Source organism: Rosa chinensis, chromosome 2 (assembly GCF_002994745.2).
Source record: "Rosa chinensis cultivar Old Blush chromosome 2, RchiOBHm-V2, whole genome shotgun sequence".
NCBI lineage: Eukaryota > Viridiplantae > Streptophyta > Magnoliopsida > Rosales > Rosaceae > Rosa > Rosa chinensis.
Genome location: NC_037089.1, coordinates 50,978,604 through 51,035,731, shown reverse-complemented (window position 1 = coordinate 51,035,731; position 57,128 = coordinate 50,978,604). Strand labels below are relative to the sequence as shown.

At 40.9% G+C, this 57,128-nt stretch overlaps 4 protein-coding genes and 1 long non-coding RNA gene across 11 annotated transcripts; 3 read left to right on the top strand and 2 right to left on the bottom strand.

The window, feature by feature from the left end:
- Window positions 1-4,864: 4,864 nt before the first annotated feature.
- On the bottom strand, window positions 4,865-6,986 carry LOC112184477. The gene is made up of 3 exons (XM_024322737.1): window positions 5,827-6,986; window positions 5,620-5,725; window positions 4,865-5,533 (listed from the first exon to the last, which is right to left on the bottom strand). Exons 1-3 carry the CDS (start codon window positions 6,984-6,986, stop codon window positions 4,865-4,867), a joined length of 1,935 nt encoding a protein of 644 aa, XP_024178505.1.
- A 174-nt stretch (window positions 6,987-7,160) lies between these two features.
- On the bottom strand, window positions 7,161-8,303 carry LOC112184476. The gene has a single exon (XM_024322736.1). It carries the CDS (start codon window positions 8,301-8,303, stop codon window positions 7,161-7,163), a length of 1,143 nt encoding a protein of 380 aa, XP_024178504.1.
- A 14,129-nt stretch (window positions 8,304-22,432) lies between these two features.
- On the top strand, window positions 22,433-24,810 carry LOC112183832 (PHD finger protein MALE MEIOCYTE DEATH 1). Of its 2 annotated transcripts, none has more exons than XM_040515552.1 (3): window positions 22,433-22,717; window positions 23,337-23,580; window positions 23,671-24,810. In XM_040515552.1, the coding sequence occupies exons 1-3, from the start codon at window positions 22,603-22,605 to the stop codon at window positions 24,431-24,433; spliced, it is 1,122 nt and encodes a 373-aa protein (XP_040371486.1). In that variant the 5' UTR covers window positions 22,433-22,602; the 3' UTR covers window positions 24,434-24,810. The 2 variants fall into 2 exon arrangements, with proteins under 2 accessions (XP_040371486.1, XP_040371485.1); XM_040515551.1 differs by having other exon boundaries at window positions 23,256-23,580.
- Window positions 24,811-27,393: 2,583 nt separating this feature from the next.
- Window positions 27,394-29,949, top strand: LOC112188292 (probable F-box protein At1g44080). The gene is made up of 2 exons (XM_024327389.2): window positions 27,394-28,000; window positions 28,406-29,949. The coding sequence occupies exon 2, from the start codon at window positions 28,410-28,412 to the stop codon at window positions 29,673-29,675; it is 1,266 nt and encodes a 421-aa protein (XP_024183157.1). The 5' UTR covers window positions 27,394-28,000; window positions 28,406-28,409; the 3' UTR covers window positions 29,676-29,949.
- Window positions 29,950-44,799: 14,850 nt separating this feature from the next.
- On the top strand, window positions 44,800-48,147 carry LOC112185341. 6 transcript variants are annotated; one of them, XR_002930204.2, is made up of 5 exons: window positions 44,800-45,003; window positions 45,604-45,747; window positions 46,118-46,804; window positions 46,953-47,056; window positions 47,842-48,147. It is a non-coding gene; the product is annotated as an uncharacterized LOC112185341 (long non-coding RNA). The 6 variants fall into 6 exon arrangements; XR_005807285.1 differs by having other exon boundaries at window positions 46,919-47,056; XR_005807283.1 differs by having other exon boundaries at window positions 44,801-45,003; window positions 46,118-46,355; window positions 46,615-47,056.
- Window positions 48,148-57,128: the final 8,981 nt, after the last annotated feature.

Here is a 57,128-nt window from a genome sequence, read left to right as displayed (position 1 = left end):
TACTAAGGTTTGTCTAAGCGTGCAGTTTCAAATTCCTTCTACTTCCTCATGGCTCGAACCAAGGTTACCCCTCGCAGGGGCGTCAATCAACGTCGTGTTCTCTCTTTGGAAGAAGAAGGTCGTCAAGCGGCCACTAGAGCTGGGCTTACTCGTCCATGGGACCATCGTCCTATCCGTGAGCGTACCCGCAGTCCCCTCCTCTGCCTCGTCGCTCTCCCAGACTGCATCCCAAAGAGTCTTCTTCCTCACCAGCTGCTCGTGCTCCTCGACCTATGGCCACCCTGGAAAGCTTGTCGGATTTGATTGATGATTTGCGTTCCTCTCTCCGCGATGGTATTATGGTGACAGATTGGAGAGTCAATTGCATGATCGATTACATCTCTGAGATGAACTGCTCTTTGATCCGCTGTCACACTGCAATAAACAAGCTTGCTCAGGAAGTCAATAACTTGCAGAGTTATCCTCCTGGGTTTCCTCGCAAGGACGCTACTGCATCACAACATGAGGACCCACCTCCGAAGGCTGAAACCAGCAAGAGGGCTGCCACTCGCCCGCATACCGCTCCTCCAAAGGAGTAAATGGAGGTACAAGTCTAGGCTGAAAGACTTTAAACATTAAGCGCTGCATGGGAGGCAACCCATTTCAACCGTAGCTGTGGAGGAGACATCAAACGCAGATTTGCTTTCTTGAACTCTTCCTTCTATTTTATTTTATGAATTTTAAGTTGTTTTACGTTTCGTTGCGTTAACTTTCTCTTCTATGCTTGATTTATGCTTTGCATGCTTTATATTCGTTTATACATTGAGGACAATGCATGAATTAAGTATGGGGGAAGGATTATTGCTTTATTGTGTTTTTAGTAGTTAGTATATATAAAAAAAAAAAATGAAAAATAGTTGATGTTGGATTGTGTTTTTAATTGATGTTGTGATACACTAAGGTATATTGGATTAAACATAGTCTTGAAAAAGGGTAGCTGTTTCAGTCCCATTGCACATCGAGACTCCCTGTTCCCGTACCTAAGTGTTGAAATTAAATTAAATTGTAAAAAAAAAAAAAAAAAATTGTTGGTTTTAGAGTGTTTTTGTTTGTGTGTTTGAGTCTTAGGATGCTCCTAACGTCTAGGATGAACATGTCTCTGAATTCATGGCTGAAGGTTTTCACAATCAAAATAGGACTTAATTGAATTCTGTGGTTAATCGACATTGTGATGCTTGTATGAAAATTTGAGATAGGATTGTAACTTGGTTCATTAAGCATGCTAGGATTAAGTCTGATTCATTTGACCCAAGTGAGCTGTTGAGCTAAAATACTTTCTTTTTGAGTGCTTATTGATAATTTCAGAATTTCATGGCTGTATTTGCAAAACCTCATCTTTCTTTGAAAATCCAATGATCATGTGCCATAGATTTTAATGGACTAGAGAGTACTAGAACTCGGCTGTTGTGACTGTCAAAACTTGTATGCCATAATATGCACTGATCCTGGATAGGATAGAAGGCATTAGGGTAACCACCAAAGCCAAACAAGCATGTGTCCCCAATTGTGCCCGTCGTGGGACTCCTTAGAATGAACCCCTTTGAGCCTACGTTGAAAACCTTTGTTTCATCACCCTCACTACCCTACCATGAGCTTAGTACAGGATATCTCTACCCTTGTCTTAAGGACTTAGTAGAGCATGACATAGTATGTAGGGGTGACGATGAAAGACAAGTGTGGGGTGGGGAAAATCCAAGAAAAAAAAGAAAAAAAATTTTGCCTTGAAAAAAAAAAAAAAAAAAGAAAGAAAAGCGGCAAAAGAGAAGAAAAAAAATTGAAAAGAAAACTCTTGGGAAAATGTTGAAGTGTGGTTTTGGATTTGTAAATTTGTAGAAGGCTCAAAGTTGAAAATTACGCCTTTGTCCATTCCCATGTTGGTTAGAGTGAAGGTTTGGCCCAAAACAATGATATTTGGTCTACAAAAATGATGACATAAGGTGGTCCTTATATGCTCTGCTCGGTCCTTAGGATTTTTTGTATCCTTAATCTTCATTTCGAAAACCCTAGCTTAGCCCCATTACAACCTGTTTTAAGTGCTAACTTGATCCTTGAGATGGGCAATCTTTGGTTAGTGGAGTCAGTTACGCAGTCGAGCTTATGGTTTAGGTCCATTTGTGCACTTAGTCATTTCATGAGGTCTTTAAAAATTCTTCACAAAATGTGTTTATTGATGAAATATGCAAGCTGTTTGTTGCCTTACAATTTGTTCTCTTGCATATACTTGAGTGTGAAGCTTTTAAGCATAGCCATTTCTGAGAGAAAAATCGAGAGTATGCCCTGTGAGTTTGGATTGGACTTGTTCGAAACATGCTATCATTCACTGTATAACTTAAGTTCTCCATATCTTGCTTAGTCATATGAATGTCACAGGTTTATTAACCATGGAATTATCTTTGTGATTTTGATTAAGTGTTTAACGTGAAAGCCATGAGTTTGGAGTTTCTGAGACAACAGTTAGGAGCAATAGAGTCATTTACTTGCTTTTTGTCAAGTCTTTGTTCTGTTTTGGATTTTTTTGTTTTGTTTTGCTAAGGGACTAGCAAAAGCTAAGTGTGGGGGAATTTGATAGGCGCATTTTAATGTGATATTTTAAATGTTAATTTCTCACATTTTGCTTAGTTATTCCTTAACGAATAGATTTTTAACTTAATTTCTATTTTTAGGTACATTGGAGTAGATGAAGAAGAAATGAGTGTTACGTCCATAATTACCTAGAAATGATGGAGAAGAATGAAAATGCACTAAAAAGTCAACCTTGAATATTTTCTTACTCCGGCTAGGAGAATCAGAGCCAAGCAAGGAAGAAGGAGCGGCCACCTGACCAAATGAACTCGAAATGAGCTGAAACTCTCCAGATCCATTCTAGACACCCAAAGGATCATTTCTTATGAAGAGTGCCAGAGAAAAATATGAGTGGAAGGCCTTCAAACAATCAGCCCAATTTTCTACAGAAGCAAAACCGGAAAACTGGACCTGTAAGAGGTCCAGCAGCATTTCCGGCCCAACCACTTGGAATAAAGCTCTGAAAATTTGTGAGGATGATATACACTCATAGTGGAACATTTTTTATGAAGAAGTCGAAGGCTCATTCTGAATTTTTGATGGAGAAATAATTGAAGGAATAAAGGGGAAGAAACTGACCTGAAAACAACTCAACACCACATATTCATGTTTCCCACCCATATGAAGAAATCATTTCTTTTTCCTTGGATACAATTTTTCTACCCTAAAAGATCATCATCACTTCCACATTTCTTCACCTTCATGCTTTGCTTTCATCATTACCTCATCTTTTACATATTTTACAAACCACTCTCATACTCCACTTTCATTATTTTTCTTCATCTCATCATTTCACTCTTCTTTTTCTTCCCTATTTAAACACCTTCTCCTCTCACTCTTACACACCAATTCCTTCATCCATTCCATCTTCTTTGTCCCTCCATTTCCTTTCCATTTTTCCACACAAATTCCTTCATCCATCTCATCTTCTTTGTCTCTCCATTTCCTCTCCATTTTCCTTTTTCATTCTCTAGTTTTCTTGTTCTTCATTTTCAAGCCAAGAGAAAGAGAAGCCATGCAATACATCAATTTCCTAACCGCCATCCACCCTTGTGTCGTCCCTAGAAGATTGCTTGCTTTCAAGGATCTTCAAGTTCTTCGTCTCAAGGCTTTATCATTCATCTTCCAAGGTGTATTATATCCTTTGTCTTGTTTTCTTTGCTTGATTTTGTAAGACTATGAATTCTAGTTAACAATAATGTTTAGGGCAAAGTTTAAGCCCAATTTCTATGTTTAAATAAAGTTTTCGAATTCTATAATTGTGATTCTAAGTTGCTTATGTGAGTTTGTTCGATTGAATTTGCTTGATAGAAAACTTTTATATGTTTATCTTATTTGGGTCGACACTTATAGGATTTGCATGTAATTGGTGCTAGGTTTAAGAACATGAAATCGACTTTTCGTTTTGTGTAAACTTGAATCAAAGTAGTAAAGGTTTTGGACAAAAATCGAATTCAATTGAAGAGGATTGCAATTAGGTGGACTTTTCCATAACTAAGTTGTACACTTGAGTTGATAGCCTTTCTCTATGTCTAATGCGTTGAACATGTCATGATTGACTAGCTTTCTAGGGCTTGATTGCATGTTTGATAGGATTAATCTAGGTGCTTTCGCTTAGGTTAATTAGCATTGAAAAGTAAAATATGGGAAATCATTTGCTTTCGAATGTTTCACATGATCAACTCCTCTCTCATGACTTGGAAGAACAATTATAGGGTTTGAATCGAATTTGATTACATGGAATTGATTTTGATCTTTGTTCCTTGCGTTCCACCCTTGTATATATGTTTTTACGTTTTCTTTATTTTATTTATTTTCATTTTTAATTTTAAGAATCCTAAACCCCCCCTTATTTTTGTTCACTTGTATATATTTATTCTTTATTTTATTTTTGTAAATAATACTTTGTTATTTTAATTCTTTATTTGTTTATACAATTGTATATATTTATATTCTTTATTTTATTTTTGTAAATAATACTTTTCTTTATTTGTTACACAATTACAGGTGTACCCTCAATCCCCGGATAGAACGATCCCTATTTGCTTATACTACTAACGATATTTCAGGGTTAAATTGTGCGCTTGCTTTGAGCGCATCACACAACTCAAAATTAAACAACACAGAAGACAATGAAATAACTAACATAATTGGAAGTGTTAATATACATGTTTCATCAAACACATCAGTACATATATATAGGCATTCTAAAACAAATCAATCACGAACAAACAACTTTAACTAAGTGTTTTTTTTTTTGCCCTCAGCCACGTTGATTGCAGTCATTTTCCACCCATATTGCTTCATCTCCAGGACGCATATAATTGCTATGCTGATCACCATCTATATTATCAAAAGTCTCGATGGATGGCATTGTTGCTTCAAATGGCTGTTGTTCTACTTCAATATCTTCTAACTCCTCATCCGAATCAGCCCCTTGATAATCTCTATCTAGGACCCTTACAACCACTGACCATTGAGCATCGAGGGGATCCTCAATGTAAAATATTTGCTTAACATGGCTAGCAAAGACAAAAACATCATTAAGATGACCTTTCCTATTCAGATTTAACAATGTGAACCCTAGTTCATCTACTTTAATGCCCCTAACATTCTCAACCCAATCACATTTAAACAACGGTACCCTAAACTTGTAGTGGTCCACCTCCCATATTTGTTGTATGACACCATAGAAGTCCATATCATCAGTTTTGGGATTTTTATCCTTTGCACTAGAAACTTGCATTGCATCAGCCACAAAAAAAACCCCACTGTTTTGCACTGATCGCACATTGTCCCGTTCCTTAGTGTTGAAATCAACACCATTAACTTGGTATCCACTAAAGGTCGGCACTACATGATTCGGTCCACTTGACATCCACCTCATTGTTTCCGAAACATTATTGTCCGGAAACTGCAGTTCATTTGAAACCTTCAAATCAATAATAGATTACATTAGCGTAATGTTGAAATCTTATTTTTTGTTAATCACTAAGAATCAAGTATATGATCGCATACCCTCTCTTTTAACCAGACAGCAAAGGTCTGGTTTTGTTTATCCTTAAACCACTTTTCATTTTTGGAAAACCTTGGATTGAGAAGCTTCAACAATTCCAGATGTTCACTGAATATCAAACACACAAAACTCAATGATTTAAGTAACAAAATATTTAATCAATTCACGGACTGTAGGAAAACTGATGATAATTAAAGTTTATGACTTACATGAAATAAGGACTTGCAGCCTCGGTATTCTGCAATATACACAGATGTGCTTGATGCATCTCCTTGCCATAGACAGAAATCATGGTAGCGCCTGATAGCGGTTTGGATGCATTACAGGCTCGTGGTTTGGAACTTTCAGGGATTCCAGCAGTAGAAGCATCACTAAGCATACGTTCAGTGCAAAACCCAACAGCCTCTTCAACAATATAAGACTCTGCTATGCATCCCTCAGGATGCGTTCGACATCTAACCCACCCTTTAAAGACTTTCATGTACCTCTCGAAGGGGTACATCCACCGAAAAAATACCGGACCAAAAAAATGAACTTCTCTTACGAGATGCACAGTTAGATGGATCATAATGTCGAAAAATGAAGGCGGGAAGTACTTCTCCAATAAGGAAACAGTAACAACCAAATCTGCTTGCATTTTTTCCAGCTTCGAAACATCGATCACTTTAGCACATATTGCCTTGAAGAAAAGGCAGAAGCGGATGATCGCATACCTAACCGGCTTCTCAAGAACAGAACGTAAAGCAATAGGAAGAAGAATCTGCATGATAGTGTGACAGTCATGCGATTTTAGACCGGCAAGTTTTAAATCCTCCATAGAGACAAGATTCCTTACATTTGATGAAAACCTAACAGGAACCGTCATTTCAAAAAAAGAGCCACAAACTATTTTTTTTTCAGCAAGCATCAAGTTCCAACTAGCCAGAGGTAATTTATCCCTTTTGGCACCAACTTTTGGGTTCAAACTAGCCCTAATACCCATCTCCACCATGTCCAAACGCGCTGCAACCCCGTCCTTTGTCTTCCCTGGAATGTTCAGCAGCGTACCAATGATGGCATCACAGCAGTTTTTCTCGATGTGCATGACATCGAGATTATGTCGTACCGGAATATATTTCCAGTACTCTAGTTCAAAGAAGACAGACTTCTTCTTCCAGCAAGGTCTGCCTTGGTCTTTAACACCCTTGGTAGGAGGAGAGCGTTTCTTTTTCCCACACACACAATTTAGACCCTCTACTCTAGCAAACACCTCCTCTCCGGTTAATGGCAGAGGAGGTAGGTCCTCCTCTACGGTGTTGTCAAAAGCAGCAGCCTGTTTCCTATACGGATGATGTCTAGGTAGGAACCTGTGATGTTTCATGAATGACATTTTTTTACCTCTCTTTAACCTATAAGGTCGAGTCTGGTCAAGGCATATTGGACAAGCATTGTATCATTTAACAATGCTACCAGACAAGTTCCCGTATGCGGGAAAGTCATTAATAGTCCACAGCAGCACCGCTTTCAATTTGAAGTAGTCCCCTCTTAGTGCATCATATATTCCCTAAACTCCATCCCACAATACTTTCAGATCATATATTAATGGCTGCAAGTAGACGTCGATATCGTTACCAGGTTGCTTCGGTCCCGATATTAACAATGTCAACATCATAAACTTCCTCTTCATACAAAGCCATGGAGGAAGGTTATATGTGACCAGTATAATTGGCCAACAAGAATACTTGCTGCTTAGAGAACTATGCGGGTTAAATCCATCAGAAGATAGGGCTAGTCTGAGGTTTCTAGGGTCGCTACTGAATTGTGGATATTGTTTGTCAAGTAATTCCCAAGTAGGAGAATCAGCTGGGTGTCGCATCATTCCATCTTTCTTTCTACCAGACTCATGCCAAGTAAGATTCTTAGCTGTGTTGGTCGATTGATACATTCGTTTGAACCTTGGGATTGGTGGAAAGTACCATAAAACCTTCGCAGGTATCCCTTCTTTCACAATTTTATCCCTACCCAATTTCCACCTTGGAACACCAAAGTTGGGGCAGATAAGAGCATCTGCATGCTGCTGTCTATATAAGATGCAGTCATTAGGACAAGCATGAATTTTTTCATACTCCATCCCTAAAGCACTAAGTGTCTTTTTCGCTTCATACAAAGACAAAGGAACCTGATTCCCTTCAGGAAGCAGACCCCCAATCATGATAAGCATATCTGAATAGCAAGCATCAGTCATTCCATGCTTTGCTTTCAAATTGAAGGTCTGAATCAGACCATTCAGCTTGGTTGTCTTCGTATAACCTGGGTACAAAGGTTGATCCCCATCCTCTACATACTTCAAAAACTCATTAGAGTCTTCGGAAATCTGCTCATCCTCACTTTCTCCAAAGCCCCAATCATTCTTCCATATCCCAGGTTCCCAATCTACAGTTTCAGATTCAACTCTACTGTCATTCATAGCAGATGTAGTAGGTTCCCCATGCCACCTCCAATGCTTATAACTCTCGTTAATACCATTCCAAAATATATGATCCTTAATAACTCCAACAGAAAATCCCTCCGTGTTACTACATTTCAAGCAAGGACAAGAAATCTTGTTTTTGTTATTGGCATTAGACTCGGCAAACTTGAGAAACTCTGCTAGTCCTAGCTCAAACTTCTTTGATCTTCTATCAGCATGCATCCATGACTTATCCATCTTAAATATATAGGTTCCTTCATATATAACAAAACACACTCAAATAGATGCTAATTCTAAAAGTAACATTGCTTAACATGCTCATACTTTTAATATACAATATATTCGTTAAGACTAGTACTGGTAAGAGTGGTCTTAACACATACAAATTCATCCACATATAGCTGCAACAATTACATCGATCCATGACAATTCTAATGTTCAGATTGCATACCATGCTTATACTTCTATTATACAAAATAATACAATACTCTATCATGGAATAAAAAATGAACTTATGATTATACTCAACTAGCTAGCAGTAAACGTATAATCATTATGTGTAGGCAAAGACATCAGCAAAAGGATAATTAGCTACTTGCTTACTCATATATGTATAAATCACAAACACTGAAGACTCACCAGAAATTTTTACAAAAAAGCCTTATGTTTTTCTCTACTACACTACTAGCAGTGAGTCTTCCTTCACAAATCCTTTTGTACCATCAAATTTCCCTATCAAGGTCAACAAAACATACGGAACATGTTAGAAAAAGAACTATTATTCAAACTCAAAACAAGAAAAAAAGACAAAGAAAATCAAAATATCAAAAATATTATAAATGATCCTAGAGTCATAGAAATTGCCGACTCACTTTGGGAATAAAAATTTACAACATCGTTACTTTGTGTTCAAAGCGTCTCCCCTGTGCACCAATCTTGCCCTCCTGGTGCATTTGATATATTCTTGTGTTAGTACAACAAAGGCTTGCATAAAAAAAATGCCTGCTATACATTTGACCACCCATCATGGAGTACGAAGAAGTTACAAAACAAGTTTAAAGAGGTACAAAGGGGTTACAATCTGACCTCAGAGAATTTAGCCTCTAAACACATCACTAAAGTGAGCACTAGAATTATTCAATCCTTAAGAGTTTACTTTAAAAAAAAAATGATATGTGGCAATCTTAGCAATGCATATGCAAAGGGTCCTGGAACATTTCAGCTCTTAAAAGAGCAACCTTATTATTCTCCAAATTCCATTTTTCTCATTTTGTTCTTTTCAATTTAACCCCAACCCAATGGAATGTAATTCTGGAGCTATAGTAAAAAGAGAATTAGCAAACTATCACTACATTTATTAAAGAAAATCATCCAAATGCCTTACTGTAAAGACCCAGCTCAAAACTTCTTCTGAAAAACATCGTTAACTACTAATAAAGCAAGTAAGAAGTTTACGGTAACAAGATTACCGACCAAACCACAGAAAGTACTCCATATGGTAATTACAAAGTAGAAGTATATGCACAACTGTAAAGTATAATCAATCAAACATAATTATCAAGAAAAGAAACACAAAATCAGAAAGTAGAAGCCACTTGCACCACTACACAATTAAACAAAAGCAGCAATCTCATAAAGTCGAATCCAATTCTAACTTGAATACACTGACCAGTACATAAAACTCAAGTAGGGAGAAGAAAAATAAGTCATATAATTACTTCTTTAAGGACTTGTCAGATTGCTAAAACAAGCACAATACTATTCGTAGAAATAAACTCAACATAATCACAAAGAAGATTTCAGAAGATTGTGCATGCCATTAAATCAAAGTAACAACAACTCATAATCTTCAGTCCTAACTAGAAGTAATATTCTATTGGACAACAACCTTTTTTTTTTTTGAGAGCCAAGGTATTGATCAAGCAGAAAAACCATAATAAAATTTATCACATATTATAGATAAGCCAAGATGAAATTGCTTTCCCGAAGTTGGGTTCAAAAGACAAAGTAGAATAACATAAACTTCGAATACAATCCGAATACTAGCAATTGAACAAAACTGCTATTGTTTCCCAAAAAAGAAAGTTATCTGTTCTTGAAATACAAACTCAGGAAACCAAGCAATTGTTGAAGCAACATCCTATCTTAAGAAAGATTAGAGCTATTGGGCAACAATCTTTCCTCTAAGTCAAATTAGAACAAGGATGTCGAAACCCCAGAGTAGCAAAATTAATAGAATTCTAAAAGGCTAAAAGGTAAAACAGAATTGAAATCACATAAATTAGAAACAGGTTATTATTGAAAAACAGAATAAAAGAAAAGCCACTCCCCCAACTCAAATCAAACCGAGAATAACCAAACCATCCAAGCACACCAATCCCACAATCAGTTCATATGCTCAAGGCAATAGAATAATCGGACCACCAAATCCTCAACTCAATTTTCACAAATGAATTACTTACTTGATTTGAAAAGTAATAACTAACACATAACAAATTTACAAAGCCATGAATCTTGACCAAGCATCAATAGAGCAATAAAGAAATTCAAGTAAAATTATAAAACAGAGGAGTCAACCACCTAAAGCAAGACAACCATAGATACTAAACAACCCGAACGGAAACCCATCACTTCTGAAAACTTCCTCCCTTTGCCTTCTCACAGTTCAGTTTCAAAAGCAGCAAAATCAAACTCCCATTCTCATTTGTTCATCCTCCTTTTTCTTCTAACACTCAATCGATCCCCTCCCTTATGTTTTCGGTTTGGTTCTTTTTTTTCCTCTTTTCATCTTCCTCTTCTCTCTTTTCTTTTCCCGTCTTCTTCCCCTTTCATCTGATTTCTAACTCTCTTTCTTTTCTGTCACCCACGCCCCCCCCCGGGTGAACAACCAAACCAAACCAAACCTTCTTATCACTTTAACAATTATCAAGCAAAAATAAATAAATAAATAAAACAATTAATTAATACATAATATATATATATATATATATATAACAGAAAGTTTTAACTAAAGAAAAGTAACAAAATAATAAGAAATTTAAAAAGAAACTAACCCAAAAACAAAAACACTTTGAAGGTGCAGGATATCACACTTACACTGATAAACAACAATCTAAATAGGACCATAACCCAATTTTCTTTCTTCTCAGAAGGAAACTACCACTACATTACTGAGATACACAAATACCATTCCACTGCTGCACTAATTCAATTCATTGGGCAACAAAATAGACCATAAAATTATTTGAATCACCAAACTCAATTCAGTTTTTGGTTCTTCAAAAAATCAACCATGCTTATCAGGACGGTGTCCTCCCCATTCACACTTTCCTATTAACAAAATCAGTTCAAAAGTCTACAAAGGACTAACCTTGCTACAATCACAGCAACCAAGCCCCAATGGTCGATATAGCAAACTAATCTTTCTTGCAGGGAACTCTTGTGTTGGCTCTTGATTGCTTCGGGGTGAAGAATCTGAAGGTATAGATCTGCAAAACAACCGTGTTTCAATTAAATTTACCAATTTCATCTATTGAGAAACAAAACACATGCATTAAAAACCCAATAAAAACGAAATTGAACGAAACCCAGATCATATAAATCCCAGAAAAATTGACTAAAGCCAACACCTTTCTCAAAACAAAGCTTCAATGGTGCAGTCGAGCTTCGAGGACAAAGGGAGAGGTCTAGTACCGGCGACCGTCCATGAGAGATTGAGAGAGAGAAGACGACGACTCACTGAGTGATTGACTTCAGATTCAAGAAGACACCAAGCAAAGTCATTGAATGTCGCCGTTTCGTCGCCGTCGTCTATCAAGGTGGCTGAGAGAGAGAGAGAGAGAGAGAGAGAGAGAGGTCTGGGTTATTTTGAACGGTGTTTGTTATTTTGACGAGGATGAAAGGCACCCCATCCCCAAATAGAAAAGAACCGAATCGAAATTAGCTGAGAGAGAACACAGATCGGAGAGAGCTGAGAGAGTTAAGTGAAAAGGAGAGAGTGAGGCTGATGTTTTAGTTTTCGCGGGTTCCTGATCTAGCTAGCTAGGTCGAGATGACAGAGCTGATTGATCGAGTGAGAAGGATAGAAAGCGACTTAATTGCGAGGATATATGTCAAATAGCACAAGTCAAAATTACTTGGGAAATTTTAAAACAACCCCCACATTGAGACAACATTTAAATGTTGTCTGAATGTCACAACATATTCCAGTCAACTAGGGCATATGGCTATTTGAGAGGGAAAAGAATTCATCAACTTTTGGATATCCCTCCAAATTTGAGATAGAAAATCACCACCTTCTACAACTACATAAATGTGTTGTCTGAATGCTCACCATTTATCCAAATTTGAGATAGGAAATCACCACCTTCTACAACTACACAAATGTGTTGTCTGAATGCTCACCATTTTTCCAAATTAAACCAGTATGGTTTTAGTGTATATTCATACGATAGAAAAAAAAATTATTTCGTCTGAAAAACTCAGACGACATAAAACAAAACTTATGTCGTCTGAAGTGTGTCGTCTGAAGGCCTTTTTGGCATAGTGACATAGTTCAGTGTACATAGATATACAATATTAACTTACAATTTTGTTGAACTTGTCAATTGTTGCCAAAGGTATTGTGCCAAGCGGAACTTGTCAATTATTCCTAGCTAGTTCCCTCACTCTGAAATAAAAAAAAGGAAGCATATAAAACAAGCTAAGGTGACAAAATGGAAATGAAAGGTTATCACATGCACACAACCACCAGTGTCATTATATTCAAGGTTTAATAAATAATATATATATATATATATATATATGTGTGTGTGTGTGTGTGTGTGTGTGTGAGTTACATAATCTCTATTCCACATTACCATAGACCTGTTAAGTTGGAACAGTTTTCTCAAGCATAAAGGCAGTTCTTTTACTTTTAATTAGTAAATGATAGGGCAAGAATTGCCATCGCCTGTTTATCCTCAGAAGCCTAATCAAGTGAGTTTACATAGCCAAAGAAGAAACATTCAAAAACATGCAGCAACAAGCAAATTTCAAATGCAGTAGGACGGTGGTAAAGATTACTACATGACAAAGTCTGCCAAGATAGAAAAATACTCTATCAAAGGTCTAACATGCTTGCTAAAAGATATCACAACAGATATAGAACTCCGAGTTTCAAGTATTACCTTGATCGATCCTTTCCTTGATAAGTAAACAGGCCAACTTAATTGAAACACAGTCCCTTGAAATCAAAAAAAGGAGAAATTTAATCACCTTAATCAAAACAATCATTACACTATCACTCCAGCATAGAACAATAGTTTTCAACAAATTAAAGCTTCAAAACAAGTTTAATAGCAGTCCACAATTTCAACAATCAAGCTTACAGTACTCACCAATCTTGCTCTAGCAATGAATACCAACAATAGCAGTGAAGCTCAATGCACCAGTCAAACCCACTCTACAGCTTCTTCCAACTCCACCGTATATGCCTTAATTGTGGGGTTGTTGAGAATAATAAACAAGGCCATCAGATTTAATCCTCTATTTTAACAAGTCCTAGATTCCTTCTGGAAGATATAATAATAAACATCAAAACTTTATATCATCCAATAGTTATTTTCTGTACCTTTCCAGTGTCATCAGATTCATGCATAACTTATTACAAATACATCTTTTTTTCATGAATTTTAAGACAATTCATGAATTTAAGACAATAGTTCAAAGAAATTCAACTTACTACATTGTTATGTAACTAAAATGAATGAAGTGAAAATGCTCATATACGCCATCTTTCATAATAGGGTTTGCAACCTGTCAACTAGTAAAGGGAAGGCCGCTTTCACAGACTTGAGGTTTATGCATTAGGCATGAACATATCAGTTTACCATGAATTTTGAGTAAACTTCTGTAGGATCAGCTTTATTGTTTTTTATATCTGTATGCATATAACAGAAAGCACCTTGCAAAGCCACATCTAAGTGACATCTTTCTAGTACAGGGAATACAATTTTACCTAAGATGTTTCCTTTCCATTTTTGGCTAGAGAATTTGAAAATACTTTCAATCAAGTTCCCTAACGGCCTTGGGAGGAAGTAGAGTTTTTAGTGGCTTAAATTTAACATTTGAAGTCACAATATTGAACTTTCAAACAGTGACTCTAGACTGAAACAATTTCGATGTATAGTCTATGAGACCACTCTTGATAACAGGATGACAGTTCTACATCTTTTATGTCTTCTAAGTTCAGTAATCTAATTATGTCTCGACAAGCTAAAACAAATTTGCATCATGTTCAACACTGCATCACATAATCACACTATCCTCATGCATCTATTCACAACCGTAGATGATAAACACATAACAGCACTGAAACATTTGTAGAGTCAAAATGTGGGGTAACTAACTAGCACTTGAATGCAAACAGCAAACAGCAACCATTCACTTAATTTCATTTTTTTTTAGCCTTGTGTTGGTATTTGAGTCTTTTGACCTTCTCCTCTTCCACCCTATCAATTCCCAAGAGGGATAAGACTCTTCATATGATTGTTGGAAGAAAGGTCTTAAGCACATATATCATAGGGCTCCCTTCTTCCCTAAAAGCTTTGACCACTAAAGTTCCTCCCGTTAACAATAATCACATCACTTTCTATAAGCAAGATTAACATGAAATAATTCATTGCAAGCCAATAAAACTCATTCTTCCTTGTCCCAACAAGAAGAAACTGAAAAAAGAAAAGCTCAGAAAACCAGTTCCAACCAAATAGATACATGTTTTTAAAGTGCATGCATATTCACAACTTGCTTTTCGTACACTATCATACCTGAGGTGAAAAACCAATATATCCAAACTTCAAAACGATATTTGTACACAAAAAAACAATCAGGCCTCTTTTGAAATGCTGTCCTTGACTTATGGAATACTAATTGAAGAAAAATCACCACATTTCAGCTTGGAAAGCAAGATTGACATTCAACATTCAAGCAATACAAGCCAATGGAAACTGAAAGTCACCATGATACTCCAAACTTTCAATATTGTAACCGAACCCTCTATTTTTCCATGAATTTACAGTCAATTTACTGCACAGAATACACATCTTCAATCAAGGCAAATGGCAAAAAGAACACTGAATCTGCTAAGCCTAAACTAAATACATCTTCAATCTGCTAAACTAAAGCTCTCTCCCTCCTCTGCATTTCTATGGTGGTTTGGTGATTGATGAGAGTGCAGCAACGAGAAGAAGAGGACGGTCACTGTAGCAGTTTTGAGTCAACGCTGATATCTCCCGATTCCGGCCACCTCCGGCGATAAACCTTAGTCGATTGGAAGTGCCTTGAGACGTAGATGATGCTATCCAAGTATTTGGCTACGATTTGAAGCGTGGAGGAAGAATCGAAGGTTTGAATTTTTATCTCACTGTTCATAATCTGGGTTTACTGTGTTCGTAATTGTTGAGGCAGTTCTAGCTGTTTTCTGGCTTGGCGGTAGTTGAGAGAAGTGTTTAGGAGGTTGAGATGGAGCTACTGCCAAAATTTAGTGGCCATCAGAGGTGGTGGCCTGCGGCGCGTGGGGCCCACTCGCCACCGCTGTGGGAGGTGCATGGCAGCTAGGGCTATCAATGAGTCGTGTCGGGTCAATGTATTTGTCATGTCGCAAGAGACAAACCCAAACCCAAACTCAACCCATTTAATAATCGTGTCAAAAATTTAAACCCAAACCCAACCTATTCATTAAACGGGTTACCCGTTTCCAACCCGCTTAACCCATTTAATAAATAGGTTGGGTTCGGGTTAGACAAAATCACCCATTTAAAGGTTAACAATACGACCCTTTTAACTAAAAAAATGCATAAATTGATTAAATTCGCTAAAAACTCCACAAGACGAAGAATATAAATAATTATATATAATTCATAAATAATTAAATCCAATAATTATAAAGCAAAATATTTCAAATTGTTTAATCCTATGATCAAATACTCCTAACGTCCAAAATTTCAAGAATAAGTACAGCATAATTGGGTTATACTGGTTCACTTCGTGTTGGCGGGTTGACCCGTGGCAGACCCATTTATTAAATGGGTCATGGCGGGTTGACCCACGGCCGACCCGCTTTTTAATCGTGCAGGTTCAACCCGCTTTATTTCGTGCGGGTTTCGAGTCGTTATCGGGTCGTGTCAGAATTGACAGCTCTAGTGGCAGTGCGTAGAACAGTGATTTAACTTCTATTTTTAGCTAGTAAAATTCTATATTTGGTGTAGAGATTATATATGTAAATTTGGTGAAGATTGGAGAAGTTTTGGATCATTTTCTAATTTTCAAAGATTTAGGATTTCGATTATCGATTTACGAGAATCCAACCGTTGGATTTCTCTCGAATCTGCCCTAGAACTTGTAAATTAATGAAATGGTGCTAGTGGTAAAGTTTGGGTTGAATCGGAAAAAGGAAATGGAGATGCTGACTTAAGAGGATTGATTTTGGAATCGTATTTAAATGCCGAATTGTTATTCACCGAATATAATTGTGTACAGGGCGCTATACCGAGTTACCGCTCGATGAAGAAACCCATATGCCTGATCGCCTATATAGTACTGTGAGTGGACTTTTATTTTCAAAGAATGATGCATGCCCTTATTTTTTTCCGAAATAATAATTTATTTGTCATTTTATTTTTCGAGCATAAAATTTTGCTTTGGATTATAATTTTGGCGTTGTTTTTCCATATGAATTTTGGATACGAATTTATTATGCTCGGATTTGGAGTTATGATTTATTTTCAAGAATAAGAAATCCGGGGCGGGTCCTGTCAACTGATCTCGGAGAATCTCAGGTAAATGCATCTCATGCATAAGCATGGGATTGCAAGACATGTTGCAATCCCCGAGTAAATTCAAGTCTGTCCGAGTCAGCCCTATGTTTTAGGAAGGTCGATTTTGGGAAGTATCTTTTGGGTTTTGGGTTATTACGTTTCAAAGATATTTCCAACTATTAAAATCGAGGTTTTAAAGTCCTGATCGTTTTAGGATTTACTATTTTTATTGGATATCTTTTATTGCAAGTTATTTCCTATTAGGAATCTAATTAGGGTTGAGTCATTAGGTTTGAGGATCGGTCTTTGTTAGGTCCATAATTACCTAGTAATTATTTCTCTAATCTTGTACTTTGCTTAACCTTTGTGTTTATTTATATATATTTATTATGTTTTCCTTATCATGCTAGGAAATGATGGAGAAGCTTGGAAATGCACTAAAAAGTCAATCTTAGCACATTTTCCTACTCCGTCTAGGAGAAACCGAGCTAGGCAAGGAAGGAGGAGCGGTAGACTGAGCAAATGAACTCCAAATGAGTTGAAACCTTCCATATCCATTCTAGACATCCTAAGGATCATTTTTTATGAAGAGTGTAAGAGCTAGTTCGGAATGGAAGGCCTTCAAAAGATTGGTTCAATTTTCTGCACTAGAAGACAAAAACTGTAAAACCGGACCTGTAAGGATTCCGGCAGCATTTCCAGCCACACCACGGTGAACTAAGCTCTGAAATTTTACTAAGATGATCTACACTCATGGAGGAACATTTGGTATGAAGAAGTAAAAGGCCAATTCCAAACTCTCGATGGAGATTCAATTGAAAAAAGAGAGGAGAAGAAATTGTGCAAACGGACAAAAAATGGGTCAACAGTGGTCAACGCCGGATTCTGGACATTTCCGGCCGAGTTGGTAGGCCGAGAACATGTGTGGAGGACAAGAAAGAGCTGACTAGGGTAGAGATTTTAGGTGGGAAGACTTTAGGTCTAGGTTATTTTGAAATTCAAAATTTGAAAGATGACAAGTGGTCCAATTCTTACACCTTACAATTGTCTCCCATTTATTTCCTTGTTCCCCTACACAATGACCCTTCTACCCTTACTTTTTCATCTCTACCAAAATATCTTTTTAGGTCATTTCTATGTGGAATTAAAGACTATATCCACATTTTGTGCTTACACATTTGTCAATCACATCTAGTCCTTCATTTCTTTTGATCTCCACCCTCCATTCATCACTTTTGGCCTATAAAAGCACCCTCCCCTAATTTGGACGTTTTTCATGTCTTCCTTCATCCATTTCATCTTCTTCCTCTCTTCATTTCCTCTCCATTTTCCATAGTTCTTCATCATGCATGTAGTTGATAGTTCTTAGTTTGTGTAGAGATAGGTGTATAGCTTCTTGGGTTCTTGGTTTTTCCTTACCAAAACTGAAGTATCTATACACTTTTGATCAATCACAACTCTAGTTTCATATATTCAAGCCTTGTTCATCATAGTTCTAAGAGATTTGTGGAATTGTATGGTGTTTTTAGTTCCGTTCTCTTACTAGAAACCAAAAATACCATACTAGGAAGCATTTCTCATTTTGTTTTGCATCTTGGAGGGTAGAAAGTGTTCTTAGAGGTACGGTTTGGTTCTTTTTGGAACCAAACATGTGGGTATTCCTTCCTCTCTCTCTACTCTTTTCTCTCTTTACTTGATGCTTTATAAGTTTATGGCTTTAATTTATGTAATTATGGGTTGTGAGTAGAATAAATTTGGGGCTAGGATTTAGCTCTAGCCGAATTTGTGTACAAACTATGTAGTTAAATTTAATATGGATCATGCCATGAATTTCTACTTTGCTAGTTTAATTGTTCATCATTTATGCATCTTAGATTTGTCACCTAAGGTTGGTAAGTGTTGATAATTTTACGGAAGTATGCTAGGCTTGACAAACTTAGTAAACTAAAGCATGTTGCAAATGTAGAAATGGTAATCTTGTGATAATCAAATAAGGTTGCTTAAGTCCATACAATTGGGCTTATCATGTGGATGTGGCTTAGGTGTCCGATAATCAAGGGATCTTATACGATGATTTCTAAAAGGCTCGTTTTAGGATGTTTGATATATACTCGGTATTTTGGGAGGTGATTTGTATTGTCGAGGTGAGTGGGTTTGTGTAATATGTCTCAAATATTCTTATTTGGTATAGAAATTGTGGAAAAGCATGACTTTAGCTATTTACGAAATATCTCTCTATTTTCAAGTGAAGCATGTCTATTTGCACAATATGTGGAATTTATACATATTATGTGCTGGATCCATTGTTTGACTAGTCATGGAATATGAGAACTTCTTGATTGGTTATGCTGAAGTAAGGATGTGTCACATGGTGGTATATGGCTAGAGAAGGCCATTAGGGTGCATGTGGTGGTCACTAAATTGAAGGATAACTTATAAGAAGGGATGCAATGTGATGAATTGCTATGAATTGATGTGAATACGACATGCTACTGTCTAATGTGTGTAAAATGACATGACTTTACTGGCATATTACATGATCTACTCACTGAGTGTGTAATTTTGCTCACCCACCCATCTCTAATATATTTTGCAGAGAAATACTAAGGCCTCGTTTCGTTTGTAGAATTGAGGACTCAGGAAAGGAAAGTCATTACTTTCCTTTGTTTGGTAACCACAAACTCCGGAAATACTTTCCTGACAAAGGGGAAAGTATGGGGGAAATCATTCCACTCAGACCCCATGGGATTGATTTTCCCTTCCCATTTCCCAGCATTTATTACAAAAGCTTTGGACAAAATGCCCTCTCTTGCATAAAAAATTGGTGTACCTTTGAATTTTTATGATGTTGTTTTTATTTTAAAATACAAGGGTATTATTGAAACATTGATATATTTTTATTTTCCTTTCCTGCACCAACCACCAACCAAACACCGGAAGGGAAATCAAATAGTATTTGTTGAATACTTTCCCTGCTTTACCAAACAGAGGAAAGGAAATCTGACAGGAACTTTAGTTTCCTTTGCCCATGGGAAAGACAAGGGAATTGATTTCCCTTCCGTGAACCAAACGAGACCTAAGAGTTTGTCGAGTCAAAAATGCATTGGACGAGCCTAGAATGGAGAGGATAAAAGGAAGAGGTTTATTTACATTCTGCTTTGTAATCTCATACCTCGAGTTCGGCCTTAGGTGCTTGAGATTCACCGATATCGGGTCCAGGGCGTGACACAAATATGAGAGTCAAACTATACCTCATTCTGACTCAAACTAAAAAAAAAAAAAAAAAACATAGAAAGAAGAGGTTTATCTTCATTAGGAGCCTAGAATGAAGAGCATAGAAGGAGGAGGTTTATATACATTCTGATTTGTAACCCTCACACCTTGCATTCGGCGTTAGGTGCTTAAAATCCACCGACACTGGGTCTGGGGCATGACACAAATATGATAGTCAAACTATACCTCATTCTGTATCAAACTTGAAAAAAATAAAAAGAACCCTAAAATCCCAATTCCCAGATTTCCCAGTTCATCAGTTCATCCCTCTTGAGCTTCCCAATCTACTCTTCCCAATTCTCAACCAAATACCAATTCGTCCCTCTTCAACATCAATGAGTCACTGAGAATCAGAGATGACGAGCTTCGATTAGTGGTGGCAAAGTTGGAGAGGCAGCGGGACAAGGTAGTGAGAGGTCAAGGACCTGGAGGGAGAGTTCGAACCGAAGATTATTTGTAGAAAACGCCCGAAAACATATATAGGTTCTGTTCAAGGAGCCAATCAGAGAGAAGGGTTGGTTTCGGAAGAGAGTATTTAAAGCTCAAGAGTTGTCGGGCGTCTTTGTAAGCTGAAGAGGAGGAAGAAGAAAGAGTTGCAAACCACTTATAGGAGGAGGCTTCAAATTCAGATTCAATAGAAAGTAGCTCACCTAGAAGCTGAAGAGCCGAGATGAGTTTAGAGCCTCGACAGTGGTGGCTTGGCGACCATGGCTAGCTTTTACTACTTGCTTTGATCTGTTTTTTTTTTTTTTTTGGTGGCTTATTTGGGTTTGAAAACTCAAAAAGGCGGCCCAAAAAATTTCAGTCTAGGTTTTGTTCAATCCCAGTCTATGGATAACATAATTTGGACCCACTCGATCCTGAGCTCAGCTAATTTGTATATGGGCTCGGCCTATGGCTAGCTTTATCTATCCGTAAGACTGTAACTCACATCCACAGTCAGTGTTTCACTCTAAGAGCAACTCCAACAAAGGGTGCCAAATCTTAATGGGTAGTTCTATTCAGACCTTCCAATTCGCTATTTGGACCTCCTTCATTTTTGACACAATTTTAAAACCAATTTTACCCCTCTACAAAAATAATAAATAAAAAAACCTGCATCTACATCGTTGCATGCAGCTCCCCTCTTACACTTTGCAGTTCTCTCTCCAATTCTCTCCCTATCCATAAAATTTAGAAAGTTAAAATTCAAACTTTGAAATAACTACGGCATCTTATTTATTTGAAATCACCATCTAATCAAAGATTAAGAAGAGGAAGAAACACGTTTTGATCAAAACTGAAAAACAAAAAAACAGAAAAAGAAAAACATGTATCATATGATCTAAGCAGTAGACATCTTTCTTTCTCTCCAATTCTATTGTAATCCTCTATCTATTCTCCTTTCCCTCTTCCTCACTATTCCCTCAGGTCTCTCTTCTCATTTTCCTCTCTCTCTTCTCGTACTCATCTCCTAATTGGTTGTCACTAGCTCCAGGAGCTTGAGAGGTCTTCATTGTTTCATTTGAAGCTTATAATTAGATTCTATAAATTATAGATTGGATGATATTTGAAATCTTTGAATTTAAATTTATGCAATTTCAATGTCAATATTTCTTTGAAATCAGAAAACAAAAACAGGGTCAAGACTTACTTTCACTGACTTTTCTCTTAACCAAAAAAGGATTGACCAAGATTCATCAAACCTAGCTGGGCAATCAAGAATTATAAGGTTCTTTAAATTGGTCCAATGGAAATCCAACTTCCATTGCATCAAGTAATGCCAAATTGTTTGAAGAATAACACAATATGGGGCTTGAAATTGAGAGTTCAACTTAGTCGATCGTAATTACCAAAAATAGAGAAATTGTTAACCTTAAAAGAATATTTTCTTTTTTTGGTGTGCTCCCAGTTGATCGTGAAAGCTAACTAGAGTCTTGAGGTGCAAAGTTTTTATTTTTTATTTTTTTAGTTTTTTATTATTGGAACATCGCATATATAACAAAGGTGTAAAGAGATAAAAATAGGGTTAAATCAGAAAGTTTAGTGGCAAAAAAAATGAAGTGAGGTCTAAATAGTAAATTGAGAGGTCTGAATAGACCCGTCCAATCCTATTTTATTACCCAAAAAAAAAAAAAACATACACCAAAGTTTTTATTTAAAAAGATATACCCGGTGTGTTTTATCCCCAATTTTAATGGTGTCTTTATAATAAAAAACTAGTGTAATAAAAAATTACGGAGTGATGGTAACCCTGTAGAATAAATACGCCAGCTTATAGTTATAGCAGAGTTCCAAACCAATTCTGAAAACTTTCTGAGGAAGCAAAATCCCTATTCCCCCATTTTCGACTTCACACCATCAAAGTTTCTAGCTTTCTTGACAATGTGGTATACTTTCAGAGGCGACCTTCTTGCACGAGGGTTTGGGCAGAAGATTGTTGTCTTCCTCAACAAGAACGCGGCCGTGCAGACTATGCGATTCGAGGCATGAAGACATGGCTGACGGAACTAGAAATTGGGGGTGCGACGATACCACTTTTCACCATTGAAGATGACGAAGGAGCTTGGCCAGAACCGTCTTGCAAACACTGCAGAATTGCAGGTAAAGTTGTAATCTTCGAAACACCATCATGATATTATGCCAAAAAAGTGTGAAAGACTGTATCTTTAACCCTCATTTCCATCAAAATTGAGTTTTGAATTGGTGGCTTGCCTTTTCTGATATGGTTCCTTTGATTTAGTCTAGTGTTGCTGTATCTGTTACCTTAGGCGTCTTTGTTTATTTTTGGGTGGTTTCAAAAATGTGTGTGTTTCTTGCCTATCAATTTTCTGAGACCAAAGCCCCTATTCAAATTCAGTAATGCATTACTTTCTTGACAATGATGTACAGGTTCACAGGGGTAAGAAAGATTAGAGATAACTATACTAGATATTAGAGTTAACTATACTAGCATCTAGTATCTTCAACAAACTATAATTATCTACATGAACAGATTAGACAACAAGGATAGAGACGTGAGGGAGATACATAGATAGACTCGTGCTAACAGATTGAAAGACTGTACCTTTAAATCCAATTACCAAACATAATGCATTCTGAATTGCTGGCATGTTCTGATTTGTGGTTTGGCACTTGGCAGGTTCTTTTGTTTTAGGCTGCTGCTATATCCTAGCCTATTATGATTTTCATGTTTGGTTATTTGTTGGGTTTGAACTTGCAGACTGCGAAAGCATTCATGTTTCAAAGAAACGGTTCCATATGTTAGTTCCAGTTGAGGAAGTGTGGAATGAATGCCTTAATGAGAGTGTTTTGGATAACCCACAAGGAAATTCCTTGCTGTATGTGGTGATACACATGAATGCCTATGCCCATTTGCTTTGGATTCAAAGAAGTTCTTCTGGTGTGATGTCTGGCAGTAACCTCATGGACATATGGGACTGTCTATGTAAAAATCTCGAAATAAGGTATTGAATTTTTCATATTCATATTAATGTTGTTGTAAAAATAACTTGTATTGGTGCGGAATTTAAAGTAATTGACTGCATGATCTGGAGGGATGTTACATTGGAGGATGTTTCCAAGAAAGGGAATGTTGATCTTCGCTTGCTCTGTGGGGTGGCTTACGGAAGATCCTGGTTCGGTAGGTGGGGATACAAATTTTGGAGAGGGAGTTATGGAGTAGATGAAGTGAAGTATGAGATTGCCCTAGCTTGTCTCCGTAACCTTGACATTTCTCAGGTTGTTGAAGTGTTTCGCAAGGTGGAAGACCAATATGCTCTAGTTCATCGTCTAGAAGGAGTACTTGAACGTTACCGACGTCTCAGTCATTCCCCATTCAAGACTTTAAGTGACTTGCTTGTGTTCATTCTGACTTATCCTGCCAAATCAAGGATGGCAAAAGAGGCATGTACCATTGCAAGCATACCCCGCAAAGGTTGGACTAGGGAGCAAATAAACGAGACGTTAAAGGTACTGATCAATATACTGGATAAGAGAGGCCCTGTAAGCGGGGAAGACCTCATTGAGGCAGCTAGCTCCAAAGTAAGTCCAGGTGAGCTACTGGAATATGTGATTTCAACAATGAAGAATCTGAAGTGTGGAATGCACCAAATTGTGGCTCGTAAGGAGAATCCAATCTCAAATCTGACGGAGTATAGTCTGGAGACTGTTCCTCTCCTGACAACTGAGGCCATTGATTATTACGGTGATGCAGTTTTTGTATATGAAACTGTTGTTCTACAATACCCTGAAGTCGGCAGTGAATATTCAATGGTGAAGTTGTGTGTAGACACCATGTTAAATTGTGCATATCTGTGATTGCTGCCTTACAGAACATAAGGAAAAGCAGCTTGTTGCGGAAGCAAAGGAGAAGAGCAAGGCAGAGCTAGACATTATTGGAGAAGATGAAGTCAGGCAAATCTAAGATGAGATAAATGCATGCAGCTGCCTTTTGATTTTGCTTTACTTCTATTTGCTGTGTTGGAAGTGGTAGTGTAGATAACTCACCACAGATAGAAAGTGTGGCTTTTAAGTGTAATGGTACAGAAAACAGCAGCTTTACCTTATTGCTTCACATTTGTTTTGCTCAAGCTGTAAGTGATATTGTAGAGAATTCAGAACAGTCGGACATTTGTTCGTTTCGCTCAAAGCCTGTAAGTGATATTGTAGAGAACTCAGAACAAACGGAGTGTAGATTTGCAGCAAATAGATATAGACAATAAAACAATTGATCTTTTTGTTGATGTCTTTCATCTTTACCTGCCTTTGTGATATGATGGTGTCCGATTTGTGTGGATTGAAGTATGTTACTCCAAGTTGTAGTTCACCTTCAGACAGTAGACTATAGTAGAGTGCTTGATGGGGACTAAAGCAGGGATTTGGCAATGAGAGATGTGATAATTAAGTAAAAGGGTTTTATCTTCACTCGCTAAAATGAGCTTCAAATCATGTATACCTGTGGTGATGGTGTATTCTCACTTGGAACAAGTCCCATGGTAATTTTTAGATTGTTCGAATTGTTCTTTTTTGTCCTCCCTCTCTCTCTCTCTCTCTCTCTCTCTCTCTCTCTCTCTCTCTCTCTCTCTCTCTCAAACCTCTCTTTTGAGATTGTTTCTGTTTGATTTATGAAATTCTGTGATTTTGATTGGTTTTTGTTTGGTTCTCAATCAAACTTCTGTAACTTTGAAACATATCCGAGGGAAATTGGTTGCGTGGTTCTGCATGATTCAGAAGCTTTTACGTTTTGATGTGTGGATCTGTTCATTCATACGTGCTTGCTCTATTATGTTTTGGATTAAGATGATGCTCAGTAGTTTTTAATTAATAGTAGTGTTATACTGCTCTTGTGCAATAATGGAATTAAAACTTTTTAAATCAGGTTGAGGACTGGAAAAGAAAGCTCGCGAAGCAGTAGAGTATAAGTAAACAACCCAATAGATCAGATCAAGTTCAGTTCTCTTTCAGATAAATTTGAATGCCCTTTTGTTTGTTTAGCAAATAAAGCTGTGGATGTGTATTCTTCACTTGGAACAAGTCCCATGGCAGAACATGCTGGGAGAAGAGAGCAAGATGATTGGACCAGGGGATTTTGATCATAGGGTAACTCTAGGCTCATGTTATTAGGTGTTTGGTGTACAAAATGTGTCTCATTTTACTTTCCTCATGTAAGTGGGAGGTGAAATCCTTTTCTTACCTCTTTATTCGTACTTTTATTTCATTGTGTTCCTTGCCTAGTTAAACATGTCAAAATGGGATCTTCTATTCCCAAACAAAGATCGTATTTTAGATATTCTCATCCCCACAAACTGATTTTATTCACCATCACTTGCCTCTCAAAGCCCCTCAAAATCACCAAAACCTTAAGGCTGGTTGCCTCGACTGCTCTGTCTCCTACTCCAATAAACCCTTTCTTCCCCTCAACAGCAACATGGATACTCCTTTTGAACAAGAGCTTTTTTGTTTAGTGAACTCATTAACTCATTTGATCTTTCAATGTTGGCTTACACTCTCGAGAAGGAATTAAGGAACTCCTCGATACAGTAACACCCGCAGACTGAATTCATAAGCAATTCATAACATTTGCTCTATCACACCATCACTAATAGAGAGGGGGATCTAGACCCGGCCTATCCTCAATTTTTCTCATGTAGAGTTTCTGAGAATAGAATAAAAGATGAGTTTATACTATGAAGATGAGAAACAAGGAAACAAAAAAGACGTTCTCAAAACTGAATTAACAATTTTGTTCTTAATTTTGACGAATAATTAATTAGAGCATCTTTAAGAGCAACTCCAACAGCTTTCTTATAATTTCTGTATTATAGGGAAGCAAAAGTCAAAGCTTTAGCCTATTTTTCTTCTCTAACTCTAACAGATTCCCTATTTACAACAATCTCTAAAATCTCCATAATTCTCCCTATTTTACAGTAATTTCTAAAATCTCCATCTTTAAGAGCAGCTCCAACAGCTTCCTTATAATTTCTATATTATAGGGAAGCAAAAGTCAAAGCTTTAGCCTATTTTTATTCTCTAACTCTAACAGATTCCCTATTTACAACAATCTCTAAAATCTCCATAATTCTCCCTATTTTACAGTAATTTCTAAAATCTTCATCTTTAAGAGCAGCTCCAACAGCTTCCTTATAATTTCTGTATTATAGGGAAACAAAAGTCAAAGCTCTAGCCTATTTTTCTTCTCCAACTCCAACAGATTCCCTATTTTACAACAATCTCTAAAATCTCCATAATTGTTCCTTAAAATCTTAAAGATTGCTATAAATTTAGGGAATTTGGTTTTTTCTTTCCTCACTATCACTAAAATAGAGACAATTATAAGGAATCTGTTGGAGCAAAAGAGTCTTATTTTTTCCTAAAATAGAGAAAAAATAAAATTTAGGGAAGCTGTTGGATTGCCTAGTCAAATTTTAGTTTTAGATTTTTTTGAGCAATATGTCAAATCATTTGTAAATCAGCGAAATTACATGTAACGACCTATTCCAGTAGAGTTGTAAAAAAGAGTCGCTACTTAAGCAATTCAACTTTTTTAGCTGAATAATGAAGCTCATTCAAAACTACCCTACACTAGCTATGACAAAAACTCAAATTCTGGTGACATTTCTCAAAATTGAGAACCAACAAATTTCTCCCCCAAAAGAGGAGAAATTTTAACAAAAACAAAATAAAAGAGAAAAACTTGAGCCCAAGTCCAGTCCAATGGATCCAGGCCCAGGTACACACAAGCCAGTCCCTTAACCCAATAGACCATCATTAGTCTTGCAAACCAGTCAAGAATGCACCACGCACCCAGTGCAGTGCCGCCGACCACCGCCACCAGAAACACTCAATGACAACAGAAAAATCGATCCCATTCGCCACCGAGCCAAGCAACGACCATCTCCCGCAATCCCATGGCACCAGACCTCAAGCCCAGAAAAACTGGGCAAAGAACCAGAGTGCGCACAGACCTATCCCAATGGCAGATGAAACCCGACCCCCGACTTTGATCCCAACCAGATTTTCCCACATCCCGACAAGCCCAGCCACCATTCATCACATGTAGGCAACAACACCAATATGGTGAACCACCACACTGCTCCGTCTAAAATCCTCTGTGGCACTCCCACCACCTCCAAGGACAACAAGAAAGGGGAAGAGAAGTAGGCTTAGGCCTACATGCATGTTTTCCCATCAGCAAGAGTAGAAGAGAATAAGTCAAGACTCCAGCCTAACGGCTACGTTTTCGAACCCTAGTCATATTGATTTAGCTGAGCAATACCCGTCGGCTGAGCTGTCGGCAAAATTGGAGGACCTTTCCGATCGGCAACTACAGCCACCGGAGATTGAAGGACGGCAAGCCAACGCCGTCCACCGGCAGCAGTCGAAAAGGTACTTATCGATTTTTGGTTTGATTTCTCAATTCGCCCGCCTGTCTAGGAGTATAGTCTCGTGTGGTTCGATTAAAAACATAGACTAGTACTATTTTGGTTATCTGCTCAATTCATTTTCTATGAATTTGTTTGTTTATATATGGTGAGTAGTATCAGGGCTTATTTTATGGATTTTTAAGATTTTGAAAGGCATCTTGGATATGTGATCTTTGATGCATTTACGTCCTCTTTTTGGTTCATACTAAATTCTTCTGGTTACTAATCCTTCTCCTTGTGAGATTCTGATATCCTTTTCTTTTGGCATTTTAATTGCCTTTCAATTCCCCTGTTATTTCTACCCTTGTTATTTGTTTCTTTGCATTCTGTTTTCGTAATTGACGGGCCTCGATCTGTCATGTTGTAGGAACATGGCTGCTACCTTCCGCAAACAACTATTGGCAGACTGGTCTAGTCTTCCTCATGTCATTCTCTCAGACATTCTGGATAAGTTGTTGGAACCAATTGACCATGTTCGTTTTGCTGCCGTTTGCAAGGAATGGCATGCTCTCGCAACAGACTATAACCACACAACCCAGCGTTGTTTTAAGGTGCATCCCATGCTTATGATCCCTTCAGAATCCCAAGGAAAGCGAAAACTATACAGCATCTCTGAGCAAAAAGTCTACAACAACTTTGAGTTACCACAAGCTTGTAATAGCACTAAGAGGTGTTGTGGCTCGAGCAATGCTCCTGGTTGGTTGGTCGCAGTAGATCTACTAGGCGAACATCAACTCAGTACAACTCTTGTGAACGTGTTCAAAAGAGAAGTGACGCCCATTTGTCTACCTCCATTGCATTTCAATGCCCAGACTCATTGGTTCAGGGTTTTCTCCCCAAAGGTTATCTTATCAGCTGATCCAATTGCGAATCCAGACAATTATGTGGTTGTGGCAGTTTATGATAGAGTTTCAAGGTTCGCTTTCATAAAAGGAGGACAAACAGTCTGGACTTACCTTGAGGTCCGCTCCTTCTTTACTGATGCTATATTTTATAAAAGAAAAGTCTATGCTGTCGGACAATGGGGACGGATTACCTCGTTTGATGTTAATAGCAAGTCAGTAGAAGAAAATTTACTTACACATGGAGGATATCCGTTTTCATGTTATGCGCATAAGGGGTATCTTGTGGAAACAACCAAAGGAGACTTGTTGCATGTTCGAAGATTTTTGAAACAGAAGGATGTACCACGAGATCACTATTTCCATTATGAGGATAATGAGTTCTGGACTGAGAGCTTCAAGGTTTACAAGGTGGTGTTTGATGAGAGGGACGAATCCATTGTGGAGCAGGTTGAGTTAAAGAGTATTGGAGATGAGGCTTTGTTTGTTGGTGACAATCACTCGATGTGTGTTTTGGCTTCAAACTTTCCTGGGTGCCAGCCAAATTCCATATACTACACAGACGATTTGATAGAACTTGGAGAAGTGCGATTAGTTGATGATGGATCAATTGATATGGACGACATCTTCAGTTTAGTCAAACTAGAGGATGAAACCATCTCTAATGGACCAAGTGATATGGGCATCTTCAATTTAGAGGATGGAAGCATTACACAACATTATTCTCTAAATCCTTGGCACAGGAACATCCCACCTGCTATCTGGATCATGCCATTGTTTAATGGATTCGGCTAATTTACAGTTCATTTCACAATCTGGAGCCATAGTGTATCTTCTCATTCTGTTGTAACTTTCTATATTATTCATGTACAAGATTAGAGTTGCCCACTAGTGATTAGCATGCTCATACACTCGTTATATGAAGTGTTAATAGAAAATACAAAACTTCATTTGATTAGGTGCTGCAGGTGTGGATTTTACTTGATGAAATCGATTAGTTTAAAGGCCAAGTTTAGTAGAGGTTTCAGACCCTTTTTTTTTTTCTTTCTGTCTGGCACTTCATAGATGAACATGCTAGCAGTAAGCTTGGATTTGAACTTTGTTTTAGTTCTCGCTGGAATATCTAATTTATACCAAGAAATTTTAACATTCTAAAAGGTTTGTTCCATATTTTGGTCGTTGGTTTCTCCTCTTCCAGTTCTATTTCAATCATTTTCGATGATCCAACAGTCAAGGACTGCAGTTCTAGAGAAACAAGATTTTCAAAAAATTTCAACGAAACAAGTTATCACTCCTTGTCTAAATGTAATTACTTTTCCTATTCCCTTTTGGACTTGGTTTACCTATTGGCTCCCAATGGTAATAGGATTAGGTTTAGAATCCCGTATATAAAAGGAGTGCGGTAGTTGGTGCCTATTTAGAATACACACTTATGTGGAGACTCTCGTTATTATCTCGAGTTGTTCTTTTTATGCTTATTGTGATTTTGGGTTCAGGTATCATGTCCCCCCCCCCCATGTATTCTAAAGTTTCATTACTGATCAAGGCCTAAGGGTAGCTGTGCAAGCCCTTTTCAAAAAAAAAAAAAAAAGGAGTGCGGTAGCACTATACCAATTAAACAGAGAGAGAAAACTGTTTCTGGTGACTTTCTCCCGGTACCTCACACAGAATGCTATACCGCTTGGGGTATCGTTCCAACTCCTGAATCCTGTACCAATAACACACCGTTAGAGGGATAAACCGTACCGGACGGTTTATGTCTCTCCGATGCTGGAGTAAGATACTAATATATAAATGAATTTAGTAATAGTGTCAGGGAAGGAGTTATTACCCTCAAAAAGGTAGTTTATACTCGAGCATGGGAAAGGAGTTTCCCATTTCTTCGATGTGGGACGCGGCTTGTCCCTTCACAGTTATATGAGCTTTCTGGTGTGTATTTAGATGGACTGCGCTGGCCAACCGGGACACCTGGCGGCCCCTGACAACTTTCGAGGACCGTCCGGGTCCTTTCACCCAGGAGCTTAGAGGTGCGATACGCTCGAATGCATCAAAGCCACTAAAGATCGACTACACGGGAATTGGAGACCTGTACCAGCATCTGCAAGCTTTCCGTTCGCAAACAAGCGCCAAGGGATACACGGATGAGGTGTGTTGCAACATGTTCTAGGAGACCTTAGCTGGCGAGGCTTTAAGCCGGTTCTATGAGCTACCGGCTGGTTCTGTAAGTAACTTCAAAGAACTTGCATACAAATTCTTAGCTCGATTCATCCTACGTACCGATGGGATAAATACCCCAAAGGGACTGCTGAAGGTGCAACAGGGAGAAAACGAAACGTTGAAATCTTTTGCCAACCTGTAGCAAGCGGCTACCGGTAAGTATCGGGACCTTAACAAAGAGCTGGCTGAGTTGGCTTTCAGAAGGGGCCTAAGTCCCGGGGACTTCCTCTATGGGATCAATCATCATCCCCCGGCTAGCTACGACGAGTTGATGGCCACGGCCATCAGACACGCCTAGGTCTAATTCGAAACATACGGGGATAACGTCAGACCAGAAAGAAGGGCCAATCCCACCCTCGTGGTCAGGGATGAGCCAAGAAAGCGGGAGTGGGTCCAGGATGGAGGACGATCACCCCACAATTCAAGCAAGAGGACCAGGGAGTCCTCATCCAGATCCGGTGGGTACCCGGGTGCTCAGTTCCACGGGGAAGATCGAACACAACAGAACCCTAAAACACCACCCCCACCCCACCCCGGTACGAGGTATTCACTCTCCTAAATGCTTCGTACGAAACTATTTGGAACAAGAACAAAGATGAAATACCGGGACCACCACCCCGGAAATTCCCAAAAAGCAAGCTTACACAGCAAGATACCGGGAGGTTCTGTACATATCACGAAGATGCCGGGCACAATACCAACCTTTGCATGGCTCTAAAGAATACGATCGAGTCGCCTGTTCAAAAGGGCAAACTTCAGCGGTACCTTCCTGCTAAGGAGATAGGAGCCATCGACGTATACGGCCGGATCCTCATGATCCATGGTGGAGGGCCGAAGGATTTACCTCCCCGGAGAAGGAAACAAAGCTCCAGTTTCGGTCACCCAGAGGTTTTTAATTTCCACAATGCCCCTCAGCAAGGAAGCACGACTGGATGGAAGTCCATCACGTTCCTGGAAGAGGAGGAAGCTAACCTCAAAATGCCCCATGATAACCCCTTTTTGATCACTCTCCAAATGGACCACTACATTACTTCCCGGGTACTCGTGGATACTGTACACACTAGGGAACACTTCACTAGGTTTGGCACTATCAACTGAGGCCCATATGGATACCTAGGTACCATGCCATGGGCCGGGTTCACAACCCACCATGATGGTGCTTATCGGGGACGACATAACGGACACCCAGGGCCTCGGACCCTGCCAGCACATTCCATCCATGAGGACATCAGAAGGCAGAACTACAAAGAGAACCTACGTCCCACATCGAGGAGAATGGATACTCCTTTCCCATGCTCGTATAAGGAATCAGCCCTACCACCCTTTCTGGGGTAATAACTCATTCATTTACTATTACTCGATTTGTTTATATATTAGTATCTTACTCAGGCATCAGAGAGGCATAAACCGTTCAGTACAGTTTATCCCTCTAACGCTGTGTTGCTGGTACAAGATTTAGGAGTTGGATCGGTACCCCGGCTGGTACAACATTCTATGTGAGGTACCCGGAGAAAGTCACCAGAAACATTGGCGCACCAGATAGGGGTGCCGAATCATGACTGAGCCGGAAGAAACTGCAGGTGAGGGAAGAAATGTTGCCCGAGCATTAATATTCACTCCGGGCACTTCATCAACAGGGACGCCAAGTGTCGGAAGGGAGACACATGGTCTGGGATTCTTGGACCCGCAGAAAACAAGCAACCCACGGATACCCGATCCAGCAGCCCCGGTCTCGGAGCTGGAAGCCATGCAGGCAGAGATTGCAGCTTTCCGGGAACAAGCTCGGATCCATCGGGAACAATAGAGGCTCGATAGAGAGACTAAACTCCTTTCACAACAGAGGTTACAAGAGTTGGAGTATGAGAATACTGCACTCGCCCGGGCGCTGGACCGAAGACACCAACATAATAAAGCACTCACTTAGGCCCTCGCCCAAGCTTCCCAAGTAACGACGACGAAATTAAATGCTGCCTCAGATACAGGTGCAATCGGTGCCAGGCCAACCACATCCTCCGGTATGGGGTAAGGAATCATCCACATACCCGTAGATTTGTACCCGGAAAGCCTAAGGCACATGCCACCACCACCTTTACCCAGGCAGCCTCAGATTGAACCACCGGTAACTAACCCAAATATGGCACTGCTTTTACAAATGAGTACGACCTTGAGCGCCCCCCAAGCGAGGGTTGAGGCGGCAGAGCACAGGGAAGCCTGGCGGCCGCTGATGACTTTCAAGGATCATCCAGGCCCTTTCACCCAGGAAGTTAGAGGGGCGGTATGATCGAATACGACGAAGCCGCTTAAAATTGATTATACAGGAATCGGGGACCCATATCAACATTTACAAGCCTTCCGTTGGCAAACGAGCGCCAAGGGGTACACAGATGAAGTTTGCTGCAACATGTTCCAGGAAACGTTGTCTGGGGAGACTTTGAGTTGGTTCTACGAACTATCGGCTAGTTCCGTAGGAAACTTTAAGGAGCTTGTAGAAAAATTCGTGGCTCAGTTCATTCTACGTACTGATGGAATAAACACCCCGACTGGATTGCTAAAAGTGCAACATGGGGAGAACAAGACATTGAAATATTTTGTCAACAGGTGGGAGGTGGTTACCGCCAAGTGCTGGGATCTCAACAAGGAGTTGGCAGAGCTAGCTTTCAGGAGGGGCCTAAGGCCCGGGGATTTCCTCTATGGAATCAATCATCATCCCTCGGCTAGCTACAATAAGTTGATGGCCACGACCATCAGGCACGCCTAGGCTGAGTTTTTAACATACGGGGATAACGTCAAACCAAAGAAGAAAAGAACTGCTAACTAGGCCTTGGCCCCGGTGCAGAGAGACTAAGTAAGAAAGCGAGAATGGACACAGCATGTACCCCGGTCACCGTACTCTGCAGGCAAGTGAAGCAAGGAGTCGTATAGGTCCATATATTATACGGGAACACAGTCCCACCGGGATGACAGGACATAGTACCCCAAGACACCACCTCCATGCCGGTACGAGGTATTCACTCTCCTCACCGCCACATATGGACCTTCTAGAACTAAAATAGAGACGAATACCCAGGCCACCGCCCCGTAAGTTCCCAAAAAGTAAACTCACACACCAGGATACCGGCAGGTTCTGCACTTATCATGAGGACGCCAGACATAATACCAATCTTTGTATGGCCCTGAAGAACACAATCGAGTCCCTCGTCTAGAAGGGAAAACTTCAGTGGTATCTACCCGTTAAAGAGATAGGAGCCATTGACGTATACGGCTGGATTCTCAGGATCCATGGTGGCGGCCAGAAGGACTTACCTCCCCGGAGCAGGAAGCGACGCTCCAGTTTGGGACACCCGGAGGTTTTCAATTTCCATAAGATCCCGCAGCACGGAAGTGACGCTAGGTGGAAGTCTGTCACCTTTTTGGAAGCAGAACAAGCTGACCTCAAGATGCTTCATGATGACCCCTTCCTAATCACGCTCCAAATGGACCACTACATAACTTCTCGGGTGCTTGTGGATACCGGGGCCTCTGTTAGCGTATTAATTATTTCGTGATCCGTACAAAGCCTTGAACAGGGGATGGGCCAAGCTGTCACAGGATAATGAGCCCCTTATCAACTTTTCAGTAGATATCGTCCAGCCACTCAGATAAGATTACTTATCGATCACGGTGGGAGAAAGTCCAAACTGTTCAACCATCAAAACAGAGTTCATTGTGGTCGACTGTGCTTCGTCCTATAATGCTATCTTGGGCCGGCTGGCACTCTGGCATTTAAAGACATTCATCGCAGGCCACATGCTCATGATGAAAGTGCCAACCCCAGTGGGAATAGCGACCATACGGGGTGATCAGGCTGCGACAAGGCAGTGCTATTCTTTAACTGTATCTCGGGGTAAAGGAAAGTTGGAAATGTTTCCTGTAGCCACCGACCTTCTCACGGACAGGTATGAGGACCGCAGAGATGATACGAACTTTGACGAAGAATGGCCCGTTGCCGTGGAGGACATCGAGGAGGTCGTGTTATCCGAAGAATTCCCGGACAGAATTGTCAAGATAGGTACCAAGTTGGCTCTGGCTATCAAGGAATACCTAATCTCGTTCCTCCGCTCCAATGCATCTGCTTTCGCTTGGTCATATGAGGACATGCCCGGTATACCAACTGACATAGCCATGCACAACCTCAGAATTGTTCCTTTTTCAGCACCAGTAAGACAGAAGTGCTGAGCCTTCGCACATGATAAGTATCGGGTTATCCAAGTTGAAGTGAAGAAATTAATGGCCATCAATTTTATCAGGGAAGTGACGTATCCCCAGTGGTTAGCCAACATGGTCATGGTACCAAAGAAAGCGCTGGGATCATGGCGTATGTGTGAGACTATACAAATCTCAATCGGGCATGCCCTAAGAACAGCTTCCCGCTCCCATGAATTGACCAATTAATTGACTCCACCGCTGGGTACCGGTTACTCAGCTTTATGGATGCATTCAGCGGGTACAATCAAATTCAGATGAACCCCGCAAACGAGGAGCACACCGCTTTCACCACAGACAAAGGTCTCTATTGTTACCAGGTCATGCCTTTCAAACTAAAAAATGCAGGTGCCACTTATCAGCGACTTGTCAACTCCATGTTTGCAGATGTCATCGATACTATCATGGAGGTATACGTGGACGTTTTGCTGGTCAAAAGCCTAACCGCAGAGGACCACGTAACTAACTTATCAAGTGTCTTTGCCATCATATTACGTAACGGTATGCGGCTTAACCTGCAGAAGTGCATTTTCGAGGTTGAAGTAGCGAATAAGTTCCTCGGGTACATCATTAGCCACAGAGGAATAAAGGCGAACCGAGATAAGGTGCAGGCTATATTAGACATGATGTCTCCCACCTACCAGAACGAGGTCCAATCCTTTACGGGTAAGGTGGCCGCTCTGTCAAGATTCATTTCAAGACTCATGGACAAGTGTACTCCTTTCTTCAAGTTACTGAAAACCCAGCACGTCGAGGAAATAGCCTGCACCGCTGAGCACGAAGCTGCTTTTCTCAGCCTAAAGGCATACTTTGCAGCGATACCTCTGCTGTCCAAACCTGTTCCCGGAGAAATGCTTTACATATATCTCGCGGCATCTTCGACTACCGTAAGCTCCGCTTTGAGCAGGCGGGATTCCGATTGCGAGTATCCGGTGTAGTACGCCGAAAAAGGTTACATTGGTGCAGAATCAAGGTACTCGGACATTGAGAAAGTAGCATTGGCCCTCCTGGTGTCGGCCCGGAAGCTCAGACACTACTTCCAGGCACACTCGATCACTGTTTTTGCTAATCACCCATTAAGACAGGTTTTGCAGAAACCAGAGACATCGGGAAGATTAATTAAATGGGCCATCGAATTGGGAGAGTTCGACATCAAGTACAAGCCCCAGACAGCTATTAAGGGACAGGCAGCGGCAAATTTCATTTCTGAACTTATTCCCCCATGATCTACCTACGGGAACACCTGAACCACCAGCCCCGAACCCACAACCACCAAGCACTTGGTGATTGTACCTTGACGATGCATCTAACAGGAAGACAAGTGGTGCCGGTATTTTGCTAATCAGCCCGGAGGATCAAGTCTACAAGTACGCCCTCAAGTTTTCCTTCAAGGCATCCAACAATGCCGCAGAGTACGAGGCACTCATAGCTAGTTTATAGATCGCCCGAGAACTAGGCGTCCAGCACCTTCATATCTTCAGCGATTCCCAGTTGGTTGTGAATCAGGTCAGCGGTAACTTCGAGGCAAAAGAGCCCCACATGTCCTCTTACCAGGCCCTAGCCCGGGCATTAGTTCAGAGATTTACCTCCTACATCATCACTCAAATACCCAGAGCAAAGAATGACAAAGTAGACGCCCATGCTAAGCTTGCGGCAACTTCTCCAAGTCCTGCATGCGGGGCTACCAAGGTTGAAATACTGGAAAAGCCGAGCACTTCTAAAACGGTGTCAGAAATATTTATGGTGGACCACACTGCCTCCTGGATGGATCCAATCTTGAAGTACATGGTTGACAGTTTGGCCTCGGACGATAAGGTTGAGGCCAGGAGACTCCAATTAAGGTCAGCTCGCTACACAATCATGGATGGAAAATTATACAGAAGAGGTCATTGCTTCCGCAACCTCAAGTGTGTGACACCAGAGGACAGCCACAAGATAATGAAAGACATACACGCTGGTGTATGCGATAACCATGCAAGGGCCCGGTCTCTTGCACACAAGACCCTGAGGGCTGGATACTTCTGGCCAACCATGTCGGCCCTAGCTCAAACAATATCAAACTCTTGCCACAAGTGCTAAATGTATGCAAACATTCCAAGGGCATCGCCTATCGCTCTGTCCATACTCCTCGCACCCTGGCCTTTCTGCCAATGGGGCCTGGACCTGATCGGTAAGCTTCCCACAGCAATGGGACAATTCAAGTACGCCATTGTAGCCGTTCACTACCAAACAAAGTGGGTAGAAGCAGCACACCTCATTGCTATCACCACAGAGAATGTGAATAACTTCTTATGGAAAAACATTTACTGCAGATTCGGAGTCCCGGACACCATAGTCAGGGACAACGGCGCCCAGTTTGACAACGATGAACTTAGGGCTTACACCGAGAAGATGGGCACCAGAATCCTCTACGCATCCCCAGCTCACCCCTTGATACGCTCGAAATGAGTGCCAATTTAAAACCCTGCATCGAATTGTAGTATGAGTAAGTAGGGTATCATTCTAAGCCGAAGATTGAGGGTGCTCCTGTCATTTAAACGTCAAAGAAAGAAGAATTAATTACAAGTATACAATATGTATGAAAAATTACAAAATATTAAGGATATTTCGAAAGTATTTGTATTTCTAATCTAAATTAACTACTTTACAATGATCAATCAATCCATGAATCAAAATAGATAAGGGGTGATACGAAATATGTATGATGAAGTTAACAATCATTAACCCAAAAAAGAGTTTTCTAATCATAAATCACGGATCAAAACATGTGAATGAAGAAATCAATCAAGAACAAAGATGAACGCATACAAAGTTCTTTTTACTTTCTTGAATTAAATTAACTAGATGAACGCACCATAGTAAACTATTAAACATGCAATGCTAGTCATAGAATGCTACTCACTAACAAAACATATTTAATGCATTAAACACTTAGAAAGTTTGATTGATTTAAGCCAAGAACACAAATTGGAACGCCATACAAGCATGCAAGACTCTTCATTGATTTACCTAAGGAATTATAGGTTTTCCACTTAAGCAATTAAGACCTAGAACGCTATCAATCTTAATTTGGATTCAATTACAAGCTCAATATTCTAAGTTGTACACCAAAGAACACAAAACACATAAAAGGTGGGATTGAAGCACAAAATTAATGAACTTAAATCATCACATATCAAAATGGCAATTTATATCTTCTAGAAACCTAAAATGTTTTCATGCTTCATGATTATTGGAAACTAAACATCAAAACATAAACTTTATTCTCACAAAATATCGCATCATCCAATAAAACCAAAAACATAGAACGCTATAGAATCTGATTTTTAAGTTACAAAACAATAAAACCGAAAACAAAAGATAGAAGGACATGGTTACACTTTTGAAGAAATTCAAGAACGCAAGAAAGTCTTCAAAGGTGGTGGACATTGATGAGGACTACGGGAAGGATGTGCTGGAGATGATGGAGCTTTGCTTCATGGCTTCAATGCTTGAACAATGGAGAGTAAAGGGAAGGATTTGCGATTTTTGATTCATGGTTTGATGATATTTTTGAGTTGTGGAAGGGATGAACGTGTATGGAGGGAAAGAGATGGCTGAATGGAGTGAAGGAAGATGTCAAAAACGTCAAAAATAGGTGTGTGTGTGTGTATATATAGAGGAATCTTTAGACGTCAAACCCTAGCTCTCCGACTTCAATTCTAATTCACTTTCCTTCTTTGTGTTGATGTAGACTTCCTTTTGAATTTTCTCATTGGTCCACATCATCATGGCTGCAATATATCCTCAAAATCAGATCAAATATGGAGTAGAGACCTTCCCAAACTCATCCCAAAAGATATTCACGTCCAAACTCTCCTTATTCACGCAAAACCGATTTCCGGGCAGATTGACCTTCGTGCACTAAATCAGCCATAACTTCTTCTAGAAAATTGATATTGACGAACCGCTTCTTCTAGAAAATTGATATTGACGAACCGTAAAAAGATCTGGAAACTAGACATCCATAGCTTTCCAACCATATAAAGATCGTAATTTAGTTCGTTCTGAGCTGTCCTCAAGGTTCTGTCGAAGTTGACTGATTTGCACAGGCAGATTCCTGAAAACTCTCCCTTTTTGGGATTTCCGAAATCTTCTTGAATATTCTTTATTTTTCACGACCAAACCCAACTAGAATTGTTTTAGGATTTCTCCAAGATGTCAAGAAGGGTCTAGAAACTCATGTGCAAGTCACATGCTTCAATCTTTGGGCCAGACTTCTCAATTGGACAATTTCGAAGCCCATTCTTCAATTGTGATGCCAACTATGTCTTCTAGAACATTCTTGAGCTATTTTGAGTCATCTTGAAGCCACAGCATCTCCTAGCACCACCAGGACTCCTAGGGTCATCAGGACTCCTAGTGTCATCAGGTTTCCTAGTCCAACTGGTTTTCCCGAGCTCACTCCTAGTTGCATTAGGATTCCTACTTCAACTGGGATTCCTTTTCCTAGTAGGATTAGGAAAGCTTCATTTCTCCACTTTTGATCATTTCTGCACCTCATTTCCTCCTTGCCTTCATTTTTGACTCAAAACTACCTAAAAACAAAAACTAAGTTAGAAATGATAATGTTAAGAGAAGTATTGTGGGCTATCAGGACCACTGCGACAGAAGCTACAAGAGAAACCCCTTTCTGCATGGCTTTTGGGTCGGAGGCGGTTCTTCCCATTGAAACACAAATCCCAAGTGCCAGGATCGAATACTTCGACTCGGGTACGATGCTGATTTGCTCGAAGAGCGCAGGGACGTCGCACACATGCATAATCTTGCAAACAAGAGGAGAATAGCAAGCTATTAGGATGCCAAGGTACAGTCCCGGACACTGAAGTTGGGGGACTGGGTCATGAAACAGGTTTACCCAGAACCCCGGGGACTGGATCCCTCGTGGATAGGCCCTTACGAGATCATCGAGGAGGTAGGCCCCGCGACCTTTTACATCCGAGACATGGATGGAGTCGTTTCCCGACATCCATGGAATACGCAGCGCGTCCGGTACTATTACAAATAGCTCTCGGAGCATCTTACCCTAGCTTTTGATCATCCAGCTATGGCAAGCTACCTATCGGGTACTCATTTTGTGTAAGCCACTAGTGCTGCTTTGAATGGAAAAATGAATTATTCAGACCATTACTTGCATTTTCGCCTTAGTTACCGGACATACCGGAAAACCAAGCTATATTGTTAGTTACTTGATTCCGGTAATGAGTAATTTAAACATACACGCTTTAGCAAGGCATAAAATACAAGCAATTTTAATCCTTTTAAACATTTCCATTAAAAAAAAAAAGGCAACCTCGCACTTCGAGGCAAAGGAATTTAATAAGGGACTACCCCAAATACTGGCTCGAAGCCATTGTTCAAAAAATGGGTGTAACAAAATAAAGGCCCCGGAATGCAAACTTCCTAATTATGAACATCAGGATGACCACCAGTTGCCCCTCCCTCAGGTCTAGCACTCTAGCTTCCCTGTTCTCCCTCCTTGGCCTCCTGTTCCTTCTTCTTTTTCTCAAGTAGTCCCTGCCTGAATTTGGCTTCATCCAGGTACCTGGCTGCCACCCACTCTGGCTTCCCTGTTCTCCCTCCTTGACCTCATGTTCCATCTTCTTTTTCTCAACTAGTCCCCGCCTGAATCTGGCTTCATCCAGGTACCTGGCAACGACCTCCTGCCTTTCAATGGGAAGGCGCTCCTCCACATGCTCTGTTTTTGCCTTCCATGACTTGGCAGATTCTTCAGCCTCTTTCATAGAGTCTCGGACACTTCCAATCTCAGTCTTTGCCCCAGCAAGTTCGCTTTCAAGCTCTGAGATCCTTTTCTTCGCCGCCTCCAGCTCAGTTTCCTTTAGAGTTAAGGACTCCACCTTCCTCTTCAAGGAGTCCCATTTCTTCTCCGGCCTTGCCTTCTCCTTGTGAAGATACTTCACTTGCCCGGAGAGGTTACTAACCTCATTCTTCAGTTGCGTATCTTCCTCACTAGCGTCGATCGAGTATACATTGAATAATGCCTGTAACATCCTGTCATTACACACGAATAGTGCAAACAGTTGGCAAATAATTTATAATATAGAAGTACTAGTACCCGCATCATTGATTCCCGGGCGATACGCAAATTTTCTTGAGGGGTATTGTCTTTGCCCGTACCCGGTCGAGGTCTATGTCCTTCCGATCGGCAAGCATAGAACGCACGAACTTCTCATCACCAACCCCGTACTCGGTCAACAGTTCCTTTATGGGCTTCTTGGGGACTAGTGGTATGGCCGGAGATAAAAGCCCAAGGGACGGGGGCGGCTCTGGTCCCAGATGACTTTTCTTCTGCCTCTTGGGTCCCGTCCCTTTAACATCTCGACCGGTGTAGGTAACCTCCTCCTTGTCCCCGGTCCGATGGCGGTGCCTATGGAACCTCTTCTTCTCACCTAGAAGCAGGGCTTCCTCACTTCCAGCTGACCCGGTGGAACGGGAAGAGATAGAGCCAGACACCGGTGCCTTTCCTCTTCCGGGATCAGTAATGGTAATTACACCCCCGGCAATAGGCTGCTCGCTCTAAGTAACGGGGGCTTCAGGATCAGGGTTCCTGTACCCTTCGTCAGGAATCTCGAGAAGATATTCTTCAACTGAGCGACCCGTAGCCTTCTACGCCAGGTCAACGTCAATGTGAAGGGCATCCTCTCCTTGGCTCATGAGCATGTCCATCAACTTGTTGTCATTCATCTTGTCGTCCTCCTTACCTTTACGGGGTTTCCTCTTCGGCACTTTCACTGCAAACAATTTGAAAGGTCAATCCTCAAACACAAGTGAGTTCAAATTTTTTTTTTTTTTACAGAAAAACCAACCTCACCGGGTTGTCTTCCTATGCCTAGCCTATCTAGTATGGAGTACCGAATCAACCTATAGGAGCTTCTATCTTCTTCACTCTATACAGCGTATACCCGGGCTATCCGTTTTCTCTACCTCTGACAATGAGTACGACTGATCCCCGATGGCCTGAAACGTTCCTGTTAAGTGCCATTTCTTATTTCTAATCTGCCATTGCCCTCTAGCAAGAAATACTTTGTTCCTCCACTTCTTGCTTTGAGAGGTTGGCATGTCGGTAACTAGAGGCTCATAGTTCTGAGCGGCGAACGTCACGGTACCTTGACAGGATTGTTTCCTCGAGTATAAAACCTGGTACACGGCTCAAAACTCATTGATGGTGGGCCACCCTTGCTGGCACAAGTCCCACATGGCCATCATACTCAAAATCTGCCGCCAGGCATTAGGAGTCAACTGCTCCGGTGACAGGCTCAGCATCCTTAACAGATACTGTAGGCACTGGGGCAGCGGTAACGACAGCCCTTGGTGGAATTTGTTCTCGTGTAGCGCCACCCATCCCGGAGATGGGTTCGCTGCCATCTCTCCAGCCTTTAGAGGCTTGAGTTCTACCACGTCCGGTATTCCCCATTTCATCCTCATCGTATTGATCTCCTTCATTGTCATACTTCTCCTGGGCTCGTCGCCCACAGTCCCATGCACTAACGTGTACCTCGGTTTAGGTATTCCCTGGGGAATGGCTACCGTGACTCCTTACGCCTCATCCCCAGAATCATCCTTGCTGTCATCTACATCGGTATTCTCACTACTCTCCGAGAACATCTCAGTCGAAGATCCGGTGTTCTCTGCCAACCCCATACGAGCATTACTGCCAGCCAGGTACCGGTCAATATCTACTTCCGCTTGTCTCGCGGAAGATTAATAGGATGATCTTGCGTCCCCAGCCTTGGTTTCTGATTCCATCCTAGAACTGCGTGAACCCGAGCCTCAAATTCGCTATCTGGAATCAGAAACACAAGGGTCAGCCTAGGAATTTAGATCTACGACCTTATTGAAGCACATATCGTTCCCCACTTCAAACCCAGAAAACCAAACAAACCTAGAAAGCTAAAAAAAGAAAAAAGAAAAACCCAGAGAAACCCAGTATTTTTTTCCCTTTCTTTCCCAATTTTTTCCCAACGCACTACCTACAGACAACCCACACCAGCGCTATTCTTATTCCTTTTTCATTACACACACAAAAAACCCAGGGGGGATAATAGAAATCAGAACACATCCATGGCACAAAAACAGGAAAAACAAAAACAAAACAGACAACAAAATCGTACAAGCAAACAAAAACCAGACTACGTTTCCTACAGATGGGTTCAGACCTTTTCTTCAGCAGTCGATCGTTCGCTCCCTCCAGAAGTACTAACACCACCTCTCCCCCAGATCAATTTCTTTCCCTCTAACTGCAAACCGTCAGAGAGTTTTTAGAGAGTTTGGGTTTTCGCAAAACGGTGAAGATAGACAGTCGATTTCCTTCTTAAATTAAACCTGCGAGCAATCACATCTGTTGAAGGCGAAAAGCCTTCAACCGTAGGATCACTACACGTGTCCCACGCCTCGAAACAGTCAGTCGATGGGCCGGGCATTTATTGCACAAACAACACTTTATGCCCCACGTGGCTGACATGCATGAACAACCTTACCGGGTACCAGAGGCCCAAGGCCACAAAAACCCTATCGGGTAAGGGACTCAAGCTCTCAATCCCACCGGGATCAAAGGCTCACTCACCTCATCGGGTACAAGAGGCCCCGAGCCTATCTACCCCACTAGGTATACGAGATTCAGCCCCACCCCATCGGGTACCAGAGGCGCAACCCTCACAAACCCTACCAGGTACTAGAGGCGCAACCCTCACAAACCCTACCGGGTACCAGAGGCCCAAGGCCACAAAAACCCTATCGGGTACGGGACTCAAGCTCTCAGTCCCACCGGGATCAAAGGCTCACTCACCTCATTGGGTACAAGAGGCCCCGGGCCTATCTACCCCACTAGGTATACGAGATTCAGCCCCACCCCATCGGGTACCAGAGGCGCAACCTTCACAAACCCTACCGGGTACTAGAGGCGCAACCCTCACAAACCCTACCGGGTACCAGAGGCCCAAGGCCACAAAAACCCTATCGGGTACGAGACTCAATCTCTCAATCCCACCGGGATCAAAGGCTCACTCACCTCATCGGGGTACAAGAGGCCCTGGGCCTATCTACCCCATTAGGTATACGAGATTCAGCCCCACCCCATCGGGTACCAGAGGCGCAACCCTCACAAACCCTACCGGGTACCAGAGGCCTAAGGCCACAAAAACTCTATCGGCCACTACAAGAAACTACCCAATTAGTCACGAAAGTATTAGTGACAAACCAAAAATATGTCACCCATACGGGTTTTGGTGACAAAATTTCGAATTCGTCACTAAATTTTTCGCTCTTTGAAGAAGCCACGCTGTGTGTATTTTGGTGACGAACAACATAAAATTAGTGACGGATGTTTCCGTCAGTCAAAGTGGAACAAATGCAAAACTGTGTCGTTTTGGTAAATGTTATGAAGTTATCCACCAAGTCTGGCTCTCTCTCTAGTCAACAACTTCTCATCCATCCACTTTCTAGGTCTCTCTTTCGATACCCCCACCACCCGTAACCGAGCCCTAATCAAATCGCCGCCTTCCTCCTAATCAAATCGCCCATCACTCGAACAATTTCTGATTCGCGTCGTTGGTGTCTGGTTTCTCATTGGACTGCTCCTGAGGCTTGATTGAGTCAACGAAGTGAGGTAAGGAAATCGATTGCATCGCATCACTAACTTTTCTTCGGCTCCGACTACTCCTACCCTTCTCACCTTTCTGGTCTGCTTCCTCTCTCCTCATCTCAATTTCTCTGCTTTGCTTTTCGATTCTGCGATCTGGTTCATGTAGGTGTGAATCTGAAATGGTTAATTTGTATTGTATGAATCTGAATTCGTTAGAGCTTTATTCTTTATAGCGCCGGATTGGTTTTGGTTTGGAAATTTGTGATCTGAAGCATTTGTTTTGAGCCTGAGCTGACATTGGAATTGCTAAACTGAGTTTAAAATGTGATTCATTGTTGTTTGGTGATTATGAATGCTTGATATGTGAATATTTGTGAAACTATGAGATTGTCTTACATTAACTCCATAGAATCAATCTGGTGGTCTTAGCCATTCAGCTGAAGGTTCTTACTTTTGTTTATAGATCCATGGTTTGGGCTGTATAACTTGTCAAGTTTGGCTTTGTTGTTCTTGTGTGGTATTGGATTTTCAATCAGGATATTGTATTACATTAGACATTTAAGATGATTGTTGCTTCATTTACTGGTTTGATGGGTTCAACTAGTTTTTACTATTCTCTTGCAGACGATGGAACTCATGCCATGAAAAAAGTTCTCATTCAGAATAGTGAACAGTTGGAGTTGGTGAAGGAGGAGATCCGAGTTTCATCACTTTTCACTCATCCTAATCTTGCTTCCACTTCTTGATCATGCCATTATTTCTGTTAAGGTTGATCTCCTGAAATTCTAAACTTTGCTTGGGTAATAGTATTTGCTTGCTTTGAGTTGAGATGCTTCATACTATTACTACTCAGCTTCATATCTGTCCTTGACTTTCCCTAAGAGAAACCATGGAACTGGAAACATATTGTTAAGGGTACATAGGAATAGCTGGCAGTTAGTTCCAAAGTTATATCTTTAATTTGGTTTTTGACTCATTGTTATGTCAAATAGCGTCACGTTCTCAGTTTTGAAATGCACACAACATGCATGTTTAAAAAAAGGGTAACTTTTAATTTTTCCCCTTCCACATGTTGGTCTACTGAGCCACCACCTAATTCTTGACTTCACAGATGTCTCTCTTTTCCTCTGCCTTGCAGAAATGGTACCCATGGAGATAGATGAAAAGGAGACTGATCGGTATTTGGTGCTGTTGAAATTTGAACTGGGATTTCATCGAACAGAGGGCTGACTCTTTATCATCTTCTGTGATATCTGATCATAGGGTTGAATTAATTTGTGGGTTATCATTTTGTAACTGCGCCTTCATGATACTATAGCTTGCATTGAGTTCAATTATGGAGTTTTGAATCATCTCAGCCTCCTTTACTTATTTAGGTATAAACTCTGTATTGTTCTTTACATGATTTTGATATAGAACTAATGTGTTTGTCGTGTTTGGGCCTTATGATCATTGAACTCTGCTTTTTGAAACATGCAGTCTCATTGATTGTGCTTTTGGGAAATCAATATTTCCCAGGTTATTGGGTTTTGTCGTTGAAATTTTTGGCTTTCGGTATCTGACAATTTGTGTCTTTTTTAATGTTTTGTTGGCATGGTTTTCTGATTTCGTTTTTTGGCTATCTGGGATTTGTAGGGTAGCTAGGTGGAGATCTTCTCCTTGCAAGAGTAAAAACAGAAGGCTTTTACTTTCTCTGTGAGTAAGTTTCAGAATTTTTGGGTCTAATTCTGAGTTTTATTGTAGCTTTCTGTATAGGTGAGAGATGAGTTTCTATGGAGAACTTACGAATAGGGCTGTGGAGACTGATATGCCAGTCATGGTTCAGGTATTGAGGCCAAAACTCCCACTGGGTTTTTGTTAAAGTTTTTGAATTTATTCTGTTATGAGGTTCAGTTTTGGTGAGTTTTAATAAGTTTGCTAATGATAATGGTTCAATTAGTCTTATGATTCAGCATATGTCATGTATAAGTCAGATGGTAATCCATGCTCAAGAATTTAAAAAAAAAACGTCAAGTTATGTCATGCTTGGGTGTAGAATGGCGAGCATCTCCATGGTTACAGTTCTGAGGAGGTTAGGGTATGTCAAGTGTCTATTTGAGTGCTCTGTCCTGGTATAAACAGAATTCTATCTTTCTTGAAGCAAATGCCTGTAATGTTTTTTCAATCATGGGCCAATAATCTTAGTTATCTTTATGCATGGAACCTCAAAGTGGGTACCGCTCTTGCTGCATTTTCAATATAACAAAGTAGCATATCTGTTTATCAAGTTCATTGTGTGCTTTATTTTCTTTTTTGAAGGTTAGTGTGTATTTTACTCTATGCATAACAAGTTTACAGCTTCTTTGTATTATATATTGTACTGCTTTTCATTTTCCACTTGGCTAAAGACTCCTTTATCTCCTCAAAAGAAAAAAAGTGGGGAATAAAACAGGTCTGAGTGTGCTTATGTTACAAGTACTTTGCTCAGTGTTTCTCTTTCGCTCCTTTTCCTATCATTTTCTATATCATTGGTTAAAAAGAATATGTGCATATACTTATTAATTGCCATGGCACTAGTTCCATAGACATAGAGTATATATCTATTATATACACTAAATGACAGTTCAATACAAACTCATTATCAGTTGATAATTTCTCTCTTCCTGCAAATTATCAAAATGATTTTGAACATATTTATTTTTATCACTTATGAAGTATTATCCTCCATTTAAGGTCAATTGTGATATATTTCCTTGTAATTTGTATCACATGCAGTAAAGGTATTAAATTGTTGGAAGCTTCAAGTTTCATCTTTTGAGATTGATATGGGGGTGTTTTGTGTTTCATGTTACTTGACATACCCTCTTCTTTGGGATATTATAGGTACATGTATAATCTTCTTTGGCTTTGCATCAACTTCTTATACAACAGTTGGCAAACTTTTTGAGCTACATTGTATTGTTACAAGGTCGAGACTCAAAGGCACCTTCCTAGTCGCGATGAGGATGATAATATTGATGAAATGAGCAAGAGAGGATTAGAAAGGATTGGAATGTGTACTAGGAGTTTCAAATTTTGGATGTAAAGTATTGTCCAGTACTTACAGATATTTATTTTTTATATATGAATACTTAGTTTGTATTAACTTTGAAATGCAATATATGACAGTTGAATTGAAATTTATGTCAAGACATGCAATAAGCTATAAATTGATGAATATGAAATAAATTTTCAAATAATCAGTGGAACTAAAAATAGTGACGAAATGAAATTCATCACCCATTGAGTGAAATTTGGCGGTTATAAAAAATTTGGCTCCAATTTTTGAAATCAGTCCAATTCTGAAATAGAATGGGTGACGGAATATTATGGATTAGGTGACAAATGCATTTCGTCACCTAAACGTATTTTGGTGACGAACTTATCATTTCGTCACCCAAAGGAATTGGTCACGCACTATAGGTGACGAAATTGGTGACGAACTTATTTTGTCACTCATACTTTTGGGTGACGAAATTTTCAAAATAGGTGACAAAAGTGGTTTGACACCAATTGGGTAAATTCTAGTAGTGGGTTACGAGACTCAAGCTCTCTTCCCCACCTGCAGAACAACCCACTCAAGACATCCCTTACACGCGAACTTGGGGGAGTCCCCACAGGCACACTAGTGCCAAACCTTGTGCCAAAATCTATCAAGTCCCCACCCAAGAAATATTTTGAACGGGAACTTGGGGGACTTGTACACACCAGGGAACACTTCACTAGGTTTGGCACTATCAACTGAGGCCCGTAGGGATACCCAGGTACCATGCCATGGGTTGGGTTCACAACCCACCATGACGGTGCTCATTGGGGGTGACACCACTGACACTCAGGGCCTTAGACCCGGCCAACACATTCCATCCAAGAGGACATCAGAAGGCAGAACTACAAAGAGAACCTACGTCCCACATCGAGGAGAATGGATACTCCTTTCCCATGCTTTCGTATAAGGAATCATCCCAACCACCCTTTCTGGGGTAGTAACTCATTCATTTACTATTACTCTTTGTTTATATATTAGTATCTTACTCAGGTATCGGAGAGGCATAAACCGTCCGGTATGGTTTATCCATTTAACGCTGTGTTCCTGGTACAAGATTTAGGAGTTGGATTTGTACCCCGGCTAGTACAGTATTCTGTGTGAGGTACCCGGAGAAAGCCACCATAAACAGATACCGGGGCCTCTGTTAGTGTATTATTTCATGATGCGTACAAGGTTCTAAACATAGGACGATGCAAGTTGTCATAGAACAATGAACCCCTTATCAGTTTCTCTGGGGATATCGTTCAGGCACTTGGATAAGATTACTTATCGATCGCGGTGGGAGAAAATCCCAACTGCTCCACCATCAAGACAGAGTTCATCGTGGTCGACTATGTCTCATCCTATAACGCAATCTTGGGCCGACCGGTACTTTGGTGTTTAAAAACATTCATCACTGGCCACTTGCTCATGATGAAGATTCCAACCCCGGTGGGGATAGCAACTATACGGGGTGATCAGGCTACTGCAAGGCATTGCTATTCTTTGACGGTGTCCTGCGGAAAAGGTAAGTCAGAAATGTTGCTAGTACACTTTGATCTTCCTTTCACAAACCGGTATGAAGACCCCAGAGACGACACAGATTCTGACGAACAGCGGCCTGGTGTTGTGGAAGACATCGAGGAAGTCGTGCTGTCTGAAGAATTCCCAGACATAACTGTCAAGATAGGTACCAAACTGACCTCGGCGGTCAGGGAAAGTTTGATCTAGTTCCTACGTTCTAATACATCAGCTTTCGCTTGGTGATATGAGGACATGCCTGGGATATCAATTGATATAGCCATTCACAACCTCAGCATTGTTCCTTTCTCGGAACCGGTAAGGCAGAAGCGCCGGGCCTTTACCCATGATAAGTACAGGGCTATCCAGGCAGAAGTAAAGAAACTCATGGCCATCGACTTCGTCCGAGTGGTGACGTATCCCCGGTGGTTAGCCAATGTGGTCATGGTACCAAAGAAGATGTCGGGATCATGGCGCATGTGTGTAGACTACACAAATCTCAACCGGGCATGCCCTAAGGACAGCTTCCCGCTCCCACGAATTGACCAACTCATCGACTCCACCGCTGGGTACCGGCTGCTCAGTTTCATGGACGTGTTCAGCGGGTACAACCAAATTAGAATGAATCCCGCGGATGAGGAACACACAGCTTTCACCACCGACAAGGGTATCTATTGTTACCAGGTCATGCCCTTCGAACTGAAGAACGCAGGTGCCCCTTACCAACGACTCGTCAACTCCATGTTTGCAGATGTCATTGGTACTATCATGGAAGTATACGTGGACGATATGCTGGTTAAAAGCCTAACCGCCGAGGACCACGTGACCAACTTGTCACTTGTATTCACCATCATATTACGCAACGGTATGCGGCTTAACCTACAGCAGTGTATCTTTAGGGTTGAAATAAGGAAGTTCCTCGGGTACATCATTAGTCATAGGGGAATAGAGGTAAATCCGGAGAAGTTACAGGCTATATTAGATATGATGTCACCCACCTACCGAAAAGAGGTCCAATCCCTTACAGGTAAAGTGGCCGCTCTGTCAAGATTCATATCAAGACTCACGGACAAGTGTACTCCTTTCTTCAAATTACTGAAAACCCAACACATTGAGATGATGACCTGGATCGCTGAGCACGAAGCGGCATTTCTCGGCCTGAAAGCATACTTGGCGGGTGTACCCCTCTTGTCGAAACCTATTCTTGGAGAGATGCTGTACATATATCTCACCGCTTCCTCAACCGCCGCAAGCTCGAGGCTGATTAGGTTGGACTCTAATTGTGAGTACCCAGTGTACTATGCAGGAACAGGTTATACTGGTGCAGAGTCACGGTACCTAGACATAGAAAAGGTAGCATTGGCCCTCCTCGTGTCCGCCAGGAAGCTCCGACACTACTTCCAGGCACATTGAGGCAGGTACTTTGGAAATTAGACACTTCGGGGAGATTAATTAAGTGGACCATCGAATTAGGAGAATTCGACATCCAATACAAGCCCCGGAAAGCTATTAAGGGCCAGGCAGCGGCAGATTTCATTTCTGAGCTCATTCCCCCTCATGATCCTCCTACGGAAACGCTGGAACCTGTAGACCCCCGTATTCTTTTTTTTTAATTATTGTTTATTTTAATTTGTCGAATAACGTATGAAGCTACGTATTCGTGGTACACAAGTATTCGCGCTTAGGTTAAGACTTTGAGGCCATTTAAGGGATTAAGAAATTTAGAGAAAATCCAATTTGGGTCTAGAAAATTATCTTTAAAGTATCGAGGCTTAGGACAAACCCGGAAAATTTTCCCGAAAGGATTCGGTGAAGAATCGGAGAAATAAGGGTGTTTGAAGATGTAATTTCGGAGTGGGCTTTAGGAAAAATTAAAAGGAAAATGAAATAGTAGCAGCCCAAGCCCATTGGCCCAAAAGGAGGGGCAAATTTGACTTTTCACAAATAAGTTAGGGAGAGGTATTTAAGCACCTCATTCACCCCAAAACCCTAGCCCCTTCCTCATTTTCTTCTTTCCCTCTCTCTCTCTACCCGACACTCTCTCTCTCTAGCCCTTCGCCGGAAATCGTCGCCGCCGTACCTCCGCCGGTCGCTCCGTCGCCGGAATCCGGATTTCAACCAAAATTTCCAGATTTTCTTCTCTTCATCCCCTCTTTCCATTTCTCCAACCAAAATCATGAAATTTAGCCATTTAATCGCCCAAAAACCCTAGAACCCGAAGCTAAAATTGGGGCTTTTGTGATTTCCTCTTTCCAAGCTGAAATCAAGGTATTTTCCATCCTAATCTAGCCTCTATTCCTTCGATCTATACATCTTTCTTACCAAATTCGAGTTTTCGATTTCCATTTTTGATTTTTGGTGCATGAACCCGATTTCTCCTTAAACCATGAAGCTAGGCTACGGGTTTGGCAAGGATTTTTGGTAAGGATCTATCCATGCAACCTTGTTTTCGAGTTTTTGGTTGAGATGTTGATGTTGGACGGATTTGTAGGTGAAGAAGGCCAAGGAGAAGGATTAGGACGTGATTTTTGAAGAGGAAAGGGTAAGGAATGGGTTTTGGACAAACCCTAGAATTTTTGGAATTTATTTGGTTGATTTGGTTTATGTTGAGCTATTATTGTTGTTGGAAAAAATTGTGAAAAATAGAGATTTGAGGATGGTTAAATTAGTAGGATTTTATTAGCATAATTTTCTTAGTGTTGGAATTTTGTTGTGGAAGGATTGGTGATTATTGTTGTGTAGTTTTGGCCAAAGGAAAAAGAAAAGGAAGAAGAAAAGAAATGGATTTGTTTTTGGAAGAAAAGGAAAATAAAGAAAATGGTAAAAATTGGATTAAAGGAGGTTTTACTGTGGTAAAGTGGTAAAAAGTGAATAAGGTGAAAGTAAAGGTAAATTCGGTAAAAAGGAGGTAAAAGTAAAAGTGTGGAGGTAAAAGTCATGGTAAAAGTAAAAAGGTGAAAAAGGAGAAGTAAATGGGTAGAAGTAAAAGTAAAACTTTATTTATAATTATGTATTTATTTGTTTTTAATAAATAAGAATTATTTACTTATTTATTTAAAATAAATGATAACTAATGGTAAATAAATGATTACTTGGTCAAAAGTCAGAAGTCAAAGTCAAAAAGTCAAAAGTCAACTCTAAGAGTTGACCATGGTTGACTGACCTCGTAAAACGTGAGGATCGACTCAACTTTGGTCGCTCGGATTGGCGGAAGTTTAGCGGAGCGATAAGGACGTTTTCCTTTTTAGGAAATAAGTTAGTTTCCCAAATTGGTAAAGGTTGAAAGAAATAATTAATGGACTCATTGAAATAAAAAGGATTTAGTATGCGCGATTACTTTAAAGTTGATCATGATGTTTACCTGGATAATTACTTACAAACTACGTAATGGTTTAGGAAACACCATCGTTAAGGAAGCTTAAGCGGGAAGCATCAGAGTGTGGAATAAGCCGACATATTCCAGGTAGGGTGAGCTGTCCCTTCGTTGTTAGACGCTTTTCGATATATGTGGAATGCTCTAGTATAATATTATGTTGCCTGCAAGTATGTTTTTGGTTGTTCATTAGTCGATGCCTCGTGATACATGTGTTTTCAGAAACGGATAATTGTTGATTGCGAAAACCGAGGCTAGACTTGCATGTTGAGATACTGTACCCTTTTGTATGTTGTGTTTGTGACCTGAAAGTGAATGGAACCTAGACGCGTAGATTCCAAGGGATCCCACGGTGTCGATAACCGTGAACCTTCGGAGGGGCCTGTGCTCCTATGTTTGTCGAGGAAAGGTGAGTACAGACAGTGAACCAGTCATAGGAGACTCAGAGCCAGGAAATGGACACTTTCGCTACTTGTAGTCACAAGGACTACAGAGTAGTTGGCTGGTTCTCGAATTCAAGACGAACTAGGTCGGTCACCGATTTATTTTGGTTTAGTGGGCAGGTAAGTATCTCGGAGCTCCAAATTGTGTGAAGCATGCTGCATATGATTTTCTGAAATGAAACAACTATGATTGTTTTTGTTTGCATTTGTTTTACTTGATTTTACAAATGCGCGCAACCTATATTCTAGTAGCTATGTTTTACCTATTAGAATTCAAACCTAAATAAGGTTGGGTCGGCCCCTATTGGGCTAGCGAGAACGAAATGCTCACCCCTACATTTCAGGTTACAACGAGGTCATCCCAGACGATTTGGATTAGAAGTGGGTCGTTGGCCGAGTCCGTGTGTTGCTGTTCCTGTTGCTTGAAGTTCTTCCCATTTGGTACTCTATCGATTTACTAGCTTCTCTTTCTATGTTGAACTCTGTGAGGTCCGCCTACCTGGGAGCGCGCCTCACCCCTGGTTTTATTGTTATTGTTGGACTCCTTTCATTTCTGTTATGATGTAAGCCCTAAGGCGCCACAGTGCACTTGACCACTTTGTTTTAAGTATTTCCAGACTTGTTGATTTGAATGTTGGGTTGTTGACTTAAAGTCCTTTCTTAAAATTTTTCTTGGTCTCCTATTTTCTAAAAATTGTGTTTTCAAAAGGCCTTGTAGTATTAAGTTGGTAGGTCTACGATACGTCTACTACGTATCGAGCTCCTATTGGCTTAATATTACGGCGCTGTGGTATACCCATTCGGGTCGCCACAGAACCACCAGCCCCGATCCCACAGCCACCAAGCATTTGGCGATTCTACGTCGATGGTGCATCTAACAGAAAGACAAGTGGAGCCGGGATTTTACTGATCAGCCCGGAGGATCAAGTCTACGAGTACGCCCTTAAATTTTCCTTCAAAGCATCCAACAACGCCGCAGAGTATGAGGCACTCATCGCGGGTCTACAAGTCGCCCGAAAACTAGGCATATAGTACCTTGAAATCTTCAGTGACTACCAACTAGTGGTCAACTAGATCAACGGTGACTTCGAGGCTAAAGAACCTCAAATGTCATCTTACCAAGCTCTCGCTTGGGCATTGGTACAACGATTCACCTCTTTCGCCATCACTCAAATACCAAGAGCCAAAAATGACATAGCAGATGCCCTAGCCAAGCTCACAGCAAGCTCTCCAAGTTGTGCATATGGGGCCATAAAGGTAGAGTTATTGGAAAAACCAAGCACTTCCAAAACGGTATTAGAAATATTCGCTATTGACCACACAACCTCCTGGATGGATCCAATCTTAAAGTACATGGTTGACGGTAGATGTAATGAGTTTGCTTTTGTTTCAGTTGTCTCGAGAGGAGTCTAATCCAGCTGAAAACGGGTTGTATCGGTCTGTTACTATCGCTATCGGTCTCACTTATCTGTAAAACAGACAAAGGTCAGAGGGAAGACCGGGTGTGCCGGCCTTCAACTCTCCGATGCCTGAGTCAGTATCGTATAAGATAATGATAATAGAAAGTGATAGTAAACAGTTACCTCTTTAGGTTGTTGGAGATTACCTTAATGTAGCAGGCTTGTAGGGGATTGGTTTCGTTTCTTTCGATGTGGGATGCTCGGCATTCCGATATTGCCCCGAGGGGTATCGGAACCCTCGGCTAGGAGCTTACCTCGCTGGTATATTGGCGAGACGAGTCTTGTGCTTCTGATACTTGTGCTTAGGAGATATGTGCATACCAACAAGTCCCCCAATTCCCCGGTCAAGAGTTCTCTTGGATGGGGAGTTTGTCGTTAGTAAAAGTATTGGGAGTTCAAGGCGAGTTTATGCCACGTGGCTTCCATACAGCCATTACCCCCAGTCCCCTAAGTCCCCACTTAAGAGGAGTCTTGGCTGGGGTGAGTAGGTCGTATTGGCATTCGACGTTGTGTCGCTATAGCGAATCGGTGGTGGGGTTACATGCGTCTTTTGGCTCATAGGCTATGCCTCTGTGACACGTGTAGTGATCTTATTTGTTTTCGTGTGCAGGAAGATCGGTGTACTAGAGTCCGGAACGTGTAATAATGGCGTAGTGGTGAGGAGACGAGGCGACGACGCATGACCTCTATAACGTTCAGGGATGTCGGACACATGGTGAGATCTAGTTTTGTCGTCCTTGCTTGTCCAACGGTCCCGGTGTTCTTGAGATCCCTGTATAAGGACAGAGCAGAGACATGGAGATGGTTACTTTTCCTGTGTTCGTGTTGGGGATTGAGACAAGAACTGGGTGAAGTTGGGGCCGTTGGTGTGCTGAGAGCTCGAAACTTTTTGTGAGGTGGTCGGAATTTTCGTGTTGTGGGCATTGTTGTCTCTGTGTTTCAATCGGAGGAGTGAACAGGTACGCCGTCTCTTGACCTTTCTAGGTTCATTTAGGGGCGTTGGTGTGCGTGGGTCTTATTAGGGGGTCATGTTCGGGGAGTGAGATTTATCGGAGGGTTCTGGGTTGCGTTAGGTCCGGCGAGATTTTGGACGGGTTGAATTTCGGGTCGAGCTGAGCCTCTTGTGGTTGCTCCAGGTAGGTTTTGAAGATTTGAAATTTTGCGGGGGAGTGTTGAGGAAGGCGATATAAAACGACGAACCAGTTATCCGTATCCCTCGTAGTATGGCGCGGGAGAACCGCAGTAGTGGTAGGCGAGAGGGTTCCGCTAGTGGAGGAGAGGGAGCCTCTCGTGGTAGCGGCGGCGCTTCTCAAGGGCGCCGCTGGTGGTTCCCGGGGAGGTGGCGAGGGCGCTTCTCGAGGAGGTGGTGGGAGAGTTCCTCGTGGGAGTATCACGGGGAGTTCCCGAGGAGGCGGCGAGGGTGTTTCCCAAGGAAGTGGCGAGGGTTCGTCTCTCGGAGTTCCGAGTAGGGTTGTGCAACCCGTGGTGTCTAATATTCGTAACATGGATAGTGTCGAAGTATTAGTGATCCCGTGTTCGCCATGGGGGCGGTTGCTCCTTGGCGATACGCCCATTGATCAACCTGGTCAGAGTATGACAGAGGAGCAGATCGCCGAGATAAGGACCACTTGGGGGATTCCAGACAACATCTTGTTGCGCCCTTTGAGGGATGGTGAAACTTTTAGCCACCCCGAGTTGGGGTGGGCATGCTTTTACCAAATATCAGCTCAGGTGTAGGTTGACGTTCCCGATACCGGAGGAGTTGCAGTATCTGTTGTCCTGCCTGAATATATCGATAGGACAGCTGTCGCCCAATACATTGTGGTAAATAATGGGAGTGCTGATGCTATGGAAGCTTAGCAGGTTGTTATGTCCCAGTATCAGCGAGTTTAATTCCATGTTCAAGATGCAATACTCGACTAAAGCCGGCGATAGTGGATGTGTAAATTTTAGGGCGCGCGGCCGCGCTGTCATCAAGGACTTGACGTCAAACATTTATACGTGCTGGCAGGGGAGGCCTTGCTTGGTATGAGGCCAGTGGCAGAATCGAGATATGTTGCATTGGGCTCCGACCCGTTTCCAACCTATCCGTGAGTATTGTGATTGTATTTTTGTTGGGTTTTTTTTGGTGCCTTTGGTGTATACTAATAGTGTGTTTTTGCATTGTAGTGAGGCAGGGGGTTGATTTGACCACGCTGGAGCAGAAGCGTGTGGCGAGGGTGATGGGTGAATTTCCCAAGGGAACGAGGGGATTCTATAGTCTGTGTAGGCTCCCGATATACTAGAGGTTTGAATTGGGGAGGTTTCCG

Coding starts and splice junctions, on each gene's coding strand:
- LOC112184477 (XM_024322737.1), bottom strand. CDS start 6,986: ATGTCATTCATGAAACATCACAGGTTCCTACCTAGACATCATCCGTAT. Junction 5,726..5,826: donor GCTGCAAGTCCTTATTTCAT/GTAAGTCATAAA, acceptor TTTGATATTCAG/TGAACATCTGGAATTGTTGA. Junction 5,534..5,619: donor CTGTCTGGTTAAAAGAGAGG/GTATGCGATCAT, acceptor ATTGATTTGAAG/GTTTCAAATGAACTGCAGTT.
- LOC112184476 (XM_024322736.1), bottom strand. CDS start 8,303: ATGGATAAGTCATGGATGCATGCTGATAGAAGATCAAAGAAGTTTGAG.
- LOC112183832 (XM_040515551.1), top strand. CDS start 22,603: ATGAAGACATGGCTGACGGAACTAGAAATTGGGGGTGCGACGATACCA. Junction 22,718..23,255: donor CAAACACTGCAGAATTGCAG/GTAAAGTTGTAA, acceptor GGCACTTGGCAG/GTTCTTTTGTTTTAGGCTGC. Junction 23,581..23,670: donor TGTAAAAATCTCGAAATAAG/GTATTGAATTTT, acceptor CATGATCTGGAG/GGATGTTACATTGGAGGATG.
- LOC112188292 (XM_024327389.2), top strand. CDS start 28,410: ATGGCTGCTACCTTCCGCAAACAACTATTGGCAGACTGGTCTAGTCTT.